The sequence below is a fragment of the Monodon monoceros genome, unplaced genomic scaffold (assembly GCF_005190385.1).
Source record: "Monodon monoceros isolate NGI ecotype Baffin Bay Population unplaced genomic scaffold, NGI_Narwhal_1 Super_Scaffold_18, whole genome shotgun sequence".
In the NCBI taxonomy this organism is placed as follows: Eukaryota; Metazoa; Chordata; class Mammalia; order Artiodactyla; family Monodontidae; genus Monodon; species Monodon monoceros.
This window is the reverse complement of record NW_021703774.1, coordinates 102,851,087-102,912,034: the sequence shown is the minus strand read 5'-3', so window position 1 is coordinate 102,912,034 and position 60,948 is coordinate 102,851,087. Positions and strand designations below refer to the sequence as shown.

General features: G+C 38.3%; 1 protein-coding gene across 2 annotated transcripts; it reads right to left on the bottom strand.

Moving 5' to 3' along the window:
• Positions 1-9,446: 9,446 nt before the first annotated feature.
• On the bottom strand, positions 9,447-35,050 carry LOC114899401 (guanylate-binding protein 6-like). 2 transcript variants are annotated; one of them, XM_029230102.1, is made up of 11 exons: positions 34,923-35,034; positions 23,405-23,607; positions 22,479-22,606; positions 20,114-20,223; positions 19,715-19,911; positions 18,114-18,359; positions 17,081-17,361; positions 16,146-16,358; positions 15,127-15,229; positions 14,597-14,790; positions 9,447-13,647 (listed from the first exon to the last, which is right to left on the bottom strand). In XM_029230102.1, exons 2-11 carry the CDS (start codon positions 23,592-23,594, stop codon positions 13,420-13,422), a joined length of 1,890 nt encoding a protein of 629 aa, XP_029085935.1. In that variant the 5' UTR covers positions 23,595-23,607; positions 34,923-35,034; the 3' UTR covers positions 9,447-13,419. The 2 variants fall into 2 exon arrangements, with proteins under 2 accessions (XP_029085935.1, XP_029085934.1); XM_029230101.1 differs by having other exon boundaries at positions 9,448-13,647; positions 23,405-23,621; positions 34,923-35,050.
• Between the last annotated feature and the right edge of the window lie 25,898 nt (positions 35,051-60,948).

Below are 60,948 nucleotides of genomic sequence, written 5' to 3'. Positions count from 1 at the left end.
TTGAAGGGAACCATGAGCTCTTCATTCCATCAAAGTCCAGCCCTTTCTACCTTGCTGGATCCTTTCTCCTCTCCCTATTTTATTCTTTCCATTACTCACTCCCTTCTTTGGGGAGCAATTCAAATTTCTCTAACAAAGCAATTTAGCAACATTTTTATTGCTTAGGTTTCTGCTGATGAAACCTAGCAAGACCCTAAGGGGCCCTCCCAGGTACAAAAGCCCATCTGTGTCTCCTGTTCTTTGTTTGAAGAGAAAAAAAAAAAGGTTTTAGTCTCCTAAGCCTTCCCTGACTTCCAAAGAGCAGGCTTAAGCAGTTAATAGGACAATAGAGTCACAGGACTCCTAGTTCCTCTGGAAGGGATAGAGATAATACAAGGATACATATCTCTGAGTTCTTACACAGAAACTAAGATGCCCAGGCAGGTGGAGGATGGTGACTATATGTTGACCACAAGCTCATAGACCTCAGACTGGTTGGAACCAGAGGTGGAGATTCCAGAGATATCACCCTGTTACCTCACAACAAACATATCCAAAGGAAGACACACATCCTGCAAATTTTACATTTAAAAACGCTTCCAGGAAAACCATCAGAGAGTTTAGGCCTTCTGAGGAGGACCCTCCTGTTTTCCTTGCTCGGCCTTTGCAATAAACGTTCTCTGCTCCAAACTCTGACGTTTTGGTTTGTTTGGCCTCACTGTGTGTCAGGCACAGTGACTTGGACGACACTGACACATCCTTGTTTTCTCCCTCTCTGCTCCAGAAGGCAGGACAAAACATTTTACAGACATGTGCATTTTCCTCTCTATCAAGTTTTTTTTGGGGGGGGGGTGTGTCAGATGTTAAAATAATGAACCTTTGTTTTATCTTTTGATAATGTTATCCCAATATCTATTCTGCTATATTCTAAGAGCTCAAATAGTGGCCAGATAACTTTGCTTTGGAAATCTTTGGCAAAATGTACCATAGGAGGACAGAGACATGCAGCTTAAATTGAATTACACATTTTGAATTATACCACTGTGGGAGTTGGTGAAGTTCCTGATGCCGAAAACTCAACCTCTGTGCACGGGGTACCAAATTGAAACTTGGAGACAGAGTTTTGTGTGAAGTAGAAAAGAATAGCTTTATTGCTTTGCCAGGCAGAGGGGGACACAGCAGGCTCTTGCCCTCAAAAGCTGTGTGTCCCAAACTGGAGGAATTAGCTGGGAAGTTTTATAGCAATGGTTCAATGTTGGGGTGGCTAATAAGGATCTTGGTGTGTGCAGGGCCTACATTCTTTTAATCTGGCCTCAGGTCATCTCCTGATGAGCTGTGGTTCTCAAGGTTATCAAACTATCACTTTCTCTCTGGAATGAAGAATGCTTCATCAAGTACTTCATCTTCCATTTGTTGTGGCATTTGTTTCTTCAGAAGAACTCAAAGATATTGTTATGTGTGTCCCTTGAAGTGGAACCAGGACCCTGCCCCAAGGTTGCACTATTGTTTCTTGACTGCTCCTCCCTTGTCTCTGCATCCCCTCCCTTCTCTGGTTGGCAACTGTTTGAAAGGTTTCCGTGCCCAGGAGCCCCACAGGGTCCTGCTGTGTTTCATTCCCAGCTAAGCAGAAGTTGAACAATCCATGGGATTTTTCTGGCCAGTGAAATACAGTGTACCCCAGAGGAAGGGTGTGGTGTCTAAAGATAATCTGCAGAAGCACTTTAGGGACACTGACGTAATTGTCTGAGCACTTTTCACATTCTGCTACGGATTTAGATTTTCAAAATCAGGCTCTCCTTTTGCTCATACAGAAAACATGCTGATTTCCTAGAGATGAGCCTGTTATAAAAGGAGCTCTTCAGTGCTTTCAGTTTCAGTCTGAATTATGTTTACAAGAAATGCCATTTCAAGTGGCCTTGAGTGATTGAAGAGATTGTTTGCCTGGCTGGAAAACTGTTATTCTAGATCATTTTGAAAACTAATTACTCTTCACCTTAAACATAAACTACGGGCTTCCCTGGTGGTGCAGTGAGGTTTTTAGAATACAAGGTAAGTCACGTCACCTTTCTGCATAAAAGTCTTAAGAGTAGGCATTCTCCATATGGAGGTTACAGGATCCTACATCAGGTGGCTCTTGCCCGCCCCTCCCCTCCTCACGTGTTATTTCAGCTTCAGCATATGGCCCTGCCTTAAGGTACCAAACACACCCAACTCTTCTCCAATCAGGAATTTATACACAAACCCTCCTTCTGTCTAGAATTCACTTCTCTCATTTTGTTCCTTATTGTGCTCTTACTAAAATTCATCTAAACTCTCATTCTGTCAGGGAAGGCTTGCTGACTGACTAACCTAAACTGGGTCTCCTTTCTATACTTACTCATAGCACCCTGTGCTGTATTCCTTTACATTGCTTACCAGAAATTCAAACATTATACTTGTTTGTATAACTTGTTTTAATGTCTTATTTATGAGCTAAAAAAAAAAGCATGAGCAGGGACCACGGTTGTTATACTAACCACAGAATGCTCGATGCCTTCCCAAATACCTCCCACAGTACCCAGCACATGGTCAGTGGTCAATACATATTTTCTGAGTGACTAAATGCAGTTATATTTAAAAGTATTCACATTGATGTCATTCAGAACTGTGTATGACTTTTGCTCTCTGCAGTGTAACTTTGTTTTTAAAAAATAGAGAAAATCCATCAATAATAATCAAAGCATGAATTGATGAAGGTGAATCTTGCTAGTATTGTATTTGTTGCTCTTGTCATCATCACCATCATCATTTACATTGGGTTTGCCTTTGATGGTTCTGTGTCTCAAAAGAAAGCACTCTCTCTAAAAGATAAGTGTATTATACAAAGCAGGGAAATTTAGGGACTTTACTTAGCCTTGTTTTGAATTAACACTGAGAGTTTTGGATTTTATTCTGAGTCCAGTTGTTTACATAATATCATTCTGAATAAAAAATGAAAAGTTATTGAAAAAATTTAGTAAAGTAGGGCACACTTCCTTCCCCATTAACAAAGCAACAAAAAAACAGAGACCTGAGGAAGTACAGCCTGAGTCAGTGGATTGAACCCTGTTACTTTTATCTTCTACACAGAGAGTTAGGCAATTTAAACATATTTTAAGGCAAACAAGACATCTTCTGTAGACATTGTTCAGTGGCCCCTTCCTCCATGCTTTTCTTCAGTCCTTGAGACTGTTCAAACCCTGGAGCACCAATTATGAGATGGAGATGTGTTTGCATACAGATGGTTTTAATTATTCCAGCTCAGTAGCTCCCAATGGTGCTGATTTTGCCTCCAGGTAACATTTGACAATGTCTGAAGACATATTTGGTTGTCATAATAGGCTTGGTTAGCCCTCTTCTCTGGAGAATTTCCCTTGAGTAAAAGGGAGCTGCTCTGCCCAAAGGGGATGACCCACGGGCAATGCCTGATGTGGTGGGCTATAGATATCCAACCCTTTGCTTCAAGGAGGGACCAACTCTAGTGCTGGTTGTGCTACAGAGATCCCACGGGACGAGCCTGAAGCCAGTTTCTACCTGAGACTATAACCTTTTTAAATTTTTACTTTCTTGCCCTCTCCTGCTTACCTCAGACCCCTTCTGTTGAAAACCCTCCCTCAATAAGTCACTTGCACAAAACTACATCTCTCAGTCTCTGCTTCTAGGGAAACGGACCTAAGATATTACAAATCCTGCCTTGTGGTTTAATATATGTAAACTTCATGTGAAGGTTCCAAGTCTGTTTTAAAAGAATGAGTATTCTGTTTGGGGGTGCAGGCTCTACAACTGAACATTAGGCCAAGTTTGTTCATCACGTTTTTAAAATTTTTTCTAACTTCTCTGACGTTTTGGTCTTTTATTTTATGAATTATTGAGATGTGTTAAAATCATTTTTATACCTCACAGTATGGAACTTGAAAGCCTTCTCTGTTCTTTATCTGATTACAATTTAAGTGAAAAAATTCATGCTTAAATCATCAAACTCAAAATTATTCACCTTTACTCTCCTCCAGGATAATTCAAAGACCTTAGAACACTTGATCTATATCCCACTCTTTCTGAATTATTTTATGTTAATTCTGTCTTCTCATTTTTCAATCCCAGTATATATGATTTAGACTTCCTGTCTCTTGGATCTTTTTACTTCTGCTTAAAGTAAAATATTTAGAACTTCCATTAGAATTGGTCTGCTCATGGTAAACTCTCCTCCAGATATGAATTTTGTACCCATTTTTGAAAGTTTTTTTTTCCCTGCATACATCTAGGTTGACAACTATCTTTTTCTTTACCTTGAACTTTTTCTCTTGCACTATCATTCCACTTCCATTGATGCTACTGAGAAATCAGCTTTCTTTTGCCTTGCTGTAAACTAAATGTTTTTCCTCTGTAAATATTTTTCAGACATTCTCATTTGTATGCTATAATTTCGCTCTGATTCCTCAGGTGTATATTTACAATTTTTTTCTACTTGGACTTAATCTTGCATTTGCACATGGATGATTTTTATAGTTCTGGGAAATTCTCTGACACTGTATCTTCAAATATGACCTCTGTCCCTTTTCTCTTTCCTCTGCTACTACTTCTGATTACATATAGGCTAGACAATTTGCTCTATTCCCTCCATTACTACCCTAATTTTCAACATGCATCACTTTTTCTGATGTTTCTCTACCTCAATCAGTTTCTCTTCATTTGGGTCTAATCTGCTTCTTAAACATATAGCCCCTGCCCAGTGACAAAGATGTTCTGTTTCACCAAATATTAGTTAGGTTTCCTCTGAGCACTCTTCTCAAATAGGACTTGACCTTGACCCCTGTCCTTAACTTGTCCTTAACTAGACCAACTTTAATAAGAATCCTGCTAAGTTAGTTTATTGAATTTCCCCACCTTTGATATCAGATCAAAATCCTCAACACCTACTCTTGATGCCGTGGACTGAATGCTTGTTCCCTCCAAGACAGAATTTGGTATCAAGAAGTGAGGTGCTAAAGTTTAACGCATACCTAAAAATGTGGAAGCAGCTTTGGAATTAGGTAATGGATAGAGGGTGGAAGAGTTTTGAAGTAGATGCAAAAAAAAAAAAAAAACCAATATTGCCATGAAGAGTACTAAAAAGATGATACTGGTGAGAACTCAGACAGAAATGAGAAACATCTTTTTTGAAACTGAAAGTAAGATGATTCTTTTTATAAAGTGACAAAGGACCTGCCCAAATTTGTTCATGTTCTACTATTTGGTAGAAGATAGATGAAACTGGATATTTAGATGAAGAAATTCTAAGAAAAGTGTTGAGAGAGAGGCTTGATTCCTTCTAACTGCTTAGAGTAAAATATGAGAAGAGAGGGCTTCCCTGGTGGCGCAGTGGTTGAGAGTCTGCCTGCCAATGCGGGGGACGCGGGTTCGTGCCCCGGTTCGGGAGGATACCACATGCCGTGGAGTGGCTGGGCCCGTGAGCCATGGCTGCTGGGCCTGCGCGTCCGGAGCCTGTGCTCAGCAATGGGAGAGGCCACAGCAGTGAGAGGTCCACGTACCGCAAAAAAAATTAAAAAAAAAAAAAAAATATATATATATATGAGAAGAGAGAAAATGATGGAGTAATTGTTAACGAAAGAGGAACCAGAAGGTAAAGATTTGGATAATTCTCAGGCTGACCATATTACAAAAAATAAGAAAATGTATTCAGAAGAGCACAGTAAGGTTGTGGAGGCAGGATCATTTGATAAGGAAATCAGTGTGGTGTGAAGCATGGATTTAATTAGCCATCTCAACAAAAAGCAAGAATAGAGATGGGACTGTAACAGCAGAAACACTGCCAGCTGGAACTACAGGCAACAGAGAAAATAGGATAAAATGAAGAAAGACTGTTGGACTTCTTAGACCCAAGAGAACTGGACCATAGTACTATTTGTCTGCTAATATGTGCTATTGTTTAAGATAAGGGAAGAGGAACCCCCAGATACAATTCAGAGATCATCACGGCTGCCATTTCCACCACAAGCACAAAGTGCAGGGACTTGGGGGGTAGGGGTACAGGTCTGCCTTTATTTTCATTTCAAAGGGTGGGAAAAATGCCCAGCAGAGAATCTGTAGCAGCATGACCTCCACCCCACAGAGCCACAGGCACATGACCGCTGCCAGGAGCAGACTCAACCATACAACCCCCACCAGGCAGAATTGTGCAGGCAGGGCTGATGCCCCAGTGGGTCCTGGGGCAGGATTCTGTCCCAATAAATATAGAAGGCAGAGCACTGAGAAAAAGTGGATTATTCTTGTGCCTTAAGATCTAGTAGAGCTTACCTTGCTAGGATTTAGACCTGCTTGGGACACGCACACCTTCCTTCTTTCTTTCTTACTTTTCCCTTTTGGGATGGAATGTCTATCCTTATGCTATTTATCCATGTCCCACCGTTGTATTTTGGAAGCATATAACTTGTCTGTGTTCACGAATTCACAACTGGAGAATTTTGTCTCAGGATGATTCTTACCGCAAGCCTCACCATATCTGATTTAGATTATACTTACATGAGACTTTGGACTTTAGATTTTAGAGCTGATGCTGGAATGTGTTTAAGAATTGTAACTTGGAGCCTGTTGAGATAAAGTGAATGTATTTTGCATGTGAAAAGGACATGAATTTGGTGGAGCCAGTGATGGAATGCTATGGACATCATGTTTGTGTTCCCCCAAAATTCATCTGTTAAAGCCTAAATTCCCAATGTGATAGTACTTGGAAGTGGGTTTTTTTAAAAGTAATTAGATCGTAAGGTAGAACCTTCATGAATGGAATTATGCCTTAATAAAAAGAGAGTTAAACATAGGATCTCTTTCTGCTCTCTGCCACATGACCATACAATGAGAAAGCAGCTAACTACAAACCACCAGACGCAGGATCTGCCAGCAACTTGATCCTGTACTTCCCAGCCTCCAGAACTAAGAAGACAATAGGTGCTCAACATCACTAGTCATTCGAAAAATGCAAATCAAAGCCATAATAAGATACATGTCACACACATTAAGATGTCTACTATTTTTTTAGAATACAAGAAGCTTGTTTTTCAGAAAACAAGTTTTGGTAAGGCTGTAGAGAAACTGGAATTCTTGTACATTGCTGGTAGGAATGTAAAATGAAACAGCTGCTGTGGAAAACATTATGGCAGTTCCTCAGAAAATTAAACATAAAATTACCATTTGATTCAGCAATTCCACTTCTAGTTATATATCTCAAAAGAACTGAAAGCAGGAATTCAAACATGTATTTGTACACCAATGTTCATAACAGCATTATTCACAATAACCAAAAAATGGAAACAACACAGTTATCTATCAACCTATGAATGGGTAAATAAAATGGAATATATTATCACCCCACACTGGTCAGAATGGCTATCATCAAAAAAGACACAAGTAACAAATGTTGGAGATGACATGGAGAAAAGGGAACCCTTGGTACACTCTTGGTGGGAATGTAAATCTGTGCAACCACAGAGAAAACAGTATGGAGGTTTCTCAAAAATCTAAACATAGAACTACCATATGACCCAGCAATTCCACTCTTGGGAATGTATCCGAAAAAAAAACAACAAAACACTATTTCAAAAAGATACATGCACCCCAACGTTCATAGCAGTGTTATTTACAATTGCCAAGGTATGGAAGCAACCTAAGTATTCAGATGAATGGATAAAGAAGATGTGGTATATATACACTATATATACTCTTCAGCCATAAAAAAGAATGATATCTGACCATTTGCATCAATATGGATGGACTTGGATGGCGTTATGCTGAGTTAAATAAGTCACACAGAGAAAGACAAATACTGCATGATATCACTTATACGTGGAATTAAAAAAAATACAACAAGCTAGTGAATATAACAAAAAAGAAGCAGACTCACAGATATAGAGAACAAACTAGTGGCTACCAGTGGGAGGCGGGAGGGGCAACAGAAGCGTGGGGGCAGAGGAGGTACAAACTATTGGGTGTAAGATAAGCTACAAAGGTGTACTGTACAACACAGGGAATAACTGTAAATGAAGTGTAACATTAAAAGTTGTATAAAATAAAGTTTTTTAAAAAAATAAAAATAAAATTCAGTATCCATTTCCCATGGAATAATATTCAGCCTTAAAGAGGAAGGAAATTCTGACACATGTTACAACATAAATAAACCTGAGGAGATTATGCTAAGTGAAGTAAGCCCAAAGGCAAATACCGTATGATACCATTTATATGAGGTATCCAGAGTAGTTAAATTCATAGAAATAGAAAGTTTACTAATGATTCCTGGGAAGTAGGTGGGAGGGAAATGGGGACTTATTGTTTATTAGATACGGAGTTTCAGTCTAGGGTGATGAAAAGGGCTGGAGACAGACAGTGGTGATGATTGTAACAACCATGTGAAGATATTCGATTCCACTGAATTATACGCTTAAAATAGATAAAAGAGTAAATGTTAGGTTGTGTATATTTCACCACAATGAAAAAAAATTAATATTTTAGGTGGAAGGAAAATAGAACTTGATAGTCTCTGCATTTTATATATTAATGTACAGTCAACAGGGACAGAGAGAGATTGGGACCTCTCCTACTCCAAATATATCAGGGGAGGAATTCATTAATTCATGTTTGATCTGGGCCTGTTCCCTAGACCAATCAACTGGGCCAAGAGTGGGCACCATATTCAGTGCAACCTGGGACAAGTGAGCACAAAGACAGTGGTCAGGGAATAAGATGATATTGATGAAGTAAAAGGCTTCCATTCAAATAACAATACTGAGTAAGGAAGCCACACTTCCACGGAAAGGGGTACAGAGTCCAGAGTTGATATATCAGTCATGGTACAGCACAGAAACCACTTTAGTTTGTTTACACATAATACATTTGTACAGGTGATAGAGGAATAGAGATCAAAGACAGGGGCCTGTGAAGTAACCCCAGGGCTAAGTAACTGCAGGAAGAAGCAACAGTCTAAGGCTGGAGAGACAAGGGACAAGGTGCTGATACTGAAGCCCAGAGGCTTGGGCCTCACAGCAGGAAGTGATGCGTCACAGGGCCTCTGCTGGGGCAGTTGGAGCCGCAGAGGAGATGTACCTCCTCCCAGATACTACCTGAGGAACACAGGAAGCAGAGACCCCAAATTGTCCCTTCCTCCCCACTCACAGTTTTCATCCAAGGCCTCATATCTTGGCTGAACCCAGCAGGCAGGCAAGGGAAGGGAGGAATATGTGTGGTGCTGAGATTTAATTTCCACAGGCATGGAGAGCAACAGGAAAGGAGCAGAACAGATCTCAGAGCAAACAGGCAAAGACCAGCAACGATAAGCACTCCAGACACTACTGTTAGAGAGACAAAGGGATCTTTCTATTTTAAAAAGGGCTGGAGGGGCTTCCCTGGTAGCGCAGTGGTTGAGAGTCCGCCTGCTATTGCAGGGGACACGGGTTCATGCCCCGGTCCGGAAGGATCCCGCATGCCGCGGAGCGGCTGGGCCCATGAGCCATGGCCGCTGAGCTTGCGCGTCCGGAGCCTGTGCTCCGCAACGGGAGAGGCCACAACAGTGAGAGGCCCGTGTACCACAAAAATAAAATAAAATAAAAAGGGCTGGAAAAAACTCATTTTAGCTAGTTAAAATGTTCCATCACTCAGACCTTAGATGGAAAATCACATTGAGTATTTGCCTAAGGTCAGAAACCTCTTGTCCTAGCCTCACTCTGGGACCCTGGAGTTCGGGTTCAGAGCTATAAAGCTCAAACTCTGCTCTGTGAGAGAGTTTGCTCAGTTTTCAGCTTCCTTCAGTCCAGCTATCAAGATGCTGGCATCAATCCAAGGGTCTTAGATTTGAGATCTTTTCTGTATTTTGTTTCCATCAGATGGAAAAACACAATATTCTCAGCAAACACCTTTACTATTTTGACTATGGGTAATGGTAGGGATATTTATTACCCCTTGAAATGATAAAGAAATATTACACTCGGTTATTCATCCAAACATTCATCTATTTATTTATTCTTTCAATCACCATGCATCTGGGTTTTACTATGCTTTAATGTTATCATATTTGGTCCTTAGGATTCAATAATGCACAATTATATTCCCAGGCAAGATGGAGTAGATTGAAACCAAACTTAAAGAAGGAAGGACTATTTGGTTTCTACTCTGAGTCTTAATCACTATCCAGGCAAGATATATATATATATATATATGCAACATTTATTACTGCCTAAATATTGCCATAATATTATGTAACTTCCGTATAGGGGGTAACCTGCATGAGAACAAGATCTTTACTTTGCTCTCTTCACATAATCCAGAACAATGGCAGGTAGGGCATGAGAATTTAGTAAACAGTGTAAATAATTGGAACTAAGTATTCCTTAATGAGTACTAGATGTGTGAATAAATTGTTAACTACTTTTGAAAGCCTTTTTCTCTTTTTAAGTGATCAATACAAGTTGTTTTTATTATTTTTTATTGAAAGGAAATAAAAACAGTATTTCAAAGAGATATCTGTACTCTCATGGTTATTGCACTGTTATTCACAATAGCCGAGATATGAAAACAACCTAAACACTAATCAACAGATGAATGGATAAAAAAGAAGTGGTACATGTACACAATGGAAAATTATTCAGCCACAGGGAAGGAGGATGTTCTGCCATTGCGACAACATGGATGGACCTTGAGCCCATTATGCTAAGTGAGATAAGTCAGACAGAGAAAGACAAGTACTGTATGATGTCCCTTATATGTCAAATCTAAAAAAGTCAAGACTTCCTTTTGTTCTTCAGTTCGGGGTGTCTCTAGTCTAAGGGATTAGAACATCTGCTTAATTCAAGCTCTCAATGAGAACAGATACACAATATTTCTATAGAACAGTTTGCTTTTTCATTAAAGCCTACCATTTATTGGCCACCTATTCATTACTATATGGTTTCTTCCTTAAAAGTCAAAGCTATTCTTCCTTCTGAACACTTGAAGCCACAACTGGATAGAGTCATTTAAAGCTCCAGTGAAGACGTGTTACCATCCTTGCAGAGGCACAAAAACTGTGATACACGATGTCACTGAGAAGACTACACCAGAAAAGTTTCTTTTGCTCTGCTAGCCTTTAAGACCTTAAAGGTTTAAAGGGTCACCTTAGAGACCTTAATCTAGTGTGTAAAATCCGAACTATCTATTACCAAAGACGCTTAGAGTGTTCATAGAAATCTGGCATGATAAGTCACACATGTGTCAGTCTTTTGTTTTTCCAGCAGATTCTTATGTAGTACACTCTGTGCCTAAACATACTCTATGAAGATGTACAGAAAAATATGTAACAGTTTCTGTCCTCAGATGAACTTTACTTTTATTTGAAAACAAATACGAGACCAAATTAGTTGCATGGCACCTGAGCCAAGACTGCATTTATTACCAGGATCCTGTGTGCCTCTACTTTAACAGGGAGACTGTGAAGTCTTTTCAGGATCTGAGTATCACTGCAAACTTGGATCCTGATTCCAAGAGTCACCGAAACGTTTGGCCATTCCCATTTCCCAGCACACAGGTACCAAGTGAATTTCCAGAGGTCCCCTAGGAGGGGGACTGGGGAAATCATTATCATTTAACCTTGTTCTAGAGTTGCAGAGTCCTTTCTCTTGGGATCCTGCCCTCTCCTCCAGGTGATAGGTTCATGATCTGAAATTGGTTTAGATCAAGGCTATGGACTGTCTTTTTTATCGAGGCTACCTCTCAGCCTCCTGGTAAACATCCTTGTCTCCATTTGATTGTTTCCTCCCCTCCCTTTTGACTCTACAGACACCCTGTTCTATTTGCCATATTCAGAGTTTTCTCTGCTCAGGTCTGGCTGGCTGCCACTCCAACCACATTATAGACTGAGTGCTTGTGTTCTCCAAAACTCATTTGAGGAAACCCTAACTTCTAATGTTCCAATGTACTTGGAAGTGGGCCTTTGGGGAGGAAATTAGGTAATGAGTATGGGGATTTCATGAATCTGATTAGTGCCCTTATAACAAAGAATCATGAGGTTCTCTCCCCGCCTCCTCCCTTTTCCAAAAATGTGAGGACACAGTAAGAAATTTGCCATCTGTAAAGCTGCCAGAGGACCCTTACCAACAACACAACAGTGCTGGCACGTGCTTTTGGACTTACAGCTTCCAGAAACGGGGAAAAATAAACGTTCTTGTCTTAGCCACCCAGTCTACGGTAATTTTGTTATAGCAGCCTCAGCTAAGACAAACCATGATTCTCATCACTATGGTATGTACTTGGGCTTCTGATGTTTAAATGCTAACAGGTGGCCTCCATGCGTCAGGGTCTATAATCCCCAGTACTATCAGGACATCCAGTTCTTCAATGATACATCACGTCTTTGGCCCTTGCCTGCAGCAGAGAGTCAATCAATGAACATTCAAGAACGATGGGATTCCTCTCACCAGTGCATATTCTTAATGTTTAGTAATTTTCTTCCAATACCTTAGAAGTGTAACTCAAAGAGAGGAAGTGAAGGCTCCTCTAGCTGAGATTTCAAGGGGTAACAGGAAAGTTTATACCTTCTTTCTGAAGAAATATAAGGGATTAAAAACACAGCCAAAGTGAAAACAAGATTAGGATGCAAATTTTATGCTTTCTAGTATTCTGATCCAACTCATTGAAAAGACTGATGTCATTTCTAGAAGCAATGAGCAATTTCATCATCTAATAGTCAATTTCACATCCCATTTATCATTTTTAGTATTATACTTTATGTTTTCTTTGTCATTTGAGAAATGATAATACAAGCTTTCTTTACAAAATTGAAAAGATAGAGGATATAATGAAAAGTGTGTGTCCCTTCCATCACTAACGCCAAGCTGTTCTCCCCAGAAGGAACCAATGATACCACTTTCTAATGAATCTTCCAGAGGCGTTCTATGTGTACATATATATGAGTGCACATAATAATTGCATTTTTTATGGTGAACAGATTATGCAAACTGTTTTGTACCTCATTTTTTTCACTCTACTATATATCTTCAAGGTTGCTCTGTATTTAAACATATAAACCTCCACTATCAATTTTTTTACTGGCTACATAGTATTCCAGTATATGTACATGGAAAATGTATATTACCAATTTATATAGATGGACATTTAAGTAGTTTCCCATCTTTTGCCATTAAAAGGGATGCCTCAACAGGCCTCTTGTATGTATGTATGTATATATACATATATATGATTTTGCACACATATATTTCCTAAAAGTGAACATGCTATATCAAAGTGTCCATGCATTTATTCTATCTAATGTGGGCCAGGCATTGATATTTTCTAGTAACCACTTTTTATATTTAAAGATTTTCTGAACGAAAGTGAAAAGCATTCACACCAAACATAGGCCAGAGCATGTACATATATTGTGTATCTGTAATTTCTTTAAAAGAAGACCTACTTCGTTTTAAATAGGGAGCTCACACCACTCACAATATGACCAAGAAGTTTGCCTGGAGTGCACAATAGTGAAGAGACCTCTTTGCCAAATTTGTCCAAGGCTACTGCCAGCCAGGGAGTATCATCATCTTTAGTATTATCAATCATATTTTTCAAATGATTTATCTCTGCATTCATCTCCTCAGATTTCTTTCTAAATCCTTCTTTAAGCAGAGCTTCCTGGACCTAAAAAAAAAAAAAAAAAAAGTGAGAGAAGGGAAGTAAAACTTTTTAAATCCCCATTTTTTTCAAGGGTTACATTTTGTCAAACTTTAAAACTTTGCAAATTATCTTTGCTTCACTGCTAAAATTGTTCTTTCTTACTCAGTCATGAAAGGAGAATTTTGTAACACAGAATATCTACTGGTTTGGACCTAAACACTAAGAGAAAGTATAGTTTACAGCCTTACTAATATTCACATACCATTGGGTTTTGCCAAAAAGCTAAGCCTGACATGAGGACAAATATATGTTCCAGCCAAAAAATGAGAGGTGAGAGGTAACCTTGGTCTGATTGCATTAATTCTCAGTCCCACTCAAGATGGTGCAGTCACCCAAATCATAGAAATCTGTTATAAACGCATCCAGATGGACAGTGAGAAAATTCCCTCTATGTCACGTGATAGCTTGGTTATCTATCCACACCTGGAGACATTGTAGCAAGTTTAGAAGCCGTTGCCTCTCTATGTTTTTAAGTCTGGACATTTCCAATAGTTTTATGACAGCATAGATCTACCTCAGGGTCTCTGGGTGGTAGCAAGGTTCCTGGTAATTGGCAATGATCCTGGTAAAGCAAACCAGTTGCTGCTCATATCAAATATATGTGGTTGGAATATCTGTTTAATGAAACCTCATGAGATCATTTAAAAATTCTCAAAATGGATATCCAAACACTATTTATATTCTCCAGGGGACTGGAGGGGCCATAATCATGCTGAACTCTCCAGAGTCTACTTATACAGTAGAATTCAAAGGCTTTTTGGAAGGATTCAAAGGCTTCAGGATTTTAATATATCACAAGCAGTAAATGGCAGGGGTGCTTCCCTCCATAGTCTTGCTGTAACCTTCGCCCACCCCTTCCTGATGTACAAGGGTAATGACCGTCAAGCACTACTAAGGCCACAGCCTGACCTACCTTCAGCTTATGCTTCAACATCATATTGTGCTCTCTCAGTAGGTTTTCTCTTCCCCTCGCCAGCTTCTCTGTCAGCTGGGCTATGTTTTCCTGGAGACTCCTCTGTCGTGCTTCCGTCTGCTGCTCCAGTTCCTGCAGTTTCTGTTTCAGCAGCTCCTGTTCCCTCTCAGCTGTCTCCCTCCTGGTCTGCTCCTCTGCCCCAAAAAGGTTTTAGAGAGGGATGAAAATAAGGTAAGGACTGATCTCTACCCTCCTGACTTCAGAGACCAAATAAAATTGGAAAGGGAGGTAGGAAATCTCTGAAATCCGCCCCCCGTGTCCACACCACCAAGAGCACATTTCAGAATGTGATGGGAGAGGCTCTGTCTGGCTGACATCTAACCATGTCCAACCACAACTCCCCTTGCTGTTTTTGGATGTAGCAGACCTGTCCCACAGATGGAGAAGAGGCTCCTTCTTCCTTATCAGGAAGGTTTTGCTCTCACACCTGTCAGAGGGAACTGCGGGACCGCCAGAGCCCTACTCCTTACCTACTACAGCCTTCTCCCCATCACTGAGGGCTTTATCTGCCTGCAGGATGGATTTCTCTATTGCCACCTGTGACAGCAGAAAGTTCTGGAGGACTTCGTTTGCCTGAGGAACCAAGAAGGAGCACAGAACTTAAAATTCCATTGAGGAGATTAGTGCTGCAGAAACAAGTATGTCCATGTAATTTTTTGCTTCATGTTTAAAATTCTACAGTGGTTCACTACAAGCCTAAGCTCCTTACGGCGACCTGTCTTCCTCCAGTATCTAGCCCCGTGCTCCTTCCTTCTACCCACTCCAGATTCCAGCCAGTCAGAACTATGTTCAGTTCTACAAGCCCAGGATCTCTGGTGCTGTCCCATATTGCTCTTCCCATATTGCTCTTCCCAATGTGAAATACTGCCTCTAAAATGTGCTGCTGTTTTCCTCTGCTACTTGCTGTCTGTAACTTTAGGCAAGTTAGTTTGTTGACAAGTTAGTTGACAATAAGCGTAGATGCTTCTTAATGTTATTTGAAGGATTAAAGAGTCTAGCGAAAGAGCTTAGCATTATGGCTATAGGCAATAACAGTTCAAAATATGTCAGCTGCATTCTTGCTATCATTCTTACTTTTTTATTAGTACATTTGTTACTATCACCTATGTAGCCCATTTTCACAGGTTCAGAAGAGTTATAACTTTGTATGCAATTGTCTGTGTATTGGACTTCCTCTCTTGTGATCAGCCTTGAGTACAAAGACTCTGATTTGTAGATCGTCTGCACTTGGCACATCAAAAAGCATGTTGTTGGATGAAGAAATGAACAATTTCTGTTCTGCCTCGTGAACTTTAGAAATCCATAGTCATTTTGGGGGAATGGACATTTCTCCTCAGGAATAAAGAACATTGTATGGACCTCAAGTGCTAAAACTGTCATGATACGCCCATGCTCTCTCATTACCCACACCTGGTGCTGTGCTCTCAGATTTTCAGGAACCCCCCTTGACTCTATTCTGTAGACTCCCCATGCTCCCCTTATTCCTCACCTTCACTCCTTTCCTGGGCACTTGGCAATACTCGCTTTCAAGCATTTCCTTTGCTTTCCTGTAGAGTTCATGACCTCCAGGAACAGAAAAAGTGCCTGCTGAAATATTTTCCATTAGGGCCTTGGAAAGCTCCTGAAGTTTAGCCTGGCAGTATTCGACAGATGCCTGTTCATTCTGCAGCAAGAAACCCTCCTTCTTATCCTTTAAGATTTCCTGCAAGGGAAATGTAGAGAGATGTCACCAGAAGCAAGGAACAGAGGAAATACGTTTCCAAGGAATCTGGTAGAAGGACTGGTGTGACTGTGGTCCTCAGGAGAAAAGCATTCTGTTGGAGTACAGGGAATAAAACAGCAATCACAAGATCTGATCTACTCACAATCTTGAAAACTCTCTGTAAGACCACAGGAAAGTTTCTTAGCCTCCCTTCAGGCTCTTCATCTGAAATGTTGGAGTCACATTATCTAATCTCTGTGGTTCCTTGCAGCTGCAACATTCAGTGATTCTATAGTCAATGATACAAGGAGCAACCTAAGTTGAAAATGGCCTGGAATGAGGGGCTGATAAGAGAAATTTTGCGTGCTGGTCATGGGAATGTGTTCACAGGAAAAGAAACCAGCTTCAGAATGACTTTTGGATGCTCTGGACAGCCTTGGAATCCACAGAAGTATTTACTTTATGAAGATATCTATACTGATTTTACATCAGAGATGAGAGACATTTCCAGATAAACTGCCTGAGGCTTGGCAGAAAAAAGAAGGAAATGTAGTCCTTTGAAGCCCTATATCCCTGATGGGAACACAGACTACTTTATCCTCGAGAGAGGGATGAGCCATGGGTTCAATAAAGGCTCTGCTAGGCTTTTGACAGATGCCTCTTCAGTCTGTCATATTCTCCCCTTCTTCAAGAGAAGGGGACAAATAGTAAAGAGAAATTACCACAAGATTCTTCTGGAATTCCTGATTTTCATCCTTGAAGGAGCGCTCCATAAAGATTGCAATGGCTTCCCTCTCACAGGCTGCGTGCACCTCCAGAAGCTCCTGGAGCGTGTCCGTGGGGAGCCTCAGTTGCTGGGCCATCTGCTCACTGTAGTGGTCGGCTGCCTTCTGCGCGGCCGCTGAGTTCTCCAGCTGGGCCAGAGTTGTCACTGCGTTCTCCAAACAAGGTACAGCTCCAGTATTGATGGTATCCACATAGGTCACAACCAGAGTCCTCAGACCTGAATAAGCCAGGACATTTAAGGGATAAATATTAAGTTATCAGTCAATAGGCACCAGGATTCTGAGGCTACATTTCTAAGGTCTCACACACACACACACACACACACACACACACACACACACACACACACACACACCACTTCCCCCTTCTACTATCCCTACCTTCATTTCCCTACTGACTCTTCATTTTTATGGTTTTCCAGCCCACAGGGCTGAAAAAAATTAAAAATTTACCTGTATGTAAAATACTAGGGGATATCTGAAATATTGAAAGCAAGATAGATTACAGAGGTATTAGATGAGACAGGGTATATCAGATTATATCAGATTATATTTATTCCCAATTCTGGGGCTTTGAATGGATTTTTCAGTGATTTATGGGCTAATATTTATTTTTGGACCACTGTAAACTCCCAAAATATTTTTTGTATTCTCCTTGTGAAGAACACTTACTATACAAGACTTCCCCTGAGAAAATGGAATTTTGTTTTTATACCCAGATAGTGAATTTTTTTCTTAGTGTAGGAATTTTTCAGATCAGTGGAAGCCACAGATTTCAGTGACAAAACTTGCAATTTGGGGGAGAGATTTTTAAATCTCCAAAAGTAAGATAAGTATAAAATATACACATTTCTTCATGGAGTATGAATGTCTGTAGAACCTAAATTCTATACGGAATCACACAAAACTACTGAAAAACACATATATAAAATATTCAATGGTCCCACGGAAATGGGAAAAAGAGTCTCACGGTTCCCAGTGACTGTGATTCCCTCTCTGAGGGTCTTGGTTTTTGCATTGGTGAAGATGTAAGAACAGAAATTGTTTGTTTGTTCCAGGAATTTAGGATCCAGTTGGTCTTCAGACACATTCTCAATATCAGCTAGAAGTTCTTTGTCATTTGTTGGCCGGTCAAAGACAAAACATTTCCGTGTTGGAAAGAAATGCCTGATACACTCTCTGGGTAGATTTGATGTTTGGGCTTTGGGATTCTTGCCTGAGGGACAGAAAAACAGAGATTAGACTGGGAAGACTCTTGGGACAAGGGAGCTAATGGTTTTTACGACAGGGATTTGTGTATCTTTGCTGTCTTCTATGTTTATAACTCCTTTAACATAGACATTCAGTACTTCTATGCACATCAAACTTATACCAATGACGTAACTCTGGAGAGAAATTTGGGGAGACTTCTGATCCAGTAAAAGAAACCTATGGCTGGTATCCCCAGACCCGCGCATGGTAGAGTAGTTGTCTATTAGATGTTTACTGAACTAATGGCTAAAAGAATGAAAGGTCAAGTGTAACTTTTTGCTCTACTTAATCTCATGTAGGAATTGAGCTGTGGGACTAAAAAGAAGAGCCACAAAAAAGGGATAGTGAACAATATCAGGAATATTAGGAATGACACCAGATTATTTAGGGGAAATGATTTTGATGCTAAAAAATAATTGGTACAGAGTTAGCTAATTTTTAGTAAAAAACACTGAAGGGTAAATGTACCTAAAATGTAATTTTAAGATGTCACCACTAATCAATAACCTCTTTGACATAAAGGATTATATTTGATCTGACAGTTGTCTTCTCCCACCTAGCCAGTTTCTCAATAAATATTTAAAGAAAGCATAAATAGAAAAATGAAAACAAAAAGGAATAAATCAGAATTGATATATCTTTCAAGATTTCATCAGATATACCCACTGTAAATGTAACCAATTAAAATAATTTATTAATTTGTAATTAAAGCATGGGTAAATATATGGGAATTAGGAGAAAGGTGTGATATGGAATGTAAAATGAATGTTCTAAAAATTATTGCAAATATTGAAAAGGCATAGATTGAAAAGACACACACTTCTTCAGGATTACTTAGAACATAAAGTCATTTTGTAGATGATATACTATACAGGATTAGAAAGTTCCCTCTTTGAGAAAAATAATACCTAACTATGTGAAATGCACTTTTCTTTTCATTAGATTGACTTTTCATTTTAATTTCATGTCTAACAAGTATCTTGTCAGGTTTTTTTCCTCAACAAAAAAAGCAGAAGCCAAAATAGGGAACTCAAGTGTCTGGTCTTTAGAAGAATTAGCACCCATTGTAATCTGGATGCTAAGTTAAAAATGGTATGAAAAACAAATTGGTTTTGAATAATTTCACTTTACCTTACACTTTACTTTTCTTAAGAGAACTTAGACTCCAGTCCCTAGAGCTTTGCAATCTGCTTTCCAGCCACAGTTTCTACAGACTTTGATCGAGTCTCAAATACAAATGCAGCCCCAGAGATGGTGGACGGTGTGTAGTAGATCCCACCCTCTATTGGACCATCCACTGTCCAGGCCATGCTCTGATACCTGGAATCAGCTTCAAGGCATTCTCCAGGTATTCATCTTCTGTGATAGGGTGACCGTTTAACATCAGCTCCAGGGTGAAATCCCGTACAGTCCAGATAAAGTCTGGAAAGAAACTCACAAACTCTGTGGAATCTTCTAGTACACCAGGTCTTGAAAAGGACTTGGCCCTGATGAGTTCTGTGAGCTCTGTCACATAACTAGGAACTTGGTTAAGGAAAAGAAAACCCCTACACACAATTCCCACATTTCCCTAATTTAAAAGTATTATAATCACTCTCTTTTGCTGTGAGTCCCCTCCACTCCACTAAAGGCAGCTAAATAACAGGGAAGGAGAAACTGACTCTACCTCCATTCCCAAAAACTCAATGAAACTTGGTGGTTCAGTTCCTGGAAGGATACTGCAGTTGTTCCAAGGCCTGGTGGTTGATGGTGCTCATGCTGTTGTAGACAAAGCTGCTACATAGAAGCACAGCCAGGGCAAAGATCCACGAGTCATTCTTAGGGTCACCCTAGAAAGCACATTTGAACACGAGTCTTAGGAGTTTACTCCTAAATTAGAAATTCATTCATACACTTATTCTATCATATTTTCATTTATTATTTCAGCTGACATACTCACCATGCAAAGAAATTGTTTGAAGAGAAACATAAATACAGATAACAGCTTTGACAATTACAAAGACATTTTTATGTTTCCAATTTTTTCATATATAAAATCCTTCTTATCTTCATAGTGCTTTTTTTCCCCTCAATTGGATGAAGTAAAATAACATATACATAAAATCTAGTACAGTACTTGGTGTGTAATTATGTATTCAATGATGACTGTTAGCACTTATTTATTCTACAAACATTTATTAATCACAGCCCATATAAAATATACCACAGTTGGCATAACTGGGTGTTTAAATTGTATCCAGTCAGTAAATATCTGCAGGAAGTTACTGAATGCTCCCTACTGTTTCTTAGATTTCAAAAAGCCATGTTAAAAATGACAGTTATTCCTTTCAAGATGCCTATTTCAAAGCAGTGACAAAATCCATAACAATAAATGCAACAAAGATGACAATACCTATAAAAAGCTTACATCTTAGTAGTGTATATAAGCAGTTGAACTTATAGCTATAATATTAAATTAAAATTTGTTTGTCAAGGAAGAATAGAGCTATGAAAGCTGGAGAAAGAATCTATGATATGAAAGCCTCCTCAAAGTCTTGAACTGAGTATTAAAGAATTGGCTGAATGTGGAATTGAAGAAATGAAGGTGGTCCCATAGATAGAAACACTCACAGAAGCAAAATTAGACATGGGAGCATACAGGGGTCTTGTAATGAAAATAGAGTCATTTCATCTGACTGGAGCAGAGGTTGAGTGGAGAAGTACATTTGAGCTCTAGTGCAGCCTGATGAAGGGCCTTAAAGGCCAGGCTAATTTGTTTGTATAAATCATAGCACTGTCTAAGTAATAGCATAAATCCAGAGATCATTTCTACTATAACGGTTGTGAAGCTATTCCCTAGAACAAATGCAAAAACTGTGATTCATGTCAAGAAGAGTCTATATTGGAGTTTGGGGGGGAAATAGTCTATTCATCACTTTATTTCCCCAAAATGCAATTTTCAAAAATAATCAATTAGGATAAGAAGAAGTGGTATTTATGACAAACAATAAATTATTTCAACAACAAGACTATATCATTGCTTGATATATGATTTTAAAATAAATACAGAATTTCTAATTCTCCTTTGGGAAGAAATAGAAAGCTATAGAAATTTAGATACTATTTCCAAATAAGTCTCAAAGTAAGTGGGAAAAAAGTAATTTATTTCATCCATTAGTAGAAAGCTAAAATACCAAAAATCCATCTTAAAATGTTTCTTGTAGGACAAACACATGCCTTTATAGAAACAGCACATTCAGAGGTATCTTACAGCATTCTACAATGCTCTGTGAGTAGTTGATGAACTTCATCATAGAAAATATAAACCCATCTCTTAACTCTAACCCTCAAATACATTCTTCATCTGGTAGCTAAGAAGGTGAATCAGAAAACTTTCCTCACTCCCAGGTTGATGTTTCTCCACTTTCTTACCAAGGCATCCTTACACTTAACTGTAAGTTATGGAAACTGTGAGGTGCTGCCTGGATCACCTTTCAAGACTAAAGGACTTAGTCCCCCAGCTGTTGGGAGTGCTGGTGAAAGACAGTCTTTAGGTGTCAGGCCTCTTAATTAGAAAGGCTTCCAGAGCAGGCTTCCAATAATTTATCAGCACCCTTGTCCCAGCTCAGGATAACTCAAAAGGACCATTCAATCTAGAGCTCACATGGAATTGACAGAAGTTGGAGATTGCAACGCAGCACTTCTTCCTCTCTCCAACCTGCTTCTTTACCAATCATACTTTATTAAACCCGACTGCATATGTGTGGCCTTGTCAACTGGACTAAAGACTCTTCGAGGACAGGACCTTTATTTTGGTCAGTGATATCTACAGTACTAAGTTCAAAGGTCTAGAATTCAGTTGTTCAACAATTATTTATTAAATGTAATCAAGTCATCCACACAGTGCCAAGAAATGAAAGATTTTATCTAACATACCATGATACCTTACCTAGAAGTGAGATTCAAACAAACCATAGTCTGCCTCCTTTACTATAGGTGATTTCTAGACTTTACAAATAGACACAGCAGTTAAATGTCTATGATCGTCAAGCAATAAGGAGAAAATTCAGAATAAAAAGGATTTATCTGTGATTTTCTGCCTTACTTTTTCCACATCGCCCAGGCCCTCTGTGTCCAGAAGGACCAGGGTATGGTCTGACTTGGAGGGGTGAGGCACACACCACATCCAGATGCCCTTTGTTTTAGACTGCACTGTAGAGCCCAGAGGGAAACCTGCAAGGGGAGGGGAGAAAGCAACTTTCAGTTACAGCAGATAATCTAAGCAGCCCAGGGGCTAAAACGTCAGACTTACTGGAGTTTAAGTACCCCAGCATACAACATGGTGCTTTCTCTATTTCCTCAAGAATGTCCTACTTTGTCTGTCACCTATTTCAAGGAGGAGGGGATATTAATTGTGAGAATGATGCCAAGCAAGGGATCAACAAGGAGACAAAGAGGTATCCATGAATCAGACAAAACAGAGGTCTCAGATAACCATAAGAAGAGTATTTTGAAAGAATGGTGAGGTTCAGAGACAGAGAGAAGTGGATTGCAGTAAAATATGGGCAGGTAAAAAAGTGGAAAAAAGAAATTGAGATTATATTTTTTGCCAGACAAAATAATTTTTGAAAAGGGGAAGAGGTATTAGCCACAATAAGATATGAAGTCCAGGAAGGATTTTTAAGATAATATATAATGAAACATCTTTATATGTTGATGAGAATATTCCACAGAAAAGCAAAATGTGTTTCGAGAGAGAGAAGACACAATTGCAAGAGCCCAGTACTTAAGCAGGTAGAAGAAGGTAGGATTTTTTGCATACATAGGAGAAACATTGCTTTATAGGAATAAAACAAAAAATATGATAACAGATCACAATAAGGTAGTGATTTAGTGGTGAGAATTAGAAGTGAAACGGTGGTTTATTGAGAGGAATTTGGTTCTCCCTTCACATGACCAGGGAAGAAAATTAAGAGGCTGAGATATCAGCTAGAGTCAAACAAATGGATCCTGACCAAGTACAACACTCACCATTGTTCTGTCCTGTAAGACGGTTCATCAAGTAGGATTTGCCTGTACGATACAGTCCTACAATGGCCACGACCACCAAAGGCTGTGAAATCTTCTCAAGAATCTGTAGAGCTTCCTGGTTCACTGACAGCAGCTCATTGTCATGTTCCACCAGACAAATGGGGTCCCTCATGTTGGGTCCAGATGCCATGGCAACCTGCTAACTTAAAAGTGCTTCCTAGTAGAAATAAGATTATAAAGTCATTCCCTAACTCAGAGTCATACAAGCATTTGTCAACGTTGGACTTGGTAAGAATTCTGTACTTTCCATGAGACGAAAGCTAACCTAGAATTAGCAGACTACAGAGGTTTTCCTCCATCATTCCCTCAAATCTCTGATGAGGTTTGTAGTGAAACACTGGCTATTATCACTCTCTATAGTTTTACTTCAATAATAATAATAAAATTCAAGTTATTGTTACTACACACTGAAGGCCTACGATATAGCAAGCCCTGTGATACATAAAGTACATACCCACCTAAACTCATACTTAAAAGAACCAACCATGATATTAGAGACATGGAACATTCAGCTTCATCCCCCAACCTCTGGGGATCAGAGAAGAGCTGAAAGTTGCATAATCATCAATGACTAATTGTTTAATCAACCATCCCTATTTAATGAAGACTTCATTTAAAAAACTGAAAAACCCTAATTAAAAGGGTTCAGAGAGATTCTGACTTGATGACCATGGAGGTGGTCAAAGGATGGCATGTCTAGAGGGGACATGGAAGCTCCACAACACTTTCTTACCTTTCTCTATGCATTTCTTCTATCTTGCTGTTCCTGGGCTGTATCCTTTTTTAATAAACCAGTAATCTAGTAAGTAAACTGTTTTTCCTGATTTCTGTAAACCATCCTAGCAAATTATTGAACCTGAAGAGGAGATGGTGGGAACCTCCAATGTATAGCCAGTTAGAAGTCCAGGTGACAACCTAGACTTGCAATTGGCATTTGAACTGGGGGCCAGTCTTGTGGGACTGAGCCCTTAACCTGTGGGGTATGGACTAACTCTTGGAAATTAGTGTCAGAAGTGCTTAGTGTGAAAAAAATGCCCAGATATGTGGTGACCAGAAGTGAAGTATGGAGAATAGAAAGTTGAGAGGAGAAATTGAATTTTTCCTTTTCAGGGTGGAGACAAACAATAGATGATCAAAAGACCCAAGGAGAGAAACTTTGGGAAATTAAGATATTTAAAAGCAGCATATACAGGGGAAAACTGAAAAGGCACACACAGGTTCAGGGAAGATGCATGCTCAGAAAAGCCTAAAAAGACTTTATGGTTTCTCCTTAGCTTAATCCCAAGCCTCAAAACCAAGGGCCAGCTTAGTGAAAGAATTCCTTGGCACAAAGCCAGTAGGCAAAGAATGGGAAAGTTAGCTGCTTTTATAAATGCCCAATTTTCAACAAAAGCAACAACAAAACAAAAATCACAAGGCATACAAAGAAATGTATGCCCATTCAAGGCATACAAAGAAAATGTGGCCCTTTCAAAGGAAGAAAATAAAGTAGTATGAAACACCCCTGAAGAAATACATGCACTAAGTGTTCTAGGCAAAGACTTTGAAATAACTTTCTTAAATATGCTCAGAAAGCTAAATGAAAACACAAAGAACTAAAGAATACCAGAAAAACAATATGTGGGGACTTCCCTGATGGCCCAGTGGTGAATAATTTGCCTTCCAATGTAGGGGCCACAGGTTTGATCCCTGGTTGGGGAACTAAGATCTCACATGCTGCAGGGCAACTAAGCCCATGTGCCTCAACTACTGAGCCCATGCGGCACAACTAAAGAGCCCGCATGCCTCAACTACAGAGCCCACGTGTTCTGGAGCCTGCACACCACAACTAGAGAGCCTGTGCAGTGCAACTACTGAGCCCATGTGCTATGGAGCCCATGCACTACAACTAGAGAGAAGCCTGCATGCCACAACGAAAGATCCCACATGCCGCAACTAAGACCTGAGACAGCCAAACATTAAATAAATAAATAAATAAGCTGTAACTCCATCCCACCCACACATTTCTAAAAAAAAAAAAAGAAAGAAAAAGAAAGAAAAGAAAAACAATATGCGAACAAAATTTTAAAATCAACAAAGTGATAAAAATAATAAAAAGGAACCCAGTAGAAATTCTGAAACCGGAAAATACAATAACTGAATTTAGAAATTTTCTAGAAGGGATCAGACTTACACAGTCAAAAGAAAGAATCAGCAAACTTAAAGCTAAGATATCTGAAGTTATAAAGTCTCAGGAGCAGAAGGAAGAAAGAATTTTTTAAAGTAATATAGCCTAAGAGATTTATGGGATATTGTCAAGTAGACAGATACATGCATTACGGAAGTCACTGAAGCATAAGCGGAGAGGCAGGGCAGAGAGATTCTTTGAGGAAATAATCACTAAAAATTCCCAATGTGATGAAAAAACACGAATCTACAAATGCAAGAAGTTCAACAACTCAAATAGGATAAATAATTAGAGACCCATGCTGAAACGTATTATAATAAAACTGTCAAAAGACAAAGAGAGAATCTTGAAAGCAACAAGAAAGAAGCAACTCATCACAACCCACCACCCAAAAGAATTCAAAATAGAAGAACAAACAAAGCCCAAAGTCAGCAGAGGGAAGGAAATAAAGATCAGAGAGGAAATAAATAAAATGGAGATCAAAAAACAATAGAAAAGATCAACAAAACCAAGAGCTGGCTTTTTGAAAGGATAAACAAAATTGACAAACCTCTAGCCAGGCTCACCAAGAAAAAAAGAGAGGACCGAAGTAAACAAAAAAGAAATGAAAGAGAAGAAATAACAACTGCAACCTAAGAAATACGAAATAACATAAATGGATACTATGAATAGTTATATGCCAACAAATTGAACAACCTGGAAGAAACTGACAAACTTCTAGAGACATAGAGACTGCCAAGTCTGAGTCAAGAGAAAACAGACAATTTGAACAGACCAATCACTAGAAGTGAAATAGAATCTGTAAAAACAAACAAACAAACAAAAAATCTACCATAAAACAAAAATCCAGGACTGGATGGCATCACTGGGGAATGCTACCAAACATATAAAGAAGAACTTATACCTATCCTTCTCTAACAATTCCAAAAATTGAAGAGGGAACACTCCCAAATTCATTCTATGAGGCCACCATTTCCCTGATACCAAAACCAGACAAAGGCACCACAAATAAAGAAAATTACAGGCCAATATCTTTGATGAATATATATGCAAAAATCCTCAACAAAATATTAACAAACTGAAATCAACAATACATAAAAAGAATCATACACCATGATCAAGTTGGATTCATTCCAGTGTCACAAGTATGGTTCAATACAGGCAAATCAATGTGTTACACCACATTAACAAAAGGAAAGACAAAAATCACATGATCAATTCACTAGATGCAGAAAAAGCATTTGACAAAATTCAATATCCATTCATGATAAAAACTCTTGTCAAAGTGGGTATAGAGGAAGCATATCTCAACATAATAAAGTCCATTTACGAGAAACCCATAGCCAACATAATACTTAATGGTGAAAACTTGAGAGCCTTCCCACTAAATTCAGGAACAAGACAAGGATGCCCACTCTCATCACTTCTCTTCAACATAGTATTGGAAGTCCTAGCCACAGCATTCAGACAAGAAAAAGAAATAGAATGTATCCAAATTGGAAAGGAAGAGGTAAAATTGTCACTATTTGCAGATGACATGATACTCTCTGTATAGAGAACCCTAGAGTCTCCACCCAAAAACTATTAGAACTAATAAATGAATTCAGCAAGGTTGCAGGATACAAGATTAATATACAGAAATCTCTTGCATTTCTATACACTAATAAAGAAATATTAGTATGAGAAAATAAAGAAATCTCATTTAAAATCACATCAAAAATAAAATAAAATATCTAGGAATAAACTTAACAAAGGAGTTGAAGACTATACTCTGAAAATTATAAAATATTGATGTAGGAAATGAAGGTGATTCAAAGAAATGGAAAGACATCCAGTGCTCTTGGATTGGAAGAATTAATGTTATTAAAATGGCCATACTACCAAAGCAATCTACAAATTTAATGCAATCTCTATCAAAGCATTTTTCACAGAACTAGAGCAAACAATCTGAAAATTTATATGGAACCGTGAAAGATCCTGAATTGCCAAAGCCATCCTGAGAAAAAAGAGCAGGGTTGAAGGTATAACCCTCCCAGCCATCAGACTACACGACAAAGCTACAGTAATCAAAACAGCATGGTATTGGCACCAAAAAACAACACGTAGCTCAAAGGAACAGCATAGAGACCCCAGAAATAAGCCCACACTCATATGGTCAATTAATCTGTGACAAAGGAGGAAAGAATATACAATGCAGAAAAGACAGTCTTTTCAACAAGTGGTGCGGTGAAAACTGGAAAGCCACATGTAAAATAATGAAATTAAAACATTCCCTCACACCACATACATAAATAAATTCAGAATGGTTTAAAGACCTAAATGTAAGACGTGAAACCTTGAAACTCCTAGAAGAGAACATAGGTGGAACATTCTGACATCAATTGTAGCAATATTTCCTTAGATCAGTCTCCTAAGGCAAAAGAAATCAAAGCAAAAATAAACAAATAAGACATAATTAAATTTAAAAGCTTTTGCATAGCAAAGGAAACCATCAACAAAACGAAAAGACAACCTACAGAATGGGAGAAAATATTTGCAAATGATGTGACCAACAAGGGGTTAATATCCAAAATATACAAACAACTCATAAAACTCAACCTCAAAAAGCAAACAATTCAATCAAAAAGTGCACAGAAGACTTGAGTAGACGTTTTTCCAAAGGAGATATACAGATGGCTAATAGGAACATGAAGAAATGCCCAACATCACTAATTACTAGAGAATTGCAAATCAAAACCACAATGAGCTATCACCTTACACCAGTCAGAATGGCTATCATCAAAAAGATCACAAATGACAAATGTTGGAGAGGATGTGGAGAAAAGGGAACACTCATACACTGTTGGTAGGAATGTAAATTGATGCAACTATTAAGGAAAACAGCATAGAGATTCCTTAAGAAACAAAAAATAGAACTACCATATGATCCAGCAATCCCATGCCTGGGTATATATCCAGAAAAAATGAAAACTCTAATTCAAAAAAGATACATACACTCCAATGTTTATAGCAGCACTATTTACAATAGTTAAGGCATGGAAGCAACCCAAGTGCCCATCAACAGATGACTGGATTAAGAAGTTGTAGTATATAGACAATGGAATATTATTTGGCAGTAAAAAGAATGAAATACTGCCATTTGCAGCAACATGGATGGACCTAGAGAATATTGTGTTTAGTGAAATAAGTGAAACAGAGAAAGACAAATAATATCAGTTATGTGTGGAAACTAAAAAATAATACAAATGAATGTATATTCAGAAACAAATACAGAAACAAAGTCACAGATGTAGAAAACAAACTTGTGGTTACCAAAGGGAGAGAAAAGAGGGGAGGAACAAATTAGGGGTATAGGACTAACAGATAAAAAGTACTACGTATAAAATAGATAAGCAGCAAGGATATACTGTATAGCACAGGGAATCACACCCATTATCTTATAATAACCTTTAATAAAATATAATCTACAAAAATACTGAATCATTATGCTGTATGCCTGAAACTAACACAATATTGTAAATTAACTATACTTCAATTTTTTTTAAAAAAAACTTTTTTAAGAAAAAAGAACTCTTTCCATAAAAACTGCTCTCAAAATTGAGGTAGAGCTTAAGACATTTCCAGGTAAAGAAAAGCTGAGATATCCATTACTACTAGACCTGTCCTGGTAGAAATGCTAAAGGGTTGAAATAAAGGACACTAGACAGTAACCAGAAAACTATATGAATATAGAAAGATCTCTGGGAAAGGGAATTTATCAGTAAATATAAAAACCTGTATTATTGTAATTTGGGGTTTAATTACACTATTTTCTACAGTGTATAAGAAACAAATACATAAAAATTATAAATCTATGTTAATGGATAGACAATATATAAAGATGTAATTTCGTCATTAATAACATAAAGTGAAGGAAGGAAGAGCAATGAAAAAGTAGAGTTTTTGTATGCATTTGAACTTAAGTTGGCACCTTTTCAAAATAGATATTATAAGAGTGTTACTGTAATCACCTCAGCCATCACAAAGAAAATATCTATAGAATATACACAAAAGGAAATGCAAAGGGAATCAAAATATGTCAGTAGAAAAAAATCAACTAAACATAAAAGAAGGCAGAAATGAAGAAAATGAGAAACAAAAAGCGATAAGACATATAGAAAATAAATAAGAAAATGGCAAAAATAAGTTCTTCCATATCAGTACTAACTTTAAATGCAGATAGATAAAACTCCCCCTAACAAATGTAAACGGATTAACTCTCCAATGAAAAGGCATAGATTGGCAGAATGGATTTTTTTAAAAAGTGCTCCGACTACATGTTGTCTAACTCACTTTAGATCTAAGGACACACACAGGTTAAAAGTGAAAGACTGGAAGAAGATATTCTATGCAAATCGCAATGAAAAGAGGGCTGGGGTGGTTATACCTATATGAGGCAAGAGAGAATGAATGTACTTCAAACATTATTAAAAGAGACAAAGAAGGACATTATGAGTAGGTAAAAGAGTCAAGTCACTAGAATATAAAACAATTCTAAATATACATGCCTCAAACATCAGAGCTCCAGAATATATGAAGCAAGCATTGACAGAATTGAGCAACAGAGCACTCAAGAATAACAGGAGACTTTAAAACCCTACTTTCAATAATGGGTAGAAAAACCAGACAGAAGATCAATAACAAAATAGAGGACTTGAACAACACTACAGATTAGTTGGACCTAACAGACATATATGGCACACTCCTATTCAACAACAGGAGAATACACATTTTCCCAGATGTGCATGGAATACTTCCAAGGATAGACAATATTTTGGGCCACAAAACAAACCTTAAATTTTAAAAAGTCTGAAATCATACAAAGTATCTTTTCTGATCACAGTGGAATAAAACTAGAAACTAATAGCTAGAGTAAAACTGGAAACCACAAGCGTGTGGAAAATAAACAACACACACTTAACCAACGGGTCAAAGAAGAAATTCCAAGAAATATTAGTTAATATTTAGAGACAAATGAGAATGAAAGCACAACATAACAAAACTTATAATATGTAGCAAAAGCAATACTAAGATGGAAAGTTATAACTGTAAATGATTGCGATAAAAAAGAAAAAACCTCAAGTCAACAACCTAAGTTTACTACTTAAGTAACTAGAGAAAGAAACAAGGTTCAGGGCTAGCAGAATGAAGGAAATAATAAAGATTAAGCAGAAATAAACAACAGAAAAGCAATAAACAAAATTTTAAAAAGCAAGCATTGGTTCTTCAAAAAGATCAGCAAAATTGACAAACCTTGAGCTAGACTGACTAAGAAAAAAAGAGAAGTCGTATTACTAAAAACAGTTATCAAAGTGGGATACTTCTTGGACCATGGCGGAGGAGTAAGACACGGAGATCACCTTCCTCCCCACAGATACACCACACCTACACGTGGAACAACTCCTACAGAATAAAAATTTATAAATTAAAAAAAAAAACAGCAAAAAAAATGTGATTCATAAATAGGCAAAGGACCTGAACAGACATTTCTCCAAAGATATACAAATAGCCAATAGACACATCAAAGGATGCCTAACATCACTAATCATTAGGAGAATATGAATCAAAAGCACAATGAGATACCACCTCACACCAATTACGGTGGCTATTACCAAAAAAAAAAGGCAAACAAGTGCTGGCCAGGATGTAGAAAAATTGGAACCCTTGTGCATTGCTGGTGGGAATGTAAAATGATGCAACCACTGTGGAAAACACTATGGTGGTTCACCAAAAAATTGAACATAGAACTACTATTTGATCCAGCAATTCCACTTCAGGGTATATACACAAACGTATTAATAGCAGGGACTTGAACAGATATTTGTACACCAATGTTCACAGCAGCAGTATCTAAATTAGCCAAGAGGTGAAACAACGCAAATGTCCATCAAGGGATGAATGGATAGACAAAATGTGGCAAGTCATACAATGGAATATTATTCAGCTATAAAAAGAATGAAATTCTAATATGTTACATTGATGAACCTTTGAGACATTATTCTAACTGAAATAAGCCAGACACAAAAGGAAAAATATAATATGATTCCTCTTATGTGAGCTACCTAAAATAGTCAAATGCATAGACAGTAAGTAGAATAGTGTCTAGCACGGGCTGCAGGGAGAGGGAATGAGGAGTTATTGTTTATTTAAAGGGTACTGAGTTCCCATTTGGGATGGTGAAAATATCTGGAGATGGATAGTGGTGATAGTTGCGCAACTATGTGAATGTACTTAGCACCACTGAACTAAGTAAAATGGTTAAAATGGTAAATTTTATGTTAAATATATTTTTTCACAATAAAAAGTTAAAAAAAAAAGCAGACAATCTATTTTTCTGTGCCATGCTACTGCAACCAATTAATTGGCAGAATTAATTGCAAATTAATTGCAGATTATTTGCAACTGCAAAGACATTGGTTATCCTATAAGTTCCTTTATCAATAACCAGTGGTAGCTTTCAAGCGACCATCATACACCAAAATGTGCTAACACTAGTGTGATCCTACGTGCTCATCTTTTACCTGCAGGTATAGAAGAGTGTTAAGTAGAAGAAGCAGCAGCTGTGTGGGAATGAAGTCAATAAAAAGGATGCAGCCTCCCTTTCAAAAAGAGAAGGCAGGAGACAGGAGAATGTCTTGTATCTTAAGGGATTCAGGCTGAAGTACTTAGCTGAGAAGGGTCAGGGTTTTTTGCAACTTAGTCCCAGAAATGAGAATACGAATAAAAATGCAAATATCATTTTATATTACATTGAGAGAGATATACATGTATTTAGAGAGAGAAAGCAAATCTAGCAAGAGATCACCACTGGGTAAAGCTAGGTGAAAAGGATATGGGATTTCCTTGTCATTGTTTTCCAAGGCAAAGTTTGATTTGAAAAATTAAGTATTAAAAGCACAATTATACCATGGGTCTCCTAGCATATTTTTGATTGCTATTATATTAAAAGTTTCCTATAATATCTATGCATGTTTCATTATCAGAATATATAAACATGATATAATATTCAAATATCTCAAATATTCAGTTTTATATTTATAGGTCAAGTATTCAAGATACATCTAATATTATCAAAAAAAACCCCGAGAAAACAGCTCTATCAGTTACTACTCATGTGGCCTTAAACAAGGAGTCTCACCTAGCTAAACCTAAGTTTTTAAAGATTGGGGGTGGTGGTGGTGGTGGGATGAGCTGGGAGACTGGGATTGACATATATACACTAATATGTATAGAATAGATAACTAATAAGAACCTGCTGTATAAAAATAAATAAATAAAATTAAATTTTAAAAAAAAGATAATTATAGGGGTAATGTGAGAAAAATTATAGGTCCCACCTGGAGAATATTTTGATAATAAAATTAAATACTATAAGCTTATATCTGAGCATAGCATGTGACACAAAATAGGATTTCAGTACATGTTTGTTGAATTAGATGGAGATTTATCTATAATAATTGCACTGAACAAGTTGGTCCATTGGGTGCATTTGAACACAGTCTGTGAACTCTAGGTTACTAAGAAACAAGGTCTACAAATAGAAATTTTTTATCAGAGCAAAGCAGCAAGCAAATTCAAACACTGCTCCTGCACCATCTCCTTTTGTCTAATTCTTCAGTGTGGGGAGTAAAGAATACAAAGGAAAACATGGGCCTCTAGCAGCTACATTATAATTTCTGCAGTTGTCCAGTCCCCTCTTTAGAGTGAAGACTAAAGGAAGCTGTAGGAAGATGTGAGAGGAATAACTGCAAACAACTTTATATATGGAATCTAAAAAAAAAAAAGGTCATGAAGAACCTAGGGGCAAGATGGGAATAAAGACGCAGACCTACTAGAGAATGGACTTGAGGGCACAGGGAGGGGGAAGGGTAAGCTGGGACAAAGTGAGAGAGTGGTAGTGTATATATGGACATATATACACTACCAAATGTGAAATAGATAGCTAGTGGGAAACAGTCACATAGCACAGGGATATCAGCTTGGTGCTTTGTGACCAGCTAGAAGGGCGGGATAAGGAGGGTGGGAGGGAGGGAGACGCAAAAGGGAAGAGATATGGGGATATATGTGTATGTATAACTGATTCACTTTGTTATAAAGCAGAAACTAACACACCACTGTAAAGCAATTATACTCCAATAAAAACGTTAAAAAAAATAAAAGACCCCACCCGTTCAAAGGGCTAAAAATAAGATAAAAGTGGGAATCAAAAAACCCTGCAGGGGTGCCCCACACTCTCCTCTGAGTGTTTCCTTTTGCCTTTGCCTCAATAAACTGCTTCTTTGTTCTCTTTGCTCCAAAAAAACAAAAAACAAAAAAAACAGATCTGTGATTTCTTAGCTGTGAATAGGCTACAGAATTTTTAACTTCAATTAACAAAGTACAACTGTTCAGTCCTGCTCAGGAGTGGTTTTCAAAATTTGATCTACAGAAGAATCATCCAGAGGGGTTGTTAAACCCAGATTGTATAGATTTTTTAAATGCTGCAAAAGACTCCATGTAACTATGAAAAACAAACCAACAAACACGGGGCGTGGGGGAGAAGAGAGAGGGAAGAGAGAGAGGAGGGGGAGCCAGAGAGAGAGAAGGAAAAAGAGAGAGTTTTGAAGAGATTTTTAATTTTTAACTAATAAAAAATCAGCTATGTGGGGACTAAATTTATCTCTACATAGATATTTTCAGAGCTCTCGCTACGAAGCTTTCTTAAGTATGACTGATAGAAAGATTAAAAGATAATTGCCTATAACCTCCTTGGCAGAAACTGTCTTTTTTTTTATTTTGCTGTACGCGAGCCTCTCACTGTTGTGGCCTCTCCCATTGCGGAGCACAGGCTCTGGACGCGCAGGCTCAGCGGCCATGGCTCATGGGCCCAGCCCCTCCGCGGCATGTGGGATCTTATCGGACCGGGGCACGAACCCGTTTCCCCTGCATTGGCAGGCGGACTCTCAACCACTGCGCCACCAGGGAAGCCCTGCAGAGACTGTCTTATTCTCTGAATTCTAATGCCAGCCACAGAGCTGGATAAAGCAAGACAGGCAAACTCCCATGAGGACTCTTTCGAGGAGCAGCACGTCCAGGGAGACAGAGTGTGCCCGTCACTTTGCAGATCTTACTGATCCAGAGAAGCTGAGCGTCCTCCAAACTGAAGCCAGCCATAGACCTCTGCACCCCAGACAATAGGCAACCTGCCCTCTCTCAATTGTCACTTTGAATCAGAAATCAATTTGGGGTTGCACATAAAAGAGATAGACATACCTGCTCCACACACACCAAGAACAGTTCCAGTTGCCTCTCACCCCTTGCTCACTTGCTCCTTGCACCTTTCTGTCCCTCCTTTATCAAAGCTAAAACAGACTGAGCAAGCCAGTCTCCCCTTCCAGTAGAGTAACGGGATAAAACTGAAATTGAAAGTAATTCACGCTGTTTTTGAGACAGCAGAGTCGTGCCAGATTTAGTGACTACAGCACAAATATGGGTGTGGGGTGCAAGGTGAGAGGAAGTTAGAAAAATCCAGTCATCCAACAGTTGCATCCTAACACATTCCACCAGCTTTCTTTGGGCCTCCCCACATTGAAGACTTCCCTGGCCTCTCTTCTTCATACACCTCTCTCCCGGGTGTAAGGTTGCTTATGGTGGCTTACGTCTCCTTGACAAACAAGAAAATTAGAAAATCCATGGCACAAATGTAAGCAAAGCAGTATAAACCAAGTATATTTCAAGTATTTTTCGCTTAGCGAGGATCCCTGAGTGCTGTTTAGTGAAGAGCTCTTAACATTTTAACCTGTTCCCTAATATATATATATATATTTAATGAAACAAGTATCTTTTATAATAATTAGAAAATAAAGATAAGTAAAGATGAAAATGAATAACGCTTCATGGTATTATCTGGGGATGCTCACTACTGGCTTGGCATTCTTGTACTTCCCCAAAACATGGACCCTCTCCTAACATAGGTACAGCTCCTTTTCTACAGAAGTTTAGCCAATTGGACCAGTTTCAAAGGGATTTATTCAGTCAGATAAGAAAGTGATTGGGTGTGCCTGTTTGTTAGTGAGGAAGGAAATGGAACAGCTTATAAGAGAAAAATGGAGGTGCAGTAGGAAGACGCCCAAGGAAGTCAGGCTATGAGAACAAAGGAGTCCTCCTCCTTCCTCTTCTCCACCTTCCTCACCATTCTCCTTGTCTATGGAAACTTTTCCATAAAAGGCCAGATAGTAAACACTTTAGGATTTGCAGGCCACAGATCTCTGTCACAACTATTCAGCAAAAGTATCCATAGACAATGGGTAAACAAATTGGTGTGGCTATGTTCCAGTAAGATTTTATTTACAAAAGTAAGCAATAGGGCGGATTTGGCCTATGAGCTATAGTTTGTCCACCCTTGGTTTAGGTAAGTGTGATGCTACTACATGCTAGGGGTTGTCACTGTCTCATGTATCATTGTTTTACAGGCCAAGTGAACTTTGGTCTAAGTCCAAAGTCTCAGGCTGAGTATCTGCTTCTACGGCCATTTGGGTCAAACAGTATCTAACTATCCTTATTGTTTTGGAGCAGAGAGATGGAAAAGGAGTGCGTTTACTGTCCATATGTCTGAGCATCATCCAGGTGAGTTCCTACCTGGGTGCCTGAGCCATGCATCCACATGTCTACATAATTGTCCAACTCCCAACAACATATGACTGCAAGTAGCTCCTAAACAAGCCAAAGAGAAACAAGTGGTGATAGAATATATTGAGTGGTAGTGATTAAGAGGCTGGTTTGGTTGTGGGACACCTGGCCAGGCCTACAGGCCTCTGTGAATGAGTGAGGAAGCCTAACATCTGGGTACATGTCAAGGTGACTTCAGCTAGCCTGAGTGGGCTGTGCCTTGGTGAAGGTTATACAGACTTTTCTGCCTGCATTTGCTAGACTGTCCATTCCAAGAACAGATTAAAGAACACAGTTCCCGAGGATGCGGCACAAGGCCAAACCTAAGATATAAAGGCTTGCAGACGCTGCCATCATGTGGTAACTCAAAATCATGATCTATCCAGTAACATATGAATGTTCCTGTGAAAAGTACTTCACTGAATTCAATATAAATTCAATATAGAATCTATAGAAATTCAATTATAATAAAGTAGAAATCCATATATACAAATGTATCACATGCATGCAATGATAATTTTGCCTTTATATGTTTCCTAATGTAAACATTGGCTATAATGTAAGTTCTCTAAAGGTTAATTGAAATGAAGAGAGAAGTAGTACGGTCTTAAGCTCCTTTGGAGAAAATGTTTCTACCTGGGTTTTCCCTCTCAGAAAAGAGACTGGGATGCACATAGTTATTTGAGAAGTGATGACAAGAAGCCAGAGGAAGGGAGAAGCGGGGAAAGGGAGAGTAAAAGGGAAATGGAAAAGTCAAAAAGGTGAAATATTGAGCTGGTTACCCTTGTGGGAAACTGGAGATCAATCCCAACATGGATATTCTGAAGAACTACATGGAATGCATTTCAGAAGTGTCCCTCTGAAGGGAAATGTGAGGATTTTCCCAACAACTCATGTTTCCCATTGATTGAGAGTTACCATAGAGGTCTTTAACCCCTCTAAACTTACAGCTGTGAAGAAAAGCCTGAGAGAGAATAGATGAAAGACACTGGAGTAGGACATAGAAGTATGCTGACTGGTACCATGAGTGCACTGCTACAGTGGGTTTGAGAATAGAGGCAAGAGACAGAATGAACAGATAATAAGCACTGGAAATACTGAAGCCAACGAATTGGGAAATACAGTGACCTAATCTGAATAATGTTTTCAGACAAAGTCTTGTACTGGAAACAATTTACAATTCTGGATTTTAAAAAGTATCTTTTTAAAAGCAATAAAATTTTTTGGCAAACTAGTAATGAATGACATCATTAGGTCAAATTTCATGGGAAAGTGGGAACTCAAAGAGTTGGGTGGAGCATTAAAGCTGCTTTTTCCTGATAGCGTTTGCCAAACAAGGGAATGTACCATCAGTTTTGAAGGCATTATGAGATTAGGGGCCAGAGATCAAAAGCCAAAGCTTGCCCAAAGAGTATATGAGGCTGTAATATACTACAGTTAACATGGTGACTATAGTTAATAACACTGTATTGTATGTTTGAAAGTTGGTAAGGGAGTAGATCTTAAACGTTCTCATCAAGTGAATAGAATCTGTAATTTTTAAAAGCTCCCAGCAAACAAAAAATAAGAACCAGATGGCTTCACAGGGGAATTCTACCAAACATACAAAGAACTTATACCTATCCTTCTCAAACTCTTCCTAAAGATTGAAGAAGAGGGAACACTCCCAAAGTCATTCTATGAAACCACCATCACCCTGATACTAAAACCAAAGACACTACCAAAAAAAAAAAAAAGTACAGGCCCAAACTTCCACAGACACTTTATAGCAGCCAATATGTGTGTAGTTGTAATTGTAAAAAAAAGCCAATACTGTTAGGGTGGGCATATACATGGGTTTGAAGCTTACTTCTTTTATTTATCTCTTGGGGGTTATCACATTAATGATCTAATATTTCTGTAATGTTATAACACTGATGAAATATTGTAGATATTTTTTTCTATCTCTCCCCTCTCCTAGACTATTTCCTCAAAGACTGAAGTCACTGTTGTTTACCATGATACATAATATATACTTAATAAATGTTGAATTCTTTATCATCCAAAAGAGAGTTCTCACTATAAGAAAAAATATTATAGCATTTGTGGCAATGGATGTTATCTAGACTTATTGTGATTATCAATTCACAAATATATGCATATATCAGATTATTATTTTATACACCTGAAAGTAATATAATATTATATGTCAGTTGTATCTCAATTTAAAAAATAACATGAAAATGCACCAAAATGACAAAATATTATAATTCAGAATCAAAAACTGCTAGTCTATGGCTAACAATAAGAAGAATAAAAGGTAAAGAACTTATGCTTTATAACATGATATTGAATCAATTATGATAAGTAAAGGCAATATAATGGAATGGATAATTCTATACTCTTGCCTCTCAAGAACACTGAAGATTAATGAGATGATAACACAGTGCCATTCGACACAAAAGGTGATGAAGCTTCAACGAAAATGTGTCTTTATTAATGAGGAAACATGTTTTGTTTGGACATTAAAAATTCTAAGCTTGGAATTCCCATACGAGATCCCTAGCAAAGTATTCTTGCTGTGACTTTAGATGCTTGCACTTCTGCTTCAAAAGATAATCTCAGATAAGGATGCTCCTTAATCTCTGTGAGGCAAATGAATAATTGTCTTTTTCTTAGCTTTATAGAGAATAGACACTGCCTCATCCTTCTGAACATTATCCATTATTTCACATCTCTTAGAGTCATTAACTAGAAACCCAGCCTCATTTAATAATAAAATTAGAATGGGTTTTATAATGTATAATACTATATATTATATTACATAGAAAACATAATAACAGTTTAGTATATATTAATCACTCACCATATTCCAGGCACTGTGCTAAACTTGTTCAATGTTAGCATATTAAGCATGGTCACTATATACCTCATGTGATCCTCAGTGTGATTGTGTTGTTGATCAATTCATTGCTTCCCAACTCCAAGTCTAGCCTTCATTCTGCATTTTGAAAAAAATAGAGCTGACCGCTTTAAACATTTTTCCTTTGCAAAATGGCACAAAATTAAGTTTTGTCAGTATAGGGTGTTAGGAGGACAAAAAAGAGTCTCGTAGAAGACCTCTTTTAGATGTTAAAAGGCTAAATCAGTAATTCTTAACATTTGCTGCACATAAACATCAATGGGATGCTCTCTTAAAAATGCTCATATTTCACTTCTGGACTATCACCAGTCTCTGATTTAAAAGGTCTGGATTTTGAGCTGAGCATGAATGTTTTTTAAGGCCTCTTCCCCAAGTGATTCTAATTGCAGTCAAGGATGCAAACACCTGGAGTAAACCTGCAAAGAAAGTGTAAACTAAAAGTAAATCTGCCATCCCTCACTCTCAATGCCTTATGTCCAAGGTTGATTTGCTACATATGGAAAAGAGAAAAAAGAAAAGAAAAAAAGATCACTGGCTATCACATATATTTGCAGCCTGGGGTTTGTTTTTAAAAGAAGATTTTATTATTCAAATATGGTAAGGCCAACACATCCAGAGATGATTGCCATTGAAAAGACAGTTTGTTGCTTATAGTTCCCATGATGAGAGAATATGCCATGCCATGCATGGCCACACAGTAAAGCATGAGGGTCAGTTAGGAACACAGGGAGCAAGATGAAACATGGGCAAGAGCTTTATTGTGATTTCTGCAAGAAGGAATAGGTATGGCAAACAGGGTTAGGATTGGCTAGTTGGAATAATATCAGTGGGCTCTAGGTTACGGGGGTCTCTATAGTTATCTGATATCTGACCCTCAGGTGATTAGGACTGTTATATAGTGGCCAGAGTGCAAGGGCTGATAGAGGAGATGGTTGGAATATGGGCTATGGATTGGTTGGTTTGTATGTCAAAAGCATACTTGCAAAGGAGTCAGTCCCTTTCTATCTCTAAGAATTGGTTAGCTCTGGGATGTTCAACCTCTCCAGGGACAGCAAATTCCCAAGATGCCAAAGCATTAAATACAGAAGATAGAAAATGTAGTTATTACAGGGTTGCATCTCTTTGATGGTCCAGAAACTCAAGCCAAGATCCTGGCCTGAGGCAATTCTGGACTAGTAATAGTCACAGGTCCCTAAAAATTAAGCTTAAATCCTCCACAAAGGAAGATAACCTTACCCTATTCATCATACAATCCCGACAAGGAATTTTAAAAGAAATTAAACAGAAATAAAGAGAAAAATAATCAAAAAGAAACAATGATCAAACACTCCCCCCACCTCAAAAAACCCACAAAGTGTAAAAAGAGACTAACAAATTTTAAATATTGGAAATATTGAATACAGATTACAAACTCATAGGGTTTCTCCATTTATACAAATAAAAGACAAACTTTAAAATATTTACAAGTTACAGGAAACTAGATAAAGTGATGTAGAAGATTTCAAAAGGAATGGAAATTTATTTAAATGAAAAATGGAATAGCTGAAATTTTAAATCCAAAATATATTATTCAAAGCAGATTAGAGACATGTGAAGAAAGAATTGGTGTACTGGAAGACAGGTCAGAATAAAATATCCTGATGGCAGCACCAAGAAGAAGGAAGAGGAAGCAGAGGAGGAGAAAGAGGAGGTGGAGGGGAGGAGACAGAGAAGAAGGAGGAGGAGGAGGAGAAGGAGGAGGAGGAAAAAGAAAAGGAGAAAGAGGAAGAGAAAGAAGAAGAAGAAGAAGAAGGAGGAGGAGGAGGAGGAGGAAAAGGAAAAGGAGAAAGAGAGGAAGAGAAAGAAGAAGAAGAGGAGGAGGAGGAGGAAGAAGAGGAGGAGGAGGAGGAGGAGAAGAAGAAGAAGAAGAAGAAGAAGAAGGAGGAGGAGGAGGAGGAGGAGGAGGGGGAGGAGGAAAAGGAAAAGGAGCAAGAAAGAGGAAGAGAAAGAAGAAGAAGAAGAAGAAGCAGAAGAAGAAGGAGGAGGAGGAGGAGGGGAAGGAGAAGGAGAAGAAGAAGCAGAAGAGGAAGGGGAGGAGGGGGAAGGGAAAGGAGAAGGAGAAAAAATTTAGAAGAGAAGAGTAGAAGTGAGGAGTCTTGGAGGATAAGGCAAGAAAACCTAAACTACATTAAATGGGTGTTCCAGAACAAAAGTGAGGTAATGCAGAGGCAATATTAAACAAATATTAACAAACAGAAAACAATTAACAAGTGGCTATAATTACATACCTATCAATAATTTCTTTAAATGTAAATGGACTAAATGCTCCAAACAGAAGACATAGGGTGACTGAATGTATAAAAAACAAGACCAATATGTGTTGCCTACAAAAGACTCACTTTGGATCAAGACACACACAGACTGAAAGTGAAGGAATAGGAAAAGATATTCCATGCAAATGGAAACAAAAAAATCTGGATCACAATACTTATATCAGACAAAATAGATTTAAAACAAAGACTGTAAAAAGAGACAAAAAAGGACACTTCATATTTATAAAGCAGTCAATTCAATAAGAGGATTTAACATTTGCAAATATCTATGCACCCAACATAGGAGCACATAAACACATAAAGCAAATATTAACATATATAAAGGAAGAAATTGACAGCAATACAATAATAGTCAAGTACTTTAACACCTCACTGATATTAATGGATAGATCATCCAAACAGAATATCAATAAGGAAACATTGGCCTTAAACAACACTTTAGACTAAATGAACACTTTAGACCAGATGTACATAGAACATTCTACCCCAAAACAGCAGAATACATATTCTTTTCAAGTGCATATGGAGCATTCTCCAGGATAGGTCACATGTTAGGCCACAGAACAAATCTCAATAAATTTAAGAAGGTTGAAATTATATCAAGCTTCTTTTAGGATCACAATGGTATGAAACTAGAAATCAATTACAAAAAGAAAAATGGAAAAAAAACACAAACATGTGGAGACTAAACAGCATGCTTCTAAAAACTCAATGGCTCAGGACTTCCCTGTTGGCTCAATGGTTAAGAATCACCTGCCAATGCAGGGGACACGGGTTTGAGCCCTGGTCTGGGAAGATCCCACATGCCACAGAGCAACTAAGCTCATGCGCCACAACTACTGAGCCCATGTGCCACAACTACTGAATCCCATGCTCCTAGAGCCCATGCTCTGCCACAAGAGAAGCCACCACAATGAGAAACCTGTGCACTGCAACGAAGCATAGTCCTCACTCACCGCAACTAGAGAAAGCCCACGCACAGCAGCGAAGACCCAACGCAGCCATAAATAAATAAACAAATAAATAAATTTAAAAGTGTGTTATGAAAAAAAAACTCAATGGCTCAACAAAGAAATCAAAGAGGAAATTAAAAAGTACCTTGAGACAATGAAAATGGAAGCACAACATTCCAAAATCTATGGGGTTTGGCAAAAGCAGTTTGAAAAGAAAAGTTCATGGTGATACAGGTCTACCTCAGAAAACAAGAAAAATCTCAAATAAACAATCTAACCTTATACCTAAAGGAACTTTAAAAAGTAGAGAATAACAAAGCCCAAAGTTAGTAAAAAGGAGGAAATAATATTACATGATGCTATATATAGAAAATTCTAAAGACTCCACAAAAAATTATTAGAATGGATAAATAAACTCAGTAAAGTTGCAGGATGCAAACTCAATATACAGAAATCTCTTGTGTTTCTATACACTAATAATAAACTCAGAGAAATTAAGAAACACAACCCCATTTACAGCTGCATCAAAAGAATAATATATCTAGGAATAAATCTAACTAAGGAGGTAAAAGATCTGTTCTCTGCAAGCCATAAGATATTGATGAAAGAAATTGAAGACAATATAAATAAATGTAAAGATATACCACAGTCATGGATTGGAAGAATTAATATTGTTGAAATATCCATACTACCCAAAGCAATCTACAAATTCAATTCAGTCCTTATCAAAGTGCCTATAGCATTTTTTATAGATCTGGAACAAATAATCCTAAAATTTGTATGGAACCACAAAAGACCTCAATAGCCGGAGCAATCTTAAGAAAAAACAAAACTGAGGTATCACACATCCTGTTATCAAAACTACACTACCAAGATGTAGTTGTTTTGTTGTTTTGTGGCCTAACATGTGATCTATCCTGGAGAATGCTCCATGTGCACTTGAAAAGAATATGTATTCTGCTGTTTTGTGGTGGAATGTTCTATGTACATCTGGTCTAAAGTGTTCATCTAGTCTAATCAAAACTATATGGTATTGACACAAAAGCAGACATATAGATCAATGAACAGAATAGAGAGCCCAGAAATAAACCCACACTTATATGGTTAATTGATTTACAATCAAGGAGCCAAAAATAAACAGTAGGGAAAAGACAGTCTCTTCAATAAATGTTGTTGGGAAAACTGAACAGGTACATGAAAAGGAATCAGACTGGACCACCTTCTTTTACAATATATATAAATAAACTCAAAATGGATTAAATACTTAAATGTAAAATCTGAAAGCATAAAACTCCTAGAAGAAAACATCAGGAGTATGCTCTCTGACATTGGTCTTAGAGATATTTGGGGCAGGTGGGGGGTGTCTATCTTCTCAGGCAAGGGAAACAAAAGCAAAAAAAAAAAAAAGGGGGGGACTACATCAAACTAAAAAACTTTTGCACAACAAAGGAAACCATCAACAAAAGCAGAAAGCAATCTACTGAATGGGAGAAGGTATTTGCAAATTATATATTCAATAAGTGGTCAATATCAAATATATATAAAGAACTCATACAACTCAATACCAAAAAAATAAACAATCCAATTGAAAAATGGCAGAGGACCAAATACACATTTTTCATAGGAAGACATAGAGATGGCTAACAGACACATCAGAAGATGCTCAACATCACTAATCATCAGGGAAATGCAAATCAAAACCAAAATGAGATATCACCTCACAACTGTCAGAGTGGCTATTCATGGCTATTATCAAAAAGACAACAAACAACAAGTGTCGGTGAGGATGTGGAGAAAAGGGAACATTCGTGGACTGTTGGTGGCAATGTAAATTGGTGCAGCCACTGTGGAAAACAGAAAGGAGTTTTCTCAAAAATTTAAAAATAAAACTAATGTACAATCTAGAAATTCCACTTCTGGATATCTATCCAAATAGGACAAAAACACTAATTTGAAAAGATATGTGCTCCCCTATGTTCATTGCATCATTACGTACAGTAGCCAAGATATGGAAGCAACATAAGTGTCCATCAACAGATGAATGAACAAAGAAGATATGGTATACATATACAATGGAATATTTCCCAACCATTAAAAAAGAATGAAATGTTGCCATTTGAGACAACATGGATGGACGTAGAGACTATTATGCTCAGTGAAATAAGTCAGGTGGAGAAAGCAAATACCATATGATTTCACTTATATGTGGAATCTAAAACACAAAACAAATGAACACACAAAACAAAACTGAAACAGACTCATAGATACAGAGAACAAACTGGTGGTCACTAGAAGTGAAGGGAGCGTGGGTTGGGCCAAATAAGTGAAGGGAATTAAGAAGTACAAACTTCCAGTTATAAAATAAATAAGTGAGGGGGATGTAACATAGAGCATAGTGAATATAGCCAATAATATTGTAATCACTTTGTATGGTGACAAATAGACTTATCATAGGGATTAACCTGTAATGTATATAAATGTTGAATCACTATGTTGTACACGTGAAACTAATATAATATTTTATGTAAACTATACTTCAGTTTTTTAAAATTTAAAAACAGAAGTATTGGTGGATATTTTCCAGAAATATTGAAAGGAAACCAAACCACAGATTCAAGACCAATTACTCAATGAAAAAAGTTTCCAAAAATATCCATATAGACACAACATGGTGAAACTGCAGAACCACAAGGACAAAAGTAAATCTTTAAATTAGGTGGTAGAACAAATAAGCATAAAATCAACAAGGATATAAAGGACTCGGCATCACTATCAAATCTACCAGACATCTGTAGAGCACGCTTCCCGACAGCAGCAAAACACACACTCTTCAAAAACACACCTGAAACATTCTTCAAGACAGACCATATACAAGCCTATAAAACAAACCTCATGCATTTTAAAGGATTGAAATCATGTGAACTATATTCCCCAAACACAATGGAATTAAATTAGAAATCAATAACAGAAGGAAATTTGGGGATTTACAAATATGTAGAAATTAAACAAATACTCCTAAATAATGAATTTGTCAAAGAAGAAATCACAAGAGAAATTAGAAAATACTTTGAAATGAATAAAAACATAAATACAACACATGTCAAAATGTACAAATGTGGCAAAAACAGAGCTTAGAGGGAAATTTATAGCTGTAACACTTCTATCAATGACTAACAAGCATAGAGAAAATTTTAAAGGCTCCCTTATTTCTAATGAGAAATAAATATGAGGGCAGCAAAAAAGGGGAGTTGCCGTCAGCCATTGGCTTTGCTCTGCAAGATTGGGAGATGACACACAATTTTGAGACTTCTACTTCAGGAGGGAGGGAGAGAAGGGTAGCTTACACTCAGTGACCAGGCTTTTCAATGCACTGCCCTAGGAAAAGGGACAGGTGGTATATGGACGTCACACAGCTCAGTGAGTTTGGGAGAAGGAGCACAACCTTGAGACTTCTCCCTTAGATGGGAGGGAGAGGAATGAGGCATGAATCCAACATCCTGGTCTTTCATTACACTGCCTTAGATAAAAAAGGATGGCAGCTCAATGTGGGCAGCAGCTCTGCAAGATTGGAGGAAGGCACACAACCCTGAAACTTCTCTCCCAGGAGGAAGATGAGCAGTGGATGGTGCACATCCATAGAAAATGTTTGAGAGTCTCCCAGAACTTCTAGCCAGGCCAACTGCTGAAAGTCTTTTCCTGCCACAGCCAGTCTGTAAAGACTGGAAGAGGTAGTTACTTCTTCGAATCACAGACACCAATGCAAAGCAGCAGGGAACACAAGCATCAGGGAAATATGACACAAAGTAAATCTCCGGTAACTTATCCTAAAGAATTTGAGATTAGTGGATTGCCTGACAAAGAATTCAAAATAATCATCTTAAGGAAGCACAGTGAGCTACGAGAGAACAGATAGAATACTTTAAAAAATCAGGAAAATGATACATGAACAAAATGAAATAGAAACCATAACAAAGAACAAAACAGAAATTCTGAAACTGAAGAATAAAATACTGAACTGAAAAATTCAGTAGAGAGCTTCAACAACAAACTTGGTCAAGAAGAAAAAAGAATCAGTGAACTCAAAGACAGTCATTTGAAATACTCCCACCGGAGGAGCGAAAAGAACAAAAAAGAGTCAAGAAAGCCTATGAGATTTACGGGAGAGCATTCAAGAAAACCAATGTACACAGTATAAGAGGAGGAGAAGGGAGAGAGAAAGGGACAGAAAGGTTATTTAAAAAATAATGGTTGAAAATTTCCCAAATCTGGGGAGGGAAATAAACATCCAGATTCACTGAGCCTAAAGAACCCAAAGAGGATGAACTTAAAGATGTCTACACTGAGACACATTATAATCAAATTGTCACATCAAAGACAAAGAGAGTTTTGAATGCAGCATGAAAAAACTAACATACAAGGGAACCCATAACACCATGAGTGAAATTCTCAGCAGAAACTTTACAGGCTAAAAGGGAGTAGGATGATATACTCAAAGTGCTGATGGAAGAAAAACTGTCAACTAAGAATACTATACCCAACAAAACTGTTCTTCAAAAATGAAAGAGACATAAAGACTTTCTCAGACAAACAAAAGCTGAGGGAGTTCATCACTAGTAGACCCACCTTACAAGAAACACTAAAGGGAGTTTTTCAAGATGAAATGAAGACACTAAACTGCAACAGGAAAGTATATCAAAGTTTAAAGCTCACTGATAAATGTAAATGTATATACAAATACAGAATACTGTAACACTGTGACAGTGGTATATAAATCACTGTTAATTATGGTATAAGAGTTAAAAGAAAAAGTTTTAAGAATAAAAACTACAAAAATTTATTAATAGATTCACAATATAAAAATATATAGAAGGTGACATCAAACATAAAGTGGGGAGGGAGTTTTTGTATGTGATTGAAGTTAAGTTATTGTCAGCTTAAAAAGAGACATAACTATAAGATATTGTATTTTATGTAAGCCTCAAGGTAACCACAAAGAAAATGCCAACAGAGGATACAAAAAGAAAAAGAGAAAACAGGGAGTTCCCTGGTGGCCTAGTGGTTAGGATTCTAGGCTTCCACTGCCATGGCCCAGGTTCAGTCCCTGGCTGGGAAACTGAGATCCCACAAGCCACATGGCACAGCCAAAAGAAAAAAAAAAAACTTAAAAACGAGAGAGAGAGAGAAAACAATCAAAGAATATTGAAACTGTGTACAAGCCCTTGTGTCCTTGTCTTTTGAAGTTAAAGGCTGACTCAAGGTTTGATGATTGAGAAATGTGAAGATGTAGAAACAAAGAATAGCTGTTGGGCTGGGGAATGGGTAACAGTTTAGGCTATAAATCTGCCACATGGCAGAATCACTGAACTCACAGTTCCCTGAAAGATATAAAGGCCTGACACACATTCCTAAGTTGTTTTGAGAGGAAGCAGATCCCCACCAGATGAAAACTGCTGACCATAAGAACATAAACCCTGCACTGGTTGAAACCAGAAGGTTGATGTTGCTTGAAAATTCACCTTGATGCCAACCAATCCAAGAATTGTCCATGAGTTGATCACACCCTGCTCCTTGAACACAATAAAACTCCTCACTACCCCCTCTAGGGTGGGTCACACAGTCTTGAGGGCATTAGCCTGCTGTGGCCCTCTCTGCCTGGCAAAGCAATAAAAGCTACTCTTTTCTACTTCATCCAAAACTCTGTCTCCACGTTTCTATTCAGCACCAGTGAACAGAGGGCAAGTTTCAGCAACAATATCTCAACAACAACAAAAATCAGCAAAACACAAAGGAAGACAGTAAGAGAGGAAAAGACAAACAAAAGAACTACAAGGCAGACAAAGCCAACGACAGTAATGTCCAATGACCAATGAATAGACTAAGAAAATGTGGTATATTCATGGGATGGAATATTACTCAGTCCTAAAAAGGAAGGAAATCCTACAATTTGTGACAACATGAATGAACTTGGAAGACATTATGTAGGTGAAGTAAGCCAGTCATAGAAGCACAAATATTGCATGATTCCACTTATATGAAGTACCTAAAATAGTCAAACTCATAGAAGCAGTGAATCAAGTGGTGGCTGTGGAGGGGCCACAGGGAGGAGGCAATGGAGACTGGTTGTTTAATGGGTTTAAAATGTCAGTTATGCAAGATGAATAAATTCTGCCATACAACATAGAACTGATTGTGAACAACACTGCATCATGCACTTAAAATTTTGTTAAGAGGGTAAATCTCTTAAGTGTTCTCACCGATAATAAAAGAGGCACAAGGAAACTTTTGGAGGTAATGAATATGTCTATGGTCTTGACTGTGGTGATGGTTTCATGGCTGTATGCATATGTCCAAACTCATCACTTGTAGACACTATGTAGGTACAGTTTTTGTATATCAACTCTACCTCAATAAAGTTGTTTTTAAAAATATAACCCTGATGGCTGCTAGGTTAAAGGGGGGAACTGGTAACTGAAAGAAAAACCACAACTTAGATAACTGTACTATAGCTCACAAAATATATAAAATACACCAAACCATAACACGCAAGACAAATTATCTAAGCTCAAACACCAGCTCATTCAGCCCATAGTCCTTTTTCAGAAGAGACCACATTCTTAACAATAAACTCATAGGGAACTCAGTGTTCTAAAGATAAAACTACAAACGATAGCAGCAACTCACAGACTTTACAAATTCTAAATAATTCCTGCCGAGACTATGGTATGTTTAACTCCCATCCCCTGTGCTCTTCTTAATTTCCCAAGTTTGAGATGACCTCTGGTTCCCTATGGTGTGCATTTTCTTTTTCTGCAACAAGCTAAATAAATCTTTTTCTTTGGTGAGCTTTGGTTGGTGAGTGTTTAAAATAAAAATATAAAAGGAATTAAGAAAAATCTTTATAACATAAATTTGAATGGAAAAATTAAAAAGTATATATATATAACAGTTTGGCCCACTAAAAGGTTCTTGAAGCAACAGAACTCTAATAATAATGAGCAAATGCAGCACCCAGATTTTTGTTTTTTGAATAATTTTTGTTCATTTTTTAAAAAACAACAGCAAACAGTGCTCCTTGGAGAAATCACAGATTGCAGGTGTAGGGGAAAAACATAAAGTGTGGCTATGATATATTTCTATGCCAGAAAGCAAAAGCACACTCAAAGATTAATGAGGTCATATCAAGGACAGAGAAGCTGGCCAAAAGGACATCTCATGGACAAATTTAGGACAACTTTAACATCAAAAAGTCTCACAACTATGAGTGATTATAATCATGTCATCCCAGTCAGTATCCAGATCTACCTTCAGTGATAGTAAACATGGGGGAAAGAAAAACAAGGTAAATGACACCATGAGAAAATAAACAGGCAGAATATCTGGGATATTCTATAAGAAAATTAATCTATTTATTTAAAAATTCAATGTCATTTAAAAAAATGAATAACAAATTAAAAATACAAGATGACACTTCTAGATTGATCTAAACAGATATAACATATAAATAAATACAGGGTGTGAAACTCCGTTTATCCAGATTCAAAAATATAAATAAATAAAACAGCTATAAAAGTATTTTTAGACACAGTTGGGGAGATTTGAATATAGGATGACTATCAAGTTATATTAGAGAATTATTAATTATTATTGGGGATCACTAAGATGGTAGAGGAGTAGGAGGACATGGAGTTCATCTCTCTCCACAAATGCATCAAGAATACATCGACAGATGGAACAGTTCTCACAAAACACCAGCTGAACACTAGCAGAAGACCTTGGACACCGGAAAGGACAAGAAAGATCCCTACAAAACCAGGTAGGATGAAAGAAAGAAGGGAAAAAGAAGAGGAGAGGAAGCAGGACAGGCTCTGCACCCCTGAAGGGGAGCTGAAGCAGAGGGGAGGTTCCCGCATCGGGAGAAGGTCCCTCACTGATGGAGAAATCAGTTGGGACAGAAGGGGAGTACCTGAGGCTGTTGGAGGAGGGTGAAATGGCCAGTCTGTGGCATACAGGACAGAGTGAAACGTACACAGGTGGTCCATGCCACAGCCCTGTGCACCCCAGACTGGGATGTGTGTCCGCATATGCACATGGGAACTGAGAGCTGGAACGTAGGGATTGGAGAGCAAACCAAGGGAGAGGACTGCTGTTGGCTGCGAGAAAGCACGAGGGGAAGGGAGGGAGGAAATCCACAACCAGGAATGCTTGTGTAGGAAACCCAGACTGCCATAGAAGCAAGGCACCACTCTTGAGTGATGCAGTGGGTGGATTTGCCATTGCAGCCTCTCTCTCCACAAACCGGCCCCCTGCCCCTCCAAGCGCTAAGGAAAGCCCCAACCAGGGCTGACCTTCTCACACCAGCCATCAGGAGCTAGGGCCAGATCTCTAGCAACCGTGGCCACTGGCTTTCCCATGCACCTGTCACTGCCAGGGCCTCTATGACCTAGGTAGTCATGCCACATATGCACCCTCTCCTCACAGGGGCAGATCCAAGTGCTCCAGGACAGCCTCAGGAGCAGACTCCTATGGGTTGCCCACATGCCAGTGTGGAGCTAAAACCACAGCTGAGCCCCAGGGGCAAGGCAACTAAGGAAGAGGAACAAAAATCTTTCTGGGCACAAGGCACAAATCCCTGCGATCAGCTTGGTAACCCTTACATCTATGGAATATCTGAATGGACAACGAGTATTCCCACAAATGAAGGCAGTCTAGCTCTAGCAGCTGTGGACTTTGGGGACTAGTACATGCAGGAGTTGTGCCAGGTCAGAGTCTGAGCTACTCCCACAATGCCCACAGAGGGACCAGAGACCTACCTAGAAGTTTTGGAGGGCCTCCTGGGGCAGCGGAGTTTGGCTGTGACTGATGGTGGGGGCAAGAACACTGACAGCTGAGACCCCAGGAAAATATAATTATTACTTTTTTTAATGTATTGTTTTATTCTGTGGGTTTTTTTTATTATTTGTTTTTATTTTTCTTTAGTTTTTTAATATTTTTTATCTTTTTATATTCTATTTCGACTTTACTTTTTTCTTGTTCTGTGTTTTTTCCTTCTTTCCTTTATCTATTTTGTTTTTATCTTTTTTCCTTTGTTCTATTTGTGCTTATCTTTTCTATCTTTTATAGCGTTTTGGGGTATTTGTTTTGTTTTCTTTGCTTTTTCCTTCAGTTTGCATTCTGCATTTGTTTTGTTTTGTTAGTTTTGCTTTTAATTGTTCCATTTCATTTAGGGGTTCATCTCTTTGGCTGGTTGTTCTCTTGGGTTTTGTTGTTTCTGTTTTTGTTTTTGCTTCTTTTTGTGTGTGTGTGTGTCTCTTTGTTCTTTCTTGTTTTTGTTTCTTTGGTTTTGCTTTTACCATTTGTCTGGGGCTTTGGTTGTCTGCTTGTTTGTTTGTCTTTAATAGTTGTTGTTGTTTGCTTGTTTCTGTCTTTACTATTTGTTGTGGGCTTTTTGGCTGTTTGTTTTCTTCCCACCCTTTATTTTCATTGTTTGTTTTTTCCTTCTTCTTCTTTTTTTCCTAATTTTTTTTTTTTTTTTTTTTTGATGAGCTGTGTGGTTTGCAGGATATTGGTTCCCAGGACAGGGATCGGGCCTGAGCCTCAGGGTGGGAGCTCTGAGTCCAGGTTACTGAAACGCAAGAGAATTCAGGCCCCAGGTAATATTAAATGGCGAGAGATCTCCCAAAGGTCTCCATCTCAACTCCAAGACCTGGCTCCAACCACCTGCCTGCAGACTCCAGTGCTGAACACCCCATGCCAAACAACAAGCAAGACAGGATCACAAACCCACCCATGAGCAGACAGGCTGCCTAAAGTCGTACTAAGCCCACAGACACCCCAAAACACACCACTTGACGTGGGCCTGCCCATCAGAGGGACAAGATCCAGCTCTACCCACGAGAAGGCAGGCATCAGTCCCTCCCACCAGGAAGGCTACACAAGCTGCTGGACCAACCTTGACCACTGGAGGCAGACACCAGAGTCAAGAGGAGCTATGACCCTGCAGCATGGGGAAAAGAGACCTCAAACACAGTAAATGAGACAAAATGAGAAGACAGAGAAATATGTTGCAGATGAAGGAGCAAGATAAAAGCCCACAAGACCAGATAAATAAAGAGGAAATAGGCAAGTTACCTGGAAAAGAATTCAAAGTAATGATAGTAAAGATGATCCAAAATCTTGGAAATAGAATGGAAGCACAGATAGAGAAAGTACAAGAAATGTTTAACAAAGACCTAGAAGAACTAAAGAACAAACAAACAGAGATGAACAACACAATAACTGAAATGAAAAATACACTACAAGGAATCAATACCAGAATAACTGAGGCAGAAGAAGGAATAAGTGAGCCGGAAGATAGAATGGTGGAAATAACTGCCAAGGAGCAGAATAAAGAAAAAAGAATGAAAAGAATTGAGGACAGTCTCAGAGACCACTGGGACAGCACTAAATGTACCAGCATTTAAATTATAGGGGTCCCAAAAGAAGAAGAGTAAAAGAAAGGGTATGAGAAAATATTTGAAGACATTATAGTCAAAAAATTCCCTAACATGGGAAAGGAAATAGCCACCCACGTCCAGGAAGCACAGAGAGTACCATACAGGATAAACTCTAGCAGAAACACACGAAGACACATATTAATCACACTAACAAAAATTAAATTCAAAGAAAAAGTATTAAAAGCAGCAAGGGAAAAGCAACAAATAACATACAAGGGAATCCCCATAAGATTATAAGCTGATTTTTCAGCAGAGACTCCGCAGGCCAGAAGGGAGTGGCAGGATATATTTAAAGTGATGAAAGAAAAAAACCTACAACAAAGATTACCCAGCAAGGATCTCATTCAGATTCCACAGAGAAATCAAAAGCTTTACAGACAAGCAAAAGCTAAGAGAATTCAGCACCACCAAACCAGCTTTACAACAAATGCTAAAGAAACATCTCTAGGTGGGAGACACAAGGGAAGAAAAAGACCCACAAAAGCAAACCCCAAACAATTAAGAAAATGGTAATAGGAACATATGTAATGATAATTACCTTACTAAATGGATTAAATGCTCCAACCAAAAGACACAGACTGGCTGAATGGATACAAAAATAAGACCTACATATATGTTGTCTCCAAGAGACCCACTTCAGACCTAGGGACACATACAGACTGAAAGTGAGGGGATGGAAAAAGATATTTCATGCAAATGGAAATCAAAAGAAAGCTTGATTAGCAATACTCATATCAGACAAAATAGACTTTAAAATAAAGACTGTCACAAGAGACAAGGAAAAACAAAACATAATGACCAAGGGATCAATCCAAGAAGAAGATATAACAATTGTAAATATTCATGTACCCAACATAGGAGCACCTCAATACATAAGGCAAATGCTAACAACCATAAAAGGGGAAATCGACAGTAACTCAATAATAGTGGGGGACTTTAACACTCCACTTACACCAATGGATAGATCATCCAGACAAAAAATTAATAAGGAAACACAAGCCTTAAATGACACAATAGACCAGATAGACTTAATTAATATTTATAGGACATTCCATCCAAAAGCAGCAGAATACACTTTCTTCTCAAGTGCACATGGAACATTCTCCAGGATAGATCACATCTAGGGTCACAAATCAAGCCTCAATAAATTTAAGAAAATTGAAATCATATCAAGCATCTTTTCCAACCACAACATTATGAGATTAGAAATCAATTACAGGAAAAAAAACTGTAAAAAACACAAATACATGGAGGCTAAACAGTGAGCTACTAAATAACCAAGAGATCACTGAAGAAATCAAAGAGGAAATCAAAAAATACATAGAAACAAATGACAAAGAAAATACAATGACCGAAAATCTATGGGATGCAGCAAAAGAATTTCTAAGAAGGAAGTTTATAGCAATACAATCCTACTTAAAGAAACAAGAAACATCTCAAATAAACAACCTAATCTTACACCTAAAGCAACTAGAGAAAGAACAAAAAAAACACTAAAGTTAGTAGAAGGAAAGAAATCATAAAGATCAGAACAGAAATAAATGAAATAGAAAAAAAAAAAAACAATAGCAAAGATCAATAAAACTAAAAGCTGGTTCTTTGAGAAGTTAAACAAAGTTGATAAACCATTTGCCAAACTCATCAAGAAAAAAAGGGAGAAGACTCAAATCAACAGAATTAGAAATGAAGAAGTAACAACTGACACTGCAGAAATACAAAGGATCATGAGAGATTACTACAAGCAACTATATGCCAATAAAATGGACAACCTGGAAGAAATGGACAAATTCTTAGAAAAGTACAAACTTCCAAGACTGAACCAGGAAGAGACAGAAAATATGAACAGACCAATCACAAGCAATGAAATTGAAACTCTTGATTAAAAATCTTCCAGCAGGGCTTCTCTGGTGGCGCAGTGGTTGAGAGTCACCTGCCGATGAAGAGGACACGGATTTGTGTCCTGGTCCAGGAAGATCCCACATGTCGCAGAGCGGCTGGGCCCATGAGCCATGGCCGCTGAGCCTGCACGTCCGGAACCTGTGCTCCTCAACGGGAGAGGCCACAACAGTGAGATGCCCGTGTACCACAAAAAAAAAAAAAAAAAATCTTCCAACAAACAAAAGTCCAGGACCAGATGGCTTCACAGGTGAATTTTATCAAACATTTAGAAAAGAGCTAACACCTATCCTTCTCAAACTCTTCCAAAAAACTGCAGAGGAAGGAATACTCCCAAACTCATTCTACGAGGCCACCATCACCCTGATACCAAAACCAGACAAAGATATCACACACACAAAAAGAAAATTACAGACCAATATTACTGATGAACATACATGCAAAAATCCTCAGCAAAATACTAGCAAACAGAATCCAACAACATTAGAAACATCATACACCATGATCAAGTGAGATTTATCCCGGGGATGCAAGTATTCTTCAATATATGCAAATCAATCAATGTGATACACCATATTAACAAGCTGAAAAATAAAAACCATATGATCATCGCGATAGATGCAGAAAAAGTTTCTACAAACTTCAGCACCCATTTATGATAAAAACTCTCCAGAAAGTGGGTATAGATGGAACCTACCTCAATATAATAAAGGCCATATATGACAAACCCACAGGAAACATTATTCTCAATGGTGAAAAACTGAAAGCATTTCCTCCAAAATCTGGAAGAAGACAAGGGTGACCACTCTCGCCACTATTATTCAACATAGTTTTGGAAGTCCTAACCACGGCAATCAGAGAAGAGAAAGAAATAAAGGAAATACAAATTGGCAAAGAAGTAAAACTGTCACTGCTTGCAGATGACATGGTACTATACATAGAAAATCCTAAAGATGCCACCAGAAAACTACTAGAGCTAATCAATGAATTTAGTAAAGTCGCAGGATATAAAATGAATACACAGAAATCTCTTGCATTCCTATACACTAGCAACGAAAGATCAGAAAGAGAAATTAAGGAAACAATCCCATTTACCATTGCAACAAAAAGAATAAAATACCTAGGAATAAACCTACCTAAGGAGGCAAAAGATCTGTACACAGAAAACTTTAAGACACTGAAGAAAGAAATCAAAGATGACACTAACTGATGGAGAGATATACCATGTTCTTGGATTGGAAGAATCAACACTGTGAAAATGACTATACTATCCAAAGCATTCTACAGATTCAATGCAGTCCCTGTCAAACTACCAATGTCATTTTTCAGAGAACTAGAAGAAAAAATTTTACAATTTTTATTGAAACACAAAAGACCTTGAATAGTAAAAGCAATTTTCAGGAAAAAAAATGGAGGTGGAGGAATCAGGCTCCCAGATGTCAGACTATACTACAAAGCTACAGTAATCAAGACAGTATGGTACTGGCACAAAAACAGAAATATAGATCAATGGTACAGAATAGAAAGCCTAGAGATAAATCCATGCTCCTATGGTCACCTAGTCTATGACAAAGGAGGCCAGAATATACAATGGAGCAAAGACAGCCTCTGCAATGAGCGGTGCTGGGAAAACTAGACAGCTACATTTAAAAGAATGAAATTAGAACACTCCCAAACACCATACACAAAAATAAACTCAAAATGGATTAAAGACCTAAACATAAGGCCAGACACTATCAAACTCTTAGAGGAAAACAGAGGCAGAACGCTCTTTGACATAAATCACAACAGGATCTTTTTTGACCCACCTCCTAGAGTAATGGAAATAAAAACAAAAATAAACAAATGGGATTTGATGAAACTTAAAAGCTTTTGTCAGCAAAGGAAACCATAAACAAGACAGAAAGACAACCCTCAGAATGGGAGACAATATTTGCAAACAAAGCGGCTGACAAAGGATTAATCTCCAAAATATACAAGCAGCTCATGCAGGTCAATATCAAAAAAACAAACAACCCAATCAAAAAATGGGTGGAAGACCTAAATAGACATTTCACCAAAGAAGACTTACAGATGGCCAAGAAACACATGAAAAGATGCTCAACATCACTAATTATTAGAGAAATGAAAATCAAAACTACAATGAGGTATCACCTCACACTGGTCAGAATGGCCATCATCAAAAAATCCACAAACAGGGCTTCCCTGGTGTCACAGTGGTTAAGAATCCACCTGCGAGTGCAGGGGACACGGGTTTGAGCCCTTGTCTGGAAAGATCCCACATGCCGCAGAGCGACTAAGCCTGTGCGCCACAACTACTCAGCCCGCACTCTAGAGCCTGTGAGCCACAACTACTGATGCCCACACACCACAACTACTGAAGCCCAAGTGCCTAGAGCCCACGCTCTGCCACAAGAGAAGCCCCCACAATGGGAGGCCCGCGCGGTGGCAGAGTGTGACCCCCACTTGCCTCATCTAGAGAAAGCCCGCACGCAGCAGCGAAGACCCAACACAGCCAAAAATAATAAATAAATTAAATAAATAATTTTTAAAAAAAATCCACACCCAGTAAAAGCTGGAGAGAGTGTGAAGAAGAGGGAACCCTCATGCATTGTTGGTGGGAATGTAAATTGATACAGCTACTATGGAGAACAGTATGGAGGTTCCTTAAAAAACTAAAAATAGAACTACCATATGACACAGCAATCCCACTCCTGGGCGTCTACCCAGAGAAAACCATAATTCAAAAAGAGACATGCACCCCAATGTTCATTGCAGCACTATTTACAATAGCCAGGACATGGAAGCAACCTAAATGTCCATCAACAGGGGAATGGATAAAGAAGATGTGGTACACAATGGAATATTACTCAGCCATAAAAAGGAACGAAATTGGGTCATTTGTAGAAACGTGGATGGACCTAGAGACTGCCATACAGAGTGAAGTAAGTAAGAAAAAGAAAAACATATATTATATTAACGCATATATGTGGAATCTGAAAAAATTGGTATAGACAATCTTATTTACAAAGGAGAAATAGAGACACAGACATAGAGAACAAACGTATGGATACCAAGGGGGAAACGGTGGGGTGGGATGAATTGGGAGATTGGGATTGACATATATACACTATTGATACTATGTATAAAATATATAACTAATGAGAACCTACTGTATAGCACAGGGGACTCTACTCAATGCTCTGTGGTGACCTAAATGGGAAGGAAATCCAAAAAAGAGGGGATGTATGTACACATATTGCTAATTCACTTTGCTGTACAGTAGAAACTAACACAATATTGTAAAGCAACTATACTCCAGTAAAAAATTTTTAAAAATTATTATTAACCTTCTTAGGTGTGCTAATAGCATGTGTTTATTTGGGAGAAGTTACTTATTCTTGGGAGATGCATGCTTAGGGGTGAAGTATCATGAAATCTGTAACTTTTAAAACGTTTATCAAAAAGAGTATGCAGAGAGAGAAAATAAATGTGGCAAAATATTAACAAATTTTTAATCTTGAGGAAAGGTATATGGGTGTTTGCTGCATCATTCTTTCTACTTTTCTTTATGTTTAAAATGTTTCAGTTTAATGTTGGGAGGGAGAAAAGAAGTGTCCAAGTGCACAAAGACATTCTTGCAGTGTTGCTAAAAATATTAAAATACAGGGTACCATCTATAGGCTCTGCAAAAGGAAATCACTTAAACAGTCGGTCCAGCCATAGAATGAATTCAGTCAGTCAGTCAACAAATCTTCCCGTCCTCACAAGGGAAAGGCGAGTGAAAAGGCACTAATGCAAGCATGGGGACAGCTACGCAGCATGAAAAGAATGATGTAAATTACACAGCACAGCTTAGAAAAATGACTGCAACATGGTGTTGTGTGAGAAGAGGGATGCCGAACCACTTCTATAATAGGATACAACTCCTCAGAGATATAGATACACAAGTAGGATGATGCAATGCAAATTGCCAACAGCTTGTCAGTGTGTTGACATTACAGGTGACTTCTACTGTCTTTCTTTCACTATCTGATTTTTCGAATGTACAAATGAACATATTACTTTTATTAAAAAAAAAAAAAAGAAGAAGAAGACACGTCCCACTCTGGAGGTAAAGAAAAACAGCAACATAAGTAGCCCACAGTAACACCCTGGTGCCCAGAATGAAGGTCAGTCTGGACACTTGAGAAGCACCATTCTGATCACTCTTAGTAACAATCCAGGGAGTGTCAGGCTGACACCTCCTTTGTAACAATCCAGGGAGTGTCAGGCTGCCCCTCCAAAGGAGGCGTCCACTCTCCACAGGCAGCAGCTTCAGACATTTATGAAATGCTTTGCTTTCTTCCTTGACTCCAAACCTTGGGACTGAGACAGAAAAATAGGGGAAACTACTCATAAGCTGCCAATAACAAAAAACTAGCTGAGTCCGTCCAATTAAATAAAAAAACAAGTGTAGCTGCGACTGTGGGTCAGTGTCCTGGATGCTGCCAGGAAGGAAGCAACGTCAAGGAGCTCATTGGTGGGAGACAAGTGATCGTCCCACCCATTTCCATAGCCAGTTAGCCAGCCTGTTTCAGCAGCTTTGGGGAGCATGCCTGCTTATCCGCAGATGTCCACAAGAAGGCAGCAGAGGGATTTTTCTAAAAGAGCTGGCATGCTCTCGGACTTGAGACATAGGACAGAGAGAGAAGGCGAGGAAGAGGGAGAAAGATGGGGAGATTTTAAGCAACTTTTATAAAGAATCAAGCTTACAAGAAATTTACAAACTTTTAGTAAAGTCTGTAAAAGTTTGTTAGAAGGGATTCAGGGCAAATAAGCCAAATTTGGTAGAGGAAGATGTAAGGAAATCTGATCCACCAGAACCTAAGAGTAAAACAAAAAAGGGAGGAAATCAAGAAAAAAGAGAAATCAACTTTTTGGGAGATGGCAGGAAATATTAGTCAGCAAACCAAATATTTCAGGATATTGTACCCAGGGGAGTTTTATATTCACTTGGGGAAAACTGCATATATAGTGCCATTTATAGGGCCCCATAGGTTCTACGTGTCTATAAATATCTCCCTTTCAAGTACGGAAACATTTGTTTATTTATGTTATTATGATTATTTGGGATCACAGCACCTACAAATACTTGAATATTCTTGATATAAGGTTGAAAAAATATATTTTAAGCCTTTAGGAGTTTCTTTCCCCCCCCCCCGCCCTATATTTTCTCCCTTCTTCTTCCTCTTTCAAACAAGTAGCTGGCTCTGTGTTTCATTGCTTTCAGAGAGTTCTGTAGCACAGCCAAAAGCAACAATTTCCAGGTTTTATTTCACAAAGCCTAAACTAAACCCACAGGAGAACTTAGAAGGTTTGTGGAAGAGATAAAAAGGAAAAGGGAATTTAAAAGCAGAGAGTCTTGGAAGAAGCAAGCAGGATAGAGGGACTTTCCTCAGCCCAGAGAAAAGACTTCCTCTGGGAGGGGGGGAAATAAACAAGAAAAGATGTGGGTCCCTGAAGGCTAGGGGCCAGGGAGGAGGCCAGACCCCAGGAAGCAGTGACTGTCCCATTTTAGACAAATGAGAGCAAGGCCAGAGTTGCTGCAAAAGACCTTGGGGCGGAGCCCGAAAAGACCCGCATGGACCCAGGTGAGGCCCAGACAACCTATCCTGGTGGAAACGTGCGAAGGTAAAGGTGTGCTCTTTTGAGGGTTTGAGTAGGGCTGATCCACCACCCAATTCCCCCAGCAGTGACCACCTCACACTGCATAATTACAGAGTGGTCATTCTCAAAGACCCACACCAGCTGGGGGATGAGAGGAACAAAGGGGTGAAGGAGACACAGAATCCCATCCTTCCCCAATCATGTCTGATTCTGAATTTTCCCCAGAGGTTTCTTATCCAGGTATGAGACACCTCGCCCTTTGCTTTCCACTCCAAACTCCTTCAACCCATTTCTCTGATCACAGAGCAGAAGTGGTAGAAAAGAAGTCTAACAAGAAAAGGGTGGTGATGTACTACAATGGTGAAAGTAAATGTGGGTGTGATCGATCGGTTTCATTTTTTCCCATACTTTTCCTATTGCTTAATG

Coding starts and splice junctions, on each gene's coding strand:
- LOC114899401 (XM_029230101.1), bottom strand. CDS start 23,594: ATGGCATCTGGACCCAACATGAGGGACCCCATTTGTCTGGTGGAACAT. Junction 17,362..18,113: donor AATCACAGTCACTGGGAACC/GTGAGACTCTTT, acceptor TGGCTTATTCAG/GTCTGAGGACTCTGGTTGTG. Junction 16,359..17,080: donor AATTCCAGAAGAATCTTGTG/GTAATTTCTCTT, acceptor TTTCCCTTGCAG/GAAATCTTAAAGGATAAGAA.